General features: G+C 30.4%; 6 protein-coding genes across 7 annotated transcripts; 5 read left to right on the top strand and 1 right to left on the bottom strand.

Annotated features, from left to right (window-relative positions):
- Nucleotides 1–5,982: 5,982 nt before the first annotated feature.
- Nucleotides 5,983–8,859, top strand: LOC124926226 (cytochrome P450 734A1). Its single transcript, XM_047466419.1, has 4 exons — nucleotides 5,983–6,521; nucleotides 7,112–7,356; nucleotides 7,442–7,805; nucleotides 8,321–8,859. The coding sequence occupies exons 1-4, from the start codon at nucleotides 6,024–6,026 to the stop codon at nucleotides 8,741–8,743; spliced, it is 1,530 nt and encodes a 509-aa protein (XP_047322375.1). The 5' UTR covers nucleotides 5,983–6,023; the 3' UTR covers nucleotides 8,744–8,859.
- Nucleotides 8,860–14,409: 5,550 nt separating this feature from the next.
- LOC124927361 (probable protein phosphatase 2C 55) lies at nucleotides 14,410–17,656 on the top strand. Of its 2 annotated transcripts, XM_047467766.1 has the most exons (6): nucleotides 14,415–14,591; nucleotides 14,772–15,602; nucleotides 15,710–16,034; nucleotides 16,291–16,440; nucleotides 16,937–17,227; nucleotides 17,421–17,656. In XM_047467766.1, the coding sequence occupies exons 2-6, from the start codon at nucleotides 14,866–14,868 to the stop codon at nucleotides 17,436–17,438; spliced, it is 1,521 nt and encodes a 506-aa protein (XP_047323722.1). In that variant the 5' UTR covers nucleotides 14,415–14,591; nucleotides 14,772–14,865; the 3' UTR covers nucleotides 17,439–17,656. The 2 variants fall into 2 exon arrangements, with proteins under 2 accessions (XP_047323723.1, XP_047323722.1); XM_047467767.1 differs by lacking the exon at nucleotides 17,421–17,656 and having other exon boundaries at nucleotides 14,410–14,591; nucleotides 16,291–16,435; nucleotides 16,937–17,114.
- A 12,502-nt stretch (nucleotides 17,657–30,158) lies between these two features.
- LOC124926434 (J domain-containing protein required for chloroplast accumulation response 1-like) lies at nucleotides 30,159–32,877 on the top strand. Its single transcript, XM_047466661.1, has 8 exons — nucleotides 30,159–30,630; nucleotides 30,802–31,624; nucleotides 31,699–31,804; nucleotides 31,882–31,952; nucleotides 32,045–32,119; nucleotides 32,202–32,279; nucleotides 32,374–32,550; nucleotides 32,639–32,877. Exons 1-8 carry the CDS (start codon nucleotides 30,359–30,361, stop codon nucleotides 32,675–32,677), a joined length of 1,641 nt encoding a protein of 546 aa, XP_047322617.1. The 5' UTR covers nucleotides 30,159–30,358; the 3' UTR covers nucleotides 32,678–32,877.
- A 252-nt stretch (nucleotides 32,878–33,129) lies between these two features.
- LOC124926390 (peroxisomal membrane protein 11A) lies at nucleotides 33,130–34,004 on the bottom strand. The gene has a single exon (XM_047466604.1). It carries the CDS (start codon nucleotides 33,978–33,980, stop codon nucleotides 33,171–33,173), a length of 810 nt encoding a protein of 269 aa, XP_047322560.1. The 5' UTR covers nucleotides 33,981–34,004; the 3' UTR covers nucleotides 33,130–33,170.
- Nucleotides 34,005–36,337: 2,333 nt separating this feature from the next.
- Nucleotides 36,338–39,041, top strand: LOC124928058 (E3 ubiquitin-protein ligase RNF185-like). Its single transcript, XM_047468590.1, has 2 exons — nucleotides 36,338–36,447; nucleotides 38,066–39,041. Exon 2 carries the CDS (start codon nucleotides 38,094–38,096, stop codon nucleotides 38,811–38,813), a length of 720 nt encoding a protein of 239 aa, XP_047324546.1. The 5' UTR covers nucleotides 36,338–36,447; nucleotides 38,066–38,093; the 3' UTR covers nucleotides 38,814–39,041.
- Nucleotides 39,042–42,912: 3,871 nt separating this feature from the next.
- On the top strand, nucleotides 42,913–43,984 carry LOC124926940 (probable galacturonosyltransferase-like 1). The gene has a single exon (XM_047467274.1). The coding sequence runs from the start codon at nucleotides 42,974–42,976 to the stop codon at nucleotides 43,982–43,984; it is 1,011 nt and encodes a 336-aa protein (XP_047323230.1). The 5' UTR covers nucleotides 42,913–42,973.
- Nucleotides 43,985–56,965: the final 12,981 nt, after the last annotated feature.

Below are 56,965 nucleotides of genomic sequence, written 5' to 3'. Positions count from 1 at the left end.
TAATCAGATGAAGAGCCGCTGCCGTCGATAGATGATGAAGTTAGTCTCTAAGTGAGAGATTGTTGAGTTATGAAATTTACACTTATAATAAACTCTACAATAGTTCATTGAATTTTTATTGGGGTTTGGGGGTTTGGGTCTAATCAAGAGTTATTTAGATTTTATTATCTAAATATTTACTCTATAAATATGTTATTATTAAGAGTTTACGTTAGCTAGAGAGATAAAATGTGAGGCAAAAACTTTGTATTATTTTTCTTCTTTATATTGAAATATGGTGGCGACTGAAATGAATATATCTCATTTGAGTGAACCACTATAAATCTGAGTGTTTTGTGTTGTTGTTTTTTTGCGTTTTTTAGATTGTTTGAAGTCAGATTTGGGATCTAAATCCTAATAATTTAGTGTACTATAACTCTAAAGGTACTTTTTAGATTAGTTAGCTACAAATAAGTTACTTTTAAATTTTCTATCTATTCATTTTTTAATCACTTGTCTTTCTTCTATGAAGTTAACAAAACTCATAATTGTTGCAAGTTTCGGTTAGAAATTTTAAAACGAATAATACTTTTATATTATAATCAATCGATGTGAGATGGGTAAATGCACAGGTTATCCAAATATAAAATAGCAGATCAAGCACACAACAAAACAACACTAGATTTACGTGGAAAACCTTCTCAACCTGGAGGGTAAAAAACCACGGGGCTAACCGACAAATTTCACTATAAACAAGAAATGGATACAAATGTTCTTCTCAACTTTAAACCCAAAGTTGAGGTATACAAACAGAAAAAATCAATTTCATGTATTGGAACCTGAAGGTGATAAATGTAAGGAGATCTCTACTGCATCTTTATCTTCTTCTTCCTCTGTTTCTTCTCTTCTTAGCAGAATGTTCTCTCTTTAGTAGTGATAGAATGAGCAACATTCTTAGGTTTTGCTTATTTAATTAAATGCCTGATTGGACTGGACCCAAAGGCCCAACAATCTTCCCCTCCAGCCCACGGAGAGAGGCACACCGATCTTCAAGTCATCACTTGGTATTCATGCTGACAAACTGACAACAGAGCTCGAGCTTGTCTTTGGAACAATCTTCGTAAACATGTCTGACGGGTTCTTATCCGTGTGGATTTTCTTCAGCTTCATCCGTTGTTTTTCTATTACATCTCTTAACCAATGAAACCTCACATCAATATGCTTAGTTCTGGAATGATATGTAGCATTCTTGCTCAAATCTATGGCACTCTGGCTATCACAGAAAACAATTGCATCTTCTTGTTGCATACCAAGATTTAGGAGAAATCTAATCATCCAATAACTCCTTACCAACTTCAGTTGTAGCATTGTATTATGCTTCTGTTGTTGACAAATCCACACATTTTTGTAACTTGGATTGCCATGACACGGCTCCCTCTGCAAAATTAAACACATAACCCGAAGTGGATTTTATGTGATCTAGATCTCCAGCCATATCAGTATCTGTGTAACCTTCTAACACAGTTTCACAAATTCCAAAACTCAAACACAAATTGGAAGTGCCTCTTATATTTCTAAGAATCCACTTCACTACTTCCCAATGTTGTTTTCCTAGATTAGAGAGGAACCTACTTACCACACCGATTGCATGCGCTATATCTGGCCTAGTGCAAACCATTGCATACATCAAACTCTCTATAGCTGAGGAGTATGGAACACTTGACATTTCATCATTTTCTTTCTCTATTGATGGACACATCTTCTTGCTCAATTTAAAATGGCTAGGAAGTGGACAACTTACTTCCTTTGCTCCTTACATGTTGAAACTTTGAAGCACCCTTTCAATGTACTTCTCTTGTGATAACCAAAGTCTCTTAACCTTTCTGTCATGAGTAATCTGCATTCCCAATATCTGACGTGCTTGACCTATGTCTTTCATGTCAAATGTCTTGGACATCTCCTTCTTCAACATGACTATTATTTGAGCATCATGTCCTATTATTATTAGACAATCTTTTGAAGTAAACACACGGATCTGCCTTGGTTCTCTAGTACCCATGACTCATCATAAAAGAGTCAAATTTCTTGTACCACTGTCTTGGAGCTTGTTTCAAACCGTATAGATTCTTCTTCAATTTGCAAACCATGTTCTCATTTTCTTTCACTTTAAATCCCTCTAGTTGTACCATATAGATCTCTTCTTCCAAATTATCATGAAGAAATCCAGTTTTTAAATCAAGTTGTTCAAGGTCTATGTTAGCTACTATACCTAACACTATACGAATGAAAATCATCTTTACCACTAGTGAGAAAATATCCTCAAAGTCGATGCCCTATTTCTGTCCAAAACCCTTTACAACAAGTCGAGCTTTGTACTTCATAATTTCTCCATTTTCATCTCTCTTTAGCTTAAACACCCATTTGTTTTTCAATGACTTTCGACCCTTAGGAAGTTCTACTAGCTCACATGTGCCAATTTCTTGCAATGAATTCATCTCATCTTTCATTGCATTATGTCACTTAGCTTTGTCTTTATGAACTTGTGCCTCTTGAAAATATTTTGTCTCTCCTTCTTCTATCAATAAAATATACTCTGAAGAAGGATACCTTTTAGAAGGTTGGTGCTCTCTTTCAGACCTTCTTAATGGGGCTCTTATGGCTCTTCTTGATGATGTTGTTCCCCTGCTCAGAAACATCATAAATATTCTCATCATTATTACTACCATTCATGTCAGAGGTTTTCTTAGTGGCTTCTTCATTATGTTCATCTTCATCTGTTACTGTTGACTGTACATGTGAAGGAAATGGTATGAGTTTTATGGACTCATCAATTCTCTCTAACTTCTCGTTGATTTCTAGATTTATCCCATTCTAACCCTCGAAGAACACAACATCTCTACATCTAACAATTCATTTCTTTTCTGGGTCCCATAATCTGTACCCAAATTCCTCATTTCCATATCTAAGGAAAATACATGGAATTGTTTTATCATCCAACTTGAATCGTTGCTCCTTTGAAATATGCACATATGTTTTGCATTCAAACACCCTTAAATGCGAGTATGAAATATTCTTCTTAGATCATACACTTTTTGGTATTTCAAACTTCAAAGGAACAGAGGGTGACCTATTTATGAGATAGAAAATTGTGCGAACTACTTCTGCCCAAAACTGTTTTGACAACTTTGTCATCTTCAGCATGCATCTAACCTTTTCTACAATGGTGTGATTCATTCTCTCAGCCACACCATTGTGTTTTGGAGTTCCAGACACATTTTCTCATGTAAATTCCATATTTTACACAATATGCTTTAAATTCCTTGGAGGTATACTCTCCCCTGTTATCAGAGCGGAGACATTTCAGCTTATTATATGTCTCTCTTTCTACCATGACATGGGAACTCTTGAAAGTAATTAAATACGTGGTCTTTCATTCTCATCAAATAAACCCACACCTTTTTAGATGCATCATCAATAAATGTTAGAAAATATTGATTGCCACCAATGACTCCTCCTCAAAAGGACTACACACATCATAATAAACCAAGTCCATCATATTATGTTTCCTTTCTGATGTTTGACTAAAAGAGACTCTGTGTTGCTTACCAAATAGGCAGTAGTCGCATAGATCTAGAACCTCGTCTTTGGTTGAGGGGATGTGAAGCTTCCTCACTAGAATTCGCAACCTTTTATCACTCATGTGGCCAAGACGTTGATGCCATAGATTTAGAGAGCTTTCAGCTTGTACTGCATTCAACTCATTCTTGAGTATCTTCACATGTGTTCGGTATAAGGAGTGTCACGACTTCTCTTTTGCTACAATTATTTATCCTTGTTGAGCTTCCATTCTCCACTACCAAGGTAATGCTTGAATCCATCTTTGTCCAATGCATCACCTGATATCAAGTTTAGACACAAATCAGGAATATGTCGGACATCTTTAAGTGTTAAGTAATATCACAGCTCTGTCTACAAACAAATATCACCAATACTCACAATACTTAAGTGACTAGTATTACCCTTCTTCACTGTACCAAAATCTCTATCCTTGTAAGTCGTGAAGAAAACTCTCTATTTGATGTAGCATGATAGCAAGCACATGTATCAACTATCCATTCAACTCCTTGGTGAACTTCTACATGTAGATATTGTTCTTTTTCACAAGAAAGAATCACTACATCATTTGTAGTTACTGTGGTAATTCTATTTTCATCATCTTTCTTCTGATTTTTGTCTTCATTCTGTAGTCTTTTCCAGGCTCTACAATTTTTCTTCATGTAACCTTCTTTACCACATTGATAACACTGTATTTCCTTAGATTTTGATATGCCTCTAGACTTGTTATGGCCTCTTGATTGTTGTCGATATTCAGCTCTTTCCCTGTTCTCTATGACAAGGGCTTGTGCACTATTTGTATTAGTTGACTTCCTTTTGTCTCCTCATTGAACAAGCTGCTGGTAACTATACTCATAGTAAGAACACCATTCGGAGTTGCATTACTGACTGTCACAACCAATGTCTCCCAACTGCCGGGCAATGATCCCAAGAGCAATAAGGCTTGCAGTTCATCTTCTAAGGTCATCTCCATCACTGACAATTGATTAATCAAGCTCTGAAACTCATTTAAATTTCAACAACACCTGCACCTTCTCTGAATTTCAGATTTACTAACTTTCGAATTGATAACGCTTTGTTACCTATTGTTTTCTGCTCATACAATGACTTCAGCTTCTTCCACAACTCATGTGCACTCTTCTCACTTGCTACATGGTGGTACACGCTATCATCAAACCACTATCTAATTGTGCCAACTACTTTCCGGTTCAATTTTGTTCAATCACCGTCAGACATATTTTTTGGCTTCGCACTATCTCCTTCAACCGGCTCATACAAGTCTTTACAGTAAAGGATATCCTCCATTTTGGATTTCCAAATCCTCCAGTTATTATTTGTCAACCTGATCATTGTGTTATTGTCTTCAATCTCAACTTACAAAAGCACTCTTCAAAAATAAATCTAACAGCTTTGATACCACTTGTTGGGAATTTTGAAACGAAGAATACTTTTATACTGTAATCAATCGATGTGAGATGGGTAAATGCACAAGTTATTCAAATCTAAAATAGCAGATCAAACACACAACAAAACAGCACCAAATTTACGTGGAAAACTCTCTTAACTTGGAGGGTAAAAACCACAGGGTCAACCGACAAATTTCACTATAAACAAGAAACAGATACAAATGTTCTTCTCAACTTTAAACCCAAAGTTGAGGTATACAAACAGAGAAAACCAATTTTATTTAGACTCAAACTAGTCTAGATATACAACAAGAAATTGGAACTTGAAGGTGATAAATGTAAAGAAATCTCTATTGCCTCATTCTCTTCTTCTTCTTTTGTTTCTTCTTCTTTGTTTGTTTTCTTCTTTGTTTGTTTTTTTCTTAGCAGGATATTTTATCTCTAGCAGTGATAGAATAAATAACATTCTTAAATTTTGCTTGTTTAATTAAATGCGTGATTGGGCTGGACTCAAATGCCCAATAATTTCCTTCGTATATATATATATATTAATTTTGAATAGACAATTTTAAAGAAGATTGACAATTTTCATCATCTCTGTTATGCTGATATATGTTATGCTGATATATATATATATATAAATCTTGAATTTGAGACATTTCAACTAATAATTCTTTTTTAATGTGTACTATAAACACTTACTAGACTATTAATTCGATCTTATAACCTAAATAAATTATTTTTTAATGTGTACATTCTTTTTCTTTTTTAAACACTTATTCAATTTTATTCTTCTATCTTACTTTAACTCAAAACCCTTTCAGATAAAATTGAACTATGAACTTTTATTGTAGTAAGCCGATTTTTATTACTACTAAATTGGTGGGTTACTATTTCGATTTTATAACCAAACCAAACAATCCCTTCAAATATTCAACTCTCTTTATGGGTCAACCATCCAACTACTTCACTTTCTTCATCTCTCTTCTATCAATATTTCCATTTTCATTGATCATTCTCACAATGAATTATCTCCCTCTTGTAATAATCTTCCTCTCTTTCATCCTCCTTCTGATTCTCAATCTCATCCACACAATCCTATGGGTCCCTCTGAAGATCCAACGTCATTTCAACAAACAGGGGATATCCGGCCCCAATTACCGTCCGATCTTCGGAAACTCAGCACAGATCCGACGGCGGATGATTTCTCAGGCGGAATCGAAACCCATGTCAATCGTAACTCACGACGTCGTCCGGCGCGTGATGCCACACTACTATAACTGGTCAACGATTTACGGCAAAACTTTCATTTATTGGTTCGGGTCGAAAGCCCGACTCGCTGTATCCGAACCGGATATGATAAAAGAGATTTTGATGGATACGAATGGGTGTTTTGGAAAGGTTGAGTTTAATCCGTTGTCTAGGCTTTTGTTTGGAATGGGCCTTGTTGGGCTTAGTGGAGATAAATGGGCTTTTCATCGAAGGATTACTAGCCAGGCCTTCTACATGGAGAAAGTTAAGGTTTGTTTGTTTTTTTGTTTCTACAACTCTAGAAATAGAAACAACATTAGGGCCTCTATAATCTTGTCTTTTTTTTCTGTAAAAAAATAAATAGAATTATTTTATTAATTTGAAGATGAAATAGTTAGTTATTTGAAATTAAATTCAAATAATTTTTAACCTGAATGAAAATGTCATTTATTATATTTTAGGCCCATTTTGGTATAGTTTCTGAAACTAGATTTGGGTCTGGATTTTGTAGATAAAAGATCAACCAATTTACTATTATATATAATTAATCATTAACTTTGATTCATAATAAATGATAGTAACAGTTCGACTTGTTTCGGCATAATAAATTCATAATATATACCATTATCGATCTCCATACCTTTTAATTTTTAACAGTTCGACTTGTTTCAATTTGATTGATTCAGTTGGTTTTGATTCAAACACATGTAGATGAAATTGTAAATATATGAGTTAAAAAGGGAAATGATTGTATTTTCTTTATTATCCAATCAATTGTTGCTTCTTCTAGTTCAATATATAATGTGAAAAACAATTAACTTATTATATCAATTTTCTTATATCTAAAATATGAATTACAGGCTTGGGTTCCAGAAATGGTAGAAAGCACAAAAAAGATGATAAAAAAATGGGAAGAAATCAGAGAGAAAAATGAAGAGTTTGAAGTGGAAGTACACAAAGAGTTTCATAACCTCTCCGCCGACATTATCTCAAGAACCGCCTTCGGTAGTAGCTTTGAAGAAGGAAGAAGAGTTTTTGAATTGCAGGATCAACAAATAGGATTAGCTCTTGATGCCATAAGAACTATCTACATTCCAGGATTCAAGTACTGTTACATCTATCAATCAAACCATTAATTTTTTCAATCTTTTCTAACACATTATGTGAAAATGATGAATACATGTTTGTAGGTTTCTTCCAACAAAGAAGAATAGGATGAGATGGAAGCTCGAGAGAGAAACTCGGAGATCGATAATGGCGTTGATTGAGAAAAACGGCGGTGAAATGGAGAACTCGAAGAATTTACTGTCGTTGTTGATGTCGTCGTACAAGAATTGCGATGGAGAGGAGGAGAGATTGACTATGGATGAGGTTGTTGATGAATGCAAGACTTTCTATTTTGCGGGAAAGGATACGACGGGAAATCTTTTGACTTGGGCAATTGTTCTTCTTGCCGGTCATTGGGAATGGCAAGATAAGGCTCGTCGGGAGGTGATTGACGTGTGCAAAAATCGCGAGTTTTTAGCTCCTGGAGATTTGTCGGACTTGAAGAATGTAAGTTTTTCGTGCAATTTAGGGTGCCTAATAAATTATACTTTTTAACCATTTTTTCAAGTGAAAATAGTCTTGACGTAACTAATAATGCTCATGTCTCAAGTTTGATTTTCAATTAAAAAAATACATGGATTGATTTAAAGTGAGAATTATACTGTCGTGATAATGTATTAGCCTCTTCTATGGAATAAATGATTGTGGTAAGAAAATAATTTGTTAGAATTTTGGTGACTAGGACTCACGGTGCACAATAAAAAAACATTGAATTTTTCATGACAAGTCCATAATTTAAAATTTTTATTCTTTGCATGTACATAGTTTTCTTTTGCATAGTTTGTTTACATATATATATATATATATATATATATATATATATATATATATATATATATATATATATATATATATATATATATATATAGTATTATTTACTTGTTTTTATTTATTTTGTTAAAATTTTATAACATAATCATAAATAGTTGAAACTTTGACACTATTTCATTTTTTGAATGTAGTTAGGTTTGATATTGAACGAGACAATGCGTTTGTACCCTCCGGCGGTGCTGCTAATGAGGAAGGCGACTAAAGATGTGAAGCTAGGAAATCTCGATGTCTTAAGAGGGACAGAATTCTTCTTGGCCATGACGGCGGTCCATCACGATCCAGAGATATGGGGTTCAGATTCCGACAAATTCAATCCTGAGAGATTTATGGTTCCCCGGAAGCAAATAGGGTCATTTTTTCCGTTTGGAATGGGGCCACGACTTTGCGTGGGCCAAAACCTAGCCATGGTGGAGGCGAAGATCGTGTTGGCAATTATCATAAGGGAATATTCGTTTAGGTTGTCGCCTTCTTACGTTCATGCCCCTAGGCAGGGAATGACTTTGGAACCTCAACATGGTGCTCACATCATTTTTAGCAAAATTGATGAAATATAAGTAAGGCCTTTCTTGAAAAATAAGAGGTCATTCTAAAGTTTCTATTATAAAATGTAACATAATATCCTTTTTCAAAAACAAAATCTTAAATGATGTGGGTCAGTTCCTCAATTGGTTAAAGCCTTTGTTAGTGACAATGATGTCTATTGTAATGTAATTAAACTTATAAATATTTGAATGTTTGTGGCATATTCAAACCTCAAATCTATCCAAAATAATAATAATAAATAATTTAGTTGAATAAAAAAATAATTATAAATTTATTTAAAATTTTATGTTTTACATGTATCTCATATATTTTATAAAAATATTACAAAGTTGAAAAATCAGTCCAAAGTAACTTATCTAAATTAGGATGTTGGTAGACCAAATAAAAATATAATGAAAATAAATAATTTTGATAAAAATGTGTCACCCATGTTTGTTGACTTTAAGATGGAACGAACTGAAATTTAAAAGATAAATACAAGTTTCACATTCATAAGATATTGTTGTTAAATATATATATATATATATATATATATATATATATATAAATTTAATTGCCTTTTATCAGCCAAATTCAGTTAAACTTTATTATGGTTAGTATACTTGAAATTAGGTGGCAATTCAGGTCAGGTGACCGTGTAACAATTTTAATTTTTTTTTTAATAATTTAAAGTCAAAATTTCTAACCTAAATCTAACATGTTTATTTGTAATTGACCTGAATCTGATTTGGTCCGACTAATCCGACTCAATTCAAACTTAATTCAAACTCAATCCAATTTAACTCGATGCAATTAATATCACACTTCTTTATTTCATATTAAAATGACATTAACACAAAACAAAAATAAAGCTAAATTATAAATTCGAGTTAATCTTAATAAGTCAGATATTTTTTTTCTCAAATTCTGTTTCGAAGAAAAGAAGAATGATGTTGACAAATGTATTGGGGTTCATAATTTGTGATCTTTTGTCAACATATATTGGTAGGTCATTGGTGCTAAATTACAATCCAATGTCTCTTAAGACCCAATTATCACTAAAATAGAATGTGATTGTCTAGATAGAAAAATAAAATAATCTCGAAAGGAGTTGGTTAATCCTTATTAATAGTGTGTTCTCATCTATGCTCAGGGGCAGAGCCAGGATAAAAAATTACCTGGGGCTGACTCCAACTTGCATTTTAGATTTAGCTTTCTATATTTCGCTTTTTTTTCAATAAAATTTCCACGATTATTCAAAGATGGAGACTCGTCATGCCCTCTTAATGCACACACTTTCAAAGTGAGCCACCGAATGTTTTCAATAGTTGTTGTAAGCAGTAATCTGTTATTTTGTTTTTCATCTGAATATTATGCATTCAGTACTTTGTCAATATGACAAGGATATTCATTAGATTATCAAGATATTCAACTGCCCTATTATGTGGTGAAATATTACATCATATATGCATAACTAAAGAGCATCTATCACCATCATTAACTCGTTTTCAATATTTGAATTCATCTATTATAAATGTAGGTTTTCTGGGTTGCTTATGTTCAAACAAGAAACATGGAAAACAAAAAGAAGCATCTTTCAAAGGAGAGTATTCTAACCAAGTAAATTTCTTAAACCAATGACTTTGGAACCGTCGATTTTGATTTCCAAATTTGACCGGCGGGTACTCATACTTAATAGGTTGATATAACCCCATCTTATATAAGCTCGTCTAATTTCATCAATTTTATTAAAAGAATATTTCCATATCGAAATACGTAATGCTGAATCAAGTTTAAGAGAACTTACATCAATATCAATTCTAAGATATTTGTTAGGTTTTTGAGCAGGGATATCAAATTCTTTATTTAAATACCGAATCAAACCAATGTAATTATTTTAACTTGTTTATTAATATTAATTTATATTTTCTTATAAATTTTTTAAATAGTTTAAAATTAAGAAATATAAAACACTATTATTATTTTAATTTTTATATTTTACCCTTATAAATAATTTGTATTATTAATTATATTAAAATAAATAAAAAATAATGTATAATTATTATATAAATATAATTTTAAAATAAATAATATTATTATATGATTAACATTATTTTATATATAATTTTTTATATTTTATTTATATAAATAAATCTTATTTATATATTAATTAAAATTTATAGATTATTATAAATATTTGTATATTAGAAAATATTGTTAGTATAAAATAAAATAATTATGAATTAATTTATAGATAAAAATTATATTTTAAAATATAATAAATTAAAGTTATTTATATAAATAAATCTTATTTGTATATTAGAAAATATTGTTGGTATAATTATGATTTAATTTTTAGATAAAAATAATTTTTTAAAATTAAAGATGGGAACAGGAAAATCCTTGAACCTCATGTTCAGAGTTTAGTCCTATAGCCAACTGGGCTAAGAGTCATTTGTCAAATACATATATAAAATATTTTAGTTAAAGATTTTAATTTAGGTGGGGCTGGAGCCCACCCTAGCCCATGTGTGGCTCCGCCCCTGTCTATGCTTATATATATATATATATATATATGATGTTGTTATTCATTCTCCCAAGAGTGTGGCGGTGAAAATGGAGAGAATAATGTGTAAATTTCTATAAGATTTTCTAATTCATCGTTTTGTCATCTAGTTAATTGGGATAAGGTAAAATGATGTAAAGATCAAAGAGATCTGAATATTCGATATCTTATTTATTTTATTAAGACTATTTTATCAAAATTGTATAATAGATTTGCAACGTAGTCAAATAGTCTTTGGGCATCGATAATCAAATATAAGTATATAGTCATGATTGGTTTGAATGGTTTATCAAAATGTCTAATTATTCAGCGGGGTGTATCATTTGGAGAAAAATTTATTCTACGTGGAATTTTTTTTTGTGAATAGTCTATATTCATTGCGGGAAATGTTTCTTCAATTAGTTTTGGGACGACATTTGGTGTAGTGTCAAAAGTCTAGTTACGACGTATCTTAAGCTTGTTTTCATTGTTATATGTAGATATATCACAATTAAGGACATGTTTGATTTTCGGTGTAGTGGTTTCGCTAGCCGAATTAGATATAAAATGAGATTAACATTATGGAGACTCCGTCCCATAATAGAGTCTTATTTTTGGTAGAACATAATCAAGTATCTCTGTCTGAAGAAGACGTTATGCGTTGGAAATATATGGATAGTTTCCCTGTGTGACATTGCTACAAGTTGTTCGCTAAAATGATACTATATAATTTTTGTTGGAAAAACTTTGAGAGTCAATGATTCTATTCAAAATCTTGTTCTTTGGATGAAGCATTATTTACGGTAGAATTTTTATAGATGATATGTGAATGAAAAAAAATTGTATTATGACTAGTCGTATGTGTCACGAAAAGGTTGAATCGAAAACTCACTTACTTTTGCATTGTCGAATGATGACTAATATTTGAAGTTTTTTGTGAAGTATTATTGAGATTTATTTGGTGATGCCCGAGTCTTTGGATAGTTGTTGGGATGTTTAGATTGATACAACTGATATGACAGACCTACATATTTGGGTTATCATCCCAATTTTTTTGGTGGACTATCTAGTTAGAGAAAAATCATCGAACTTTGAAAGTCATCCGATTTGTATCATTCATAATGTCATTTTTATGACGTTTTTTGATATTCGTTCAGGAAAAGTCAGTACAGTCTATTGGGAAAGTTAATCATTTTTCTCGAATATTTACGAGCTCAACAACTTATTGAGTACTGATTTTTCTTATTTATTTATTTATTGTTTATTTTAATGTTAATGTTTTGTCGTTGTGTTTAAACGATTTTATTTTTAATATACATGAATCTTTTTTTAAAAAAAAATTGCTTAAATAAATTTCTAAAAAAATAAATGAGTGAATGAATAAGAAAGGATAAACACAAAATTTTACAAAAGAAAATTATAAACATGTTGATTAGGGATGACAATTATAAACCAACTCGCGGTATTTTAATCGAATTGATCTGTTATGGACGGATTTTCTTCGATTTGTCCGGGGATGGAGCGTGATGGTATTTGTGTCTCCTACTAATCTCACACTAATTCTGCTTTAAACACAAATAAATATATAACATCACCAATATATTTATTTATTGTTTATATTTTAAAAGAATTTTAAGTCTATTTTTTTATAATAATATAAATATTTAATATATTATAATATATAATATTAAAAATTTATTTATCTAATTTTATTAGAGATTTTTTTAAAAAAATATGATATAACAGTGTTCGTGTGGATTATCTAAAATCGAACGGGGTAGGGATTGTAGTAAAAAATAAATTCTAAAGTAGAATGGGTCGGGAATGGTAAACGCATTCCCGTCCCAATCAGCCTCATTGTCATTCTTAAAGTTGCCCAATCTATTTTGAATCAATTAAAATCAACCCGAATTTAACATAAAAAAATTCACCTCAACCCAAAAATAAATGTCTATAACCTGATTTATTCATATTTAGTGGTTCAGGTGTTTGTCTTGTATTACCAAATATAAATGGTTGGTCATAATTGAAATGATTTCATTTTCTTAATACTCATATGTAAAATATTAATATTAAGATCACATAAAATATTGAGAATCAATAATAATAATAAAAAAAAAGAGTGTTTGTTTTAGTCTTATATTTATTTGGAATCTCTTTATTTTATTTCAGATTTTTTTATAATGCTTTAAACTATTTAGATAATTATATATAACCAAAATGAAGTATACCAAACAAGTTACATTCATCCTTCAATTTCAATTTGATATTTTGTATTTTCTATTATTATTCAAAACTCAATTGTCATATTATATATCTTTTCAACTATTTAATTATTTAACTTATTAATCAAATTATTATTATTATTATTATTATTATTATTATTATATATATATATATATATATATTAAACTAAAAAGCTAACCTAACTTAAAACCAGCACTTAAATGAGAATAATTAATCAAAATACAAAAATAAATTAATTTATTTTTATAAAATTTAAATATAAAAAAAATATTATAAAATTTAACTAAATAAAAAGTCAAATAATTATTATTTTATTTTATAAAACCCATTAAAACCTTAACATCAAACAAGTTCAAGATTATATAAAATAGGATTTATAGAATTATGTCAACTGAACTTAGAGTTTGTTTGATCAGAATTATTTATTTTATAAAAAATAAATTATCTTGCTTAAATTATAAAATATATTTTATATTTAATTAAAATAAAATAATAATTTAATTAACAAAGATAATATTTAAAAAAAATAAAAAAATCTATCATACCAAAATTTGAATCTATCACCATAATAAACATTATCATATTATTTAATTAACAAAATTATAATATAATTTTAATATAACACAAACAAATATAATAATAATAGTTTATAAATAAATTTAACATATTTCATAATTATTTATAAATAAATATTTTATTGTTCCATTAAATAGCTTGGGGTTGACGACGGAATGTTTAACACGTGGTAGCGCACGTTAGTAATACCGTTTCTCCTACTTAGATTTGACAACGTCGGTGGATATATATGCAACGCATCTGAATGACAAAACTACCCTCAAAAAATCCAGTATTTACTCCAAATCTCAGTTGTCACTTTCACATTTTCACGGCGGCTGATTAGGGTTTTCAGTTTTACTAATGGTAAGTTACTTTCTGGTTGACCTAATTCGACGTTTAGGTTGTCAATTTTAGTGTGGTAGAGAAAGAAAGTTAGGAGTTACAGAGATTTAAAGGCTAGTGTTTGCGCGGCTCTCACCTAACTCAAAGGATATCAGTTCCGTCGCCATCTTCGATCAGCGAAATTGAAGGTATATATATAGTATTCAACCTTCTTATCAAGGTATAATCATCGGGTTTTGGATTAATTTCCCGAATTTATCCGTTTAGTAAGAGATTAGGTCAAGATGAAGCCTTTTCAGTGTTATTTCTGGCATGGAAAATGATGGTATCTTTTTTTATTCCTTTTGAACATTCCCTTATTGTTTCAGGTTTGCTAAAATTAGGTGGTGGGTGGAAGAGTTATGAAATTATACTTTAGAATCCTGAATAAGTTGATTCATATATTCTATTTGAAAGCATAAGATGCCACAATATTATTTCTCTCATCTGAGTGTAGCACTCAAGCGAGGAATCCAAAGGTCGGTGGCTGCAGGTCAAGAAGGTGGTATTCAAGAATCATTCAGATTTCTTTTTGGACAAGGAAAACTGTTTGGGAATCGGAAGTTGCTTCATTCTTTAGCTTTTTCAGTTTTTGGTGATATGCAGCATGTGGTTATTCGACCTGGAAATGTTTTTGTTTCTCGATCAAATCTACAGTTGATTAATAGTAGAAGGAATATTTCAGTTCTTGGACCACTTTATCGTACATTCTCTATTCCTTTGGCATCTGGACCTTCATTTGAGGTCTGTGGAATTCACACTGAGAATTCTAAAAACTCAGAGAAATCAGTAATGGCTGTGATTGGTTCAAGAGCTATATATCACGATTGTTCGTTAAACAATTGGACTTCTGAAATCAGACAACTCCCAGCCTCAGCCAATAAGCCTGCTTCTTGTAGATACAATGGAACATTAGAAAGTTGCAGGGAAGCTAGGATGTGTTTGCAAAATAAGAGACAATCAAATGATTTGTCGATTTATGGGTTCTTCATATGCAACTTGATTGGAAGAAAAGACAATATCCTTCCTGGCTTGAGATTTGGATTGGCTAGATACTATAACTCCTTGAGTACGTGCTCATCTGCTGGTACAGCTTCTGATATGTCTTTTGATAACTCTCTGGAGGAACAACTAGCAATCCCTGGAATTTCTTCTGATGGGTATATTTCTAATTTACCTTTTTTGGGGTTTGATTGTAGACTTGTAGTTTAATTCGTTTAGTGATGTGGTTCTACAGTTTTATAATGCATTTGGAATCCAATTGTAGGGATGAGATGGCTGGTAGAAAATTGAAGTTGATTTCTGGATCGTGTTATTTGCCTCATCCTGATAAAGAAGCAACTGGAGGAGAGGATGCTCATTTCATTTGTACCGATGAACAAGCAATCGGTGTAGCTGATGGAGTTGGAGGTTGGGCTGATCATGGAGTTGATGCTGGGCTATTTGCCCGAGAATTGATGTCTCATTCAGTTGATGCAATAAGAGAAGAGCCAAAGGATTCTATAGATACCTCTAGGGTCTTGGAGAAGGCTCATGCAAGCACAAGAGCTGATGGATCTTCAACTGCTTGCATTGTCGCGCTTACAAAACAGGTATTTTTCTGTTCTTGGCTCCATTTAAATTTGATTGAATGTTTGATAAAGGTTAGCTGAACAATGTTTTTGGTCTTCAGTCTGTCTCTAATAAATTTTATCCTCGGCTTTATGATACATATTGAAACTCTTGTTTTGATACTTCTCTATAAAGCATTTGTTTATTACTTTGTTGAAGAGAAGGCCAATATGATGTCTTTAGATATTTTTACTCGGGGCATGCTGAATAACTGTTGTTTTTGCTCTAATTTTACAGGGTCTACATGCCATTAACTTGGGAGACAGCGGTTTTGTAGTGGTTAGGGACGGATGTACTGTTTTTCGATCGCCAGTACAGCAACATGATTTCAATTTCACATACCAATTGGAGAGTGGAAATAGTGGTGATCTCCCTAGCTCTGGTCAGGTCAGTTTCGTTTTATTTCATTTCTATTTCTGCATTCACTTCAGTTTCCTTCCTTTATCTATGTATTCTAATGGTTTATTTCTTAACTGAATACTGATAAATTTGAAAGTAGTTTCCACTTGTAGCACATTATAAGCAATTCAAAATTTTATTTTTTTCCTAAACGTATAGTCTATTGGAAATCATCAATAGTTTAAATTGAAAGTGTCTCGTTCTTAAGAAGAAGGTTGTTAGTTCGACCCTACTTGACACGTTTCATAAAGGATATTTCTGGATCATCAACCAGATTACAGATACGAATTAATTTCTACATCATGATCCAAGTTATAGTGTAATTATGTGTTTTATTTGGTATAAAGATTTTTTCCTTAATCATGATTCAGGTTAATTTATACATCATTATGATTTTGACAAACATAACAGATGATAGATTGTAAATTTGAAGATTAACCATGAAATATTTTGTGAAAATGGAATTCTGTGTTGAATTTGTCAGGTGTTCACGATTCCTGTTGCATCGGGTGATGTTATAATTGCTGGTACGGATGGGCTTTTCGACAATCTGTACAACAATGAAGTAACCGCAATAGTGGTTCACGCAGTTCGAGCAGGCTTAGGGCCTCAGGTTACAGCTCAGAAAATTGCTGCACTTGCCAGACAACGAGCACAGGATAGAAATAGACAAACACCTTTCTCAACCGCTGCACAAGATGCTGGCTTTCGTTACTATGGTGGCAAGCTAGATGATATCACAGTTGTTATCTCCTATATTACAACCGACACCAATGTATCTCTCTCACAAACTCAATACTTCGGAAACACACTCAGTCTCATTTGAAAACACTTTTTTGATCTGGATCCGAATTCGGATACAAATGAGAAACCAATTTGCAAAAGAACATTCTGATTCAGATTTAAAAATAGAAAGTGTTTCAAAATTAGTATTCTTGTATAACCGTCGTCATTTTTCTAATTTGCAGGAAACCGAGGAAAGTTGATGAGCAATATAAGATGTAGAGTTGAGAAATCGACATGAAATGAATTAGACAAAACAATGGAGGGTGGATGGTTGCTTCTTTGGGCCAAATGGGTGTAAATAGATTTGAAGAGTGGTTGGTTACTTGGTTTGGTTCAAAAGCTTCACTTGTTTTAGTATAAACCAATTTGCCCACCATCTATTACTCCTATTTAAGTTTAAAATCATACTTTTAATCACTATTTATTTTTTTCTTTTTCGATATTTTTGCTGTGAATATAATAAGAATTAAACAATAATATAGTAACAATCCAAACAAATTTCTTTATTAAACAAAACACAAATAAAGAAAATTGAATTAGATCATATATCTCACTATAATACCTATATAATTTTTTCTTTAACAAAAACTTCTTGCAATTAGCTCCTTATGTAAATATAATATGAATATTATGGATTAATTATCAACTAGATAAAGATTAAGAGTTTAGATTACAAGAATTAAGTATAGCTTACTTTCATGGATTCATTTTGTGCCTCAATCTCCAAACATTTGTTAGAAACCCTTAATAATTTCTTTAAGTTCTTCAATCTTAGGCAATCTAGAGTCTAGACCTGTTTGTGGACTCACGTTTCAATTGTTTCCTCTTTTCCATTTTCATCGAATTAGATTTTGGCAGCCGACGAACAAGCTTGCACGACTGTTACGATTTTCAATCCACTTTTCGAATTTGTTTCTATGACAAAATGAGTTAAAAGATTCTCATAAAAATGTACACATTATTCTTTTCATTTTCACCACCACACTCTTGTGGAGAATGAATAACGACATCATATATGTGGGCATAGATGACAACACATTCTTAATGAAGATTATCCGACATTTTTTTTGAGAATATTTTACTTTTCCATCTAGACAATTTGCATTCAAATTTAGTGATAATCGGGTCTCAAAAGACTTTGAATCGTAATTTAGCACATAATGACATACCAAGATAGGTTGACGGAAGAGTACCAATTCTGAACTCAAACACATTTTTCAACCTCATACTTCTTCTATTCGAAACATAATTTGAAAAAAATACAACAATTATATATAAAGTGTAATCACTTGAAATTAAATATTAAACAAATGTCAAAAGAAGTAGAAGCTACCATGCAAGAACAATAATGGAAGAACTTTGCAAGGATCTCTTTTCTTTTTTGTCGGAGCAGTTATCTCGGAAGCTCCTCAAGCTCTCTCTCTAAGTTGATCTCATTAACCCACTTAGATAGTTATATGCTTAGGATAGGAATTTTGTGATAAAAGGGGTTATATAGTTAAAAGGGGTTATATAGTTAGTTAGTTATAGGGTTAGGATAGGAATTTTGTGATAAAAGTGAGTTAAATGGGCTGCCCTAAATCATTGGGCCGAGTTTTGGGCCCATGGACTCGATAGACACGGTTCAGGGCTACAATTTTGGCTTTAGATTCGATCCATTGGTCCAATTTATGATTTTAAAAAGTTTTGTGTGGTAAGAATTTCGGCGCAAGACGATTAAAATCGAGAGTTTACGTAAAAACGTTAACTAATTGTAAACTCGTAAAATCTAGAATTTACATTAAATCGTAGAAGTTTAATTTGAAAAAATAATAGTTATATATTATTATTATTATTATTTATATATATAATTAAGTATTTGATATTTAGTTAATTTTAAAAAATTATATATTTTAATATGAAATTAATTAAAAAATAATAATAAGTAAATGATATCATCAAAAGTATACTTATCAAATTAATTTAATTTATTTAAATAAATAATAACTTTATCTTTTATTTTTTAAATATAAAATTGTTTTTTTAAAAATAAAATCGTAAAATCGAAATTATTTATAAACTCGTAAAATCGTAAAAATCTTATTATCGTAAATTTAAAATCGTAAGATTTTACCTATTTGAGAGTTTATTTAAAATCAAACTTGTTAACCTTACGTGAAATTGCGAGATTTTAAGAGTCAACTCGAAATTTTAATAGCCTTGCCCAACGAGTCTTGTTGATGATTCCGACAATGATGATGCACTGGCACGATGTTGACATTAACTTCTTTGACAAGCACGGTTGACCAAGTTGACCGGTCCTTTTTTTTTATCCTCTTAATTTTCGGTGCATTTTTCTTAAATTAATAAAAAAAATTATATCATAGTCAATTTTTATTATCTTCAATGCTCTGAACATCATTAACGTGTTAATTTTTACAAATTTCGCGTTTTATAAAAGAGTCGCATTTAACTTCGAAGAATGACCATTGTGATGTGATGTCTTTTCGTCGAAAATGTCCAACATAAATATTATACTCGTTTTCACAATTTTTGAGCTGGTCATCGTAGAGTTGTCTGTGGGCCAAAATTTTGATTATTTTTAAAAAGTGACCTTTGAATCGACCCAAAATAGGCCCGAATAAGCCGGTTTGCGGGTTAATTATTTATTTTAAATATTCTAGTCTAGTATTTATGTATGAACATTATATTAGACCGAAAATATTTATTTTATTTTATTTGGGTGTAAAAATGAAGTGTCTACAATTGTCATTGTGAAAATTCTCAATTTGGTGTACGAACTAACATGAAAGGCAACATAGTGGGTGAAGGAATTTAATGTGATGATTTTTGTCCTCCTAGTTGGAGAGACCCAACTTGGCATGAGCTTTATTTAGGCCCATATTAGTGGACATTATTTTTCATGTAGGTTTTTAGTGGGTTTCACGGAATAACAAAATAGAGCAGAGCAATAACAAATTCAGGGGTTTGAAGTCTACATTCTGAATGGATGATGAAGACTTCTGCAATTTATTTCTGGTGGTGAATAGAAGCTTAAAAAGGGATAATAATTGTTACTAAAGGTAAGAGACTTTCGAATTTGTATATTGTTAGTTCTGAAATATCTAAACGTTAGATCAACACTTGTGAAACTGATTTTTCTTCTTAGTTGTGGCACAAAAGTTTAGCTCATATTAACGAGAAAGGCTTAACTGCGTTGACTAAGAAGAATATGAATGGGCATTATTTTTCATCTAGGTTTTCATAAGTTTCACAGAAAAAAAGAAAAGAGAGAACATATCAAAACAAACTCAGGGTTTGAGGTATTGTATGGAAATTTTTTTTGTTTGTCTGAGTTTGTCTTGATCAACTTCAAACATTGAAAGTTTGTTGATTATTTTGCTTTAATTTTAGAGTGTATACGTCATAACATTAACTTGGGAGACAGTGGTTAGGGACGGATGTACTGTTTTTCGATTTCCAGTACAGCAACATGATTTCAATTTCACGTACCAATTGGAGAGTGGAAATAGTGGTGATCTCCCATGGCCAGGTCAGGTTCATTTGATTTCATTTCTATTACAGTTTCTTCCTCTGTCTATGTATTCTAATGATTTCTTTCTTAATTTGAAAGTAGCGGTTAAATTCTATTGACTCTTAAAATTTAACGATTTTACGATTTTACGATTACAATTTTTATTTTACAATAATAAGATTTTACGATTTTACGAGTTTATAAATAATTTCGATTTTACGATTTTATATTTTAAAAAATTAAAAATAAAGTTATTATTTATTCAAATAAATAAATTAATATAATTATTTTTTTATGTATAATTTTTTATAGTATTTTATTTATTATTATTTTTTAATTAATTTCATATTTAAATATATAAAATTTTAAAATTAACTAAGTATATAAAATATTTAATTATATATATAAATAATAATAATATATAACTATTATTTTTTCAAATTAAACTCTTCCGATTTCAAGTAAACTCTAGATTTTACGAGTTTACAACTTATCAATGATTTTACGTATAGAAATTCACGAGTTTTATTATTTTCCTAAACTTATAGTCTAATTGATATCGTAAGTGATAGCTAGGTGGTTAGAGTGTTTCGATCTTAACCCGAAGGCAGTTAGTTCGACCTTAAAGATATAGAGTCGAGAAATCGACATAGAATGAATGATGATGTCTTACTTAAACAAAACAATTTTAATATAAACCAATTTGCCCACCATCTATTTCTCCTCTTTTAAGTTAAAAATCTCAAGTTGAATCACTATCTACTTTTTTTTCTTTTCTTTTTTTTCCTTGTCAAATATAAGCATTATTAAACAAAATAAAAATAAACTATAATATAGTAACAATCCAAACAAGTTTCTTTATTAATCAAAAACGCAAATCAAGTAGTAGATATGAAGAAAATGGAATAGATCATGTATCTCTCACTATAATACTTCTAGAATGTTTTTCTATTCAACTATTCGATATAACGGTTTGTTAGGCGATTTGAATCATGGATAATCTTTTTGTAACCTTTCTATGAGTTTTTTCTTCACCAAATATTCTCCATGTTCTTCAATTAATTCCTTCTGTAAATATAATATAAATATTATGGATTAATTAATAACTAAATAAAGATTAAGAGTTAAAAAGGGTAAGAGAATTAATTATAACTTACCGCCAATGATATATTTTGAGACTTAATCTCCAAGTATTGATTAGAAACGCTTAACAATTCTTCCCTCAGTATTTTATTTTCAGCTTTCAACTGTTCTATCTTGGCTTCACTTTCTTCAATTGTTTCCTTATTCTCACTTTTCAATTGTTTCCCCTTTTCCAATTTCATCTTCAACTCATTTTCATCGTATTGGATTTTGTCCGCCGACGAACAAGCCTCCAGGACTGGCACAATTTCCAATTCACTTTCCGAATTTGTTTCTATAATCGATTGAAGAAGATAACATGTAAAAATACGTATATAAATCAAAAGCCCTAGAAATTAATTTGAGGTAAAAAAACTAAGGACCTTTAGGAATTGTCTCATTTAAACTCATGTCATGAATTGTAGACGATGTATGGAGAATATTTTGAACATGGTCGCTGCGAAAAAGAATCAAAACATCATGAAATCTTTCTTTATAGGAGAAATTATGAAATGAAATTGTGATCATCTAGAATGGATAGGGATTACATACCTTTCGGACGATTCAACGACATGAGAATTGGGGTTAGTCACTTTATTTTCCTTATACGAGTCCGCCCTCATGCCATGAATTGTAGATGATGTATGAAGATTATTTTGAACATGGTCACTGCGAAAAATAAACAAAACATCATGAAATCGTTCTTTATATGAGAAATTATAAGATGAAATTGTGATAATCAAGAATGGATAGGGATTACATACATATCGGAGGATTGAACTACATGAGAATTGGAGTTAGTCTCTTCATTTTTCTTATACGAGTCTGCCATGGTTCTTTTAGTTGTGGTTCGAAATGGTGATGAATAGATTTTAAAGAAATATATAAGGTGTGACAATATCACGATCTTGTTAGATTGTTAAATAAAGTTGTTAAGTGGTTAATCATTAGTTATTAGTTAATAGTAGTTAATCATTAGTTATTAGTTAATAGCAGTTATAACATTTAGTTATTAGCGGTTGTAACCATTGTTGAGTTAATTAATATCAATTATAAGAGTTGAGATATTTATTGATTGTTTTATAATCCTAGTTTTCAAGGATTCTATCTATTTATAAAATAAAGTTATTATTAAATTATCCTAGATTTTTGGTATTTGATTTGTGGTTTAATAATTGTTTACATCCCATAATTAATATTTTGACATATTTTAAATTAATTTTAAAATAACTATTAAAAAAAATGAAGTAAAAATATTAATATAATAACCATTCAAACAAATTTTCTTATTAGATAAAGATACGAGAAAATCAGTCTATTAAATTTAAAATAATTATAGATTGAGCTAAAAAAAACTTAAAAGGCATAATATATTTTTTTTATATTCAAAATCTGTATTCAATCATATAATCCACAAATAATTTTTTTATGCAAAATATAAAAACTAAAATAAATAAACAAAATCTTCAAGTTTTCTTTTGACAACATCTTCTCCATATGTTTCAAATAGCTCTTCTGTAAATATAATACAAATAGTATGAATTAATTAATAATAAATAAAAATTAAGAGTTAAGATTAAGAGAATTAATTATGAATTCAATTTCAGTCTCAATCTCCAATGATAATAATGTTAGAACAACTTAAGTGATATTTCTTTCTTTCTTGGTTAATTAATTCACTCCATCAGTTTAGGCATATATATATAAAGAGAAGAGAACAAAGAAATAGTAGTTTCAAAACAATGAATTGCCTTATTATTATTATTATTATTATTATTAAGAATGATTGTGCCACCAATACAAGTAAGCTATCTTCTATTGTGAAATAATATAAAGAAAAGATGGTGGCTTTATAACTTATTTTATTACTACGAAATTCAATTTTAAGTTTCTCAAAAAATTAAATATCTCATATTTATACTTGTAATTATATTCAAATGTTTTGTTTATTAGGATTTGACTTTTATTAATAAATATATAATTAATTGAATAATTCAAATATATGTAATGAATAATATAATATTTTGATAGTTGAAATTTATAATTTTGAGTTTATATATATAGCGATATGTAAAATGGATGTGAAGTCAGTTTTTTTGAATGGTAATTTTTAAAAGAAATTTATCTCTAGAAGCTGTCTGAGTTTATTAAAAAAGGAATGAAAAAAAAAAATTTACAAACACAAAAAAGCGTTATACAGATTAAAACAATCTCATCTTGCATTGCATGGTATAGCCGAATTAATAATTATTTTCTAAAGTTTAGTTTTGAAAAATGTACTTTTGAGCATACTCTTTATATCAAAAGTAATTCTAATGGTGGTCTTTTGGTTGTAAGTCTATATGTGGATGATATTATTTTTATCGAAAATGATTCAAAAATGTTAAGTGATATTAAAATGTCTATGTTGAATGAGTTTGAGTCGACTGATTTGGTTCGCATCATTTTCTTGGAATATTGTTATTCAATCAAAAACTAGAATCTTTATTTTATCAAAAGAAATATGCTACTGAAAATTTGAAGAAATTTAAGATGTAGTATCAATTTAGTATCAACTCCTTATATCACATGTTTGAAATTGTGTAAGAAAGGAGAAAGAAAGTTTGTGAATCAACTTTGTTTCGAAGCATGGTTGGTAATTTGATGTATCTTACCGCCACTCAGCCCGACATTATGTTTGCGGTAAGCTTGATTAATAGATGAATGGAGAAACTTTATTCAAATCATTGGAAAACGACAAGGAGGATTTTGAGATATGTCAAAGGAAACTATTAATTATGGCATATTCTATAAAGTAAAATTTAAAAGCAAACTTGTTAGTTATACGAGACAACGATTTTGGAGGAAGTAGTGCATGAAATATGATTCACGGAGTACTTCCACTCAAAGGGATAATTTTCTTAAGAATTATCGAGGCTTTGTGAGTCGGAAGCAAATCAAATTTACGGAAACAATGTTGGAATAAATTAGATTTGAATCAGTTTTTATTTGGTTAATTATACAAATTTACTGTTTGGTAACCAGAAGTTACTTCATTCTTTAGCTTTTTGAGCTTTTGGTGATATGCATGTGGTTATAAGACCAGGAAATGTATTTGCGAAATTGACATGGAAATCACTATCTACTTTTTTTCTTTTCTTTTTTTCCTGTCAAATATAAGCGTTATTAAACAAAATAAAAATAAACAATAATATAGTAACAATCCAAACAAATTTCTTTATTAATAAAAAAACACAAATAGGGTAGTAGATATGAAGAAACACAAAAGTTGTTTAAAATTTCTATTCAACTAGATCGATATAACGGTTTGTTAGGCGATTTAAATCGTGATTAATCTTTTTGTTACCTTTCTCTGAGTTTTTTCTCCACAAAATCTTCTCCATATATTTCAATTAACTCCTTCTGTGAATGTAATATAAATATTATGGATTAATTAATAATTAAATAAAGATTAATTAAGAGTTAAAAAGAGTAAGAGAATTAATTATAACTTACCATGAATAATGTATTTTGAAACTTAATCTCCAAGTATTTATTAGAAAGGCCTAACAATTCTTCCCTCAGTCTTTTATTTTCAGCTTTCAACTGTTCTATCTTGGTTTCACATTCTTTAATCTCACTATTCAATTGTTTCCTCTTTTCCAATTTCATCTTCAGCTCATTTTCATTGTATTGGATTTTGTCCACCAACGAATAAGCCTCCAGGACTGATACGATTTCCAATTCACTTTCCGAATCTGTTTCTATGATCGATTGGAGAAGATAGCATGTAAAAATATGTATATAAATCAAAACCCCTAGAAATTTGAGGTAAAAAAATTACGTACTGTTAGGAATTATCTCATTTAAACTCATGTCATGAATTTTAGATGATGTATGAAGATTATTTTGAACATGGTCGCTGCGAAAAAGAAACAAAGCATCGTGAAATCGTTCTTTATGGGAGAAATTGTGATCATCAAGAATGGATAGGAATTACATACATTTCAAATGATTCAATGACATGCGTTTTGGAGTTAGTCTCTTCATTTTCCTTATACGAGTCTGCCATTGTTTCTATGATCGATTAGAGAAGGTAACATGTAAAAATATGTATACAAATCAAAAGTCCTAGAAATTTGAGGTATAAAAACTACGTACTGTTAGGAATTGTCTCATTTAAACTCGTGTCATAAATTTTAGATGATGTATGGAGATTATTTTGAACATAGTCGCTGCGAAAAAATAAACAAAGCATCATGAAATCTTTCTTTATGAGAGAAATTATGAGATGAAATTGTGATCATCAAGAATGGATAGGGATTACATACATTTCGGATGATTCAACGGCATGAGAATTGGAGTTAGTCTCTTTATTTTCCTTATACGAGTCCGCCATTGTTTCGATTAGAGAAGATAACATCTAAAAATATGTATATAAATCAAAAACCCTATAAATTTGAGGTAAAATTAGTTACCGTTAGGAATTGTCTCATTTAAACTCATGTCATGAATTGTAGATAATGTATGGAAATTATTTTGAACATGGTCACTGTGAAAAAGAAACAAATCATAGTGAAATCTTTCTTTATGTGAGAAATACTAGATGAAATTGTGATCATCAAGAATGGATATGGGTTATATACATTTCAGATGATCGAGCACATGAGAATGAGAAAGAAAATTGGAGTTGGTCTCTTCATTTTTCTTGTACGAGTCCGCGTCATGAATTGTAGATGATGTATGGAAATTATTTTGAACATGGTCGCTGCAAAAAAGAAACAAATCATCATGAAATCTTTCTTTATGTGAGAAATACGAGATGAAATTGTGATCATCAAGAATGGATATGGATTACATACATTTTGGAGAATTGAGCAACATGAGAATGAGAATTGGAGTTAGTCTCTTCATTTTTCTTGTACGAGTCCGCCATTATTCTTTTAGTTGATGTTCGAAATAATGATGAATAGATTTTAAAGAAATATATAAGTTGTATCAATATTACGATTTTGTTAGATCGTTAAACTAAGTTGTTAACATTAGTTATTAGTAACTAATAGTTATAAAAGTTAGTTATGAGCTCTTATAATTATTGTTGAGTTAATTAATATTAATTACAAAAGTTGAGATATAATTGTACATATAATTAGTTGAGATATTCATTGATCGTTTCATAATCCTTGTTTTCAAAGGTTCTATCTATTTATATATTAAAGTTATTATTAAAATTATCCTAGTTTTTTAGTTTTATTTTTCCTAAACTGCATTTTATTTCTCAATTAAATCCTCTTTAGATTGTTTTTAAAAAAACTAGAAAGAAAATATATTGTTACAACTTCCCGCGTTTATCAAATCTGGTGTTGAATTTAAAATATAATGTGTTATTAGTTTAGTTGGTTAAATAGTTGTACTTGTTTTTGTTAGGTTACGAGTTCGAAACATACCTATAGCATTTTTAATTTTATTTTTAACCGTTTTAAGTTTATGACGGGTCAACTCAGAATTCGAACCAAATATCCATTTACTCTCACATATATATTAAAATTAACCACAGCTCTCGACCCGGCAATCCGAACACTTTCAAAATTAAGCATCACTAGCATATATTCCGTGCATTTACACGAGTAATAATATAAAAAATTGTGAAAAAAATATTACGGTAAAAATGTTTATGGGCGGGTCAACTCACAATTCGACTCAAGTATCCATTTACTCTCACATATATATCCAAATTAACCACAGCTCTCGACCCGGCAATCGGGACATTTTAAAAATTAAGCATCATTATATATATAGATTATATATAATATATGAATTAGTTAGTTAAAAATGTCTCGCGTTTATTAAATTTGGTGTTAAATTTAAAATATAATGTATTATTAACCTAGTTGGTTAAAGAGTTGTATTTGTTTTTGTTAGCTTGCGAGTTCGAAACATATCTATAACATTTTTAATTTTATTTTTAATCGTTTTAAGTTTATGGACGGGTCAACTCAGAATCCGACTCAAGTATCCATTTACTCTCACATATATATTTAAATTAATCACAGTTCTCGATCAGGGAGTGCAGAAGACTCTCAAGCATTCATTATATATATATATATATATATAGATAATATAATTATTAGTTAATAAATCAACATAAAAATATGTTGATATTTAATAGACCGTTAATAGTATTAATTAGTCACGTCTTAATTAGCCCTGTTTGGAATCTAACTTGTGGTTAGAATGAAATGAACAAATCAATCAAACCTTTTCTTCTTTGTCTACTCATATAATAGCCAAGATTACCAAACTTCCTTTTTTTACAAATTTCAAAATCCTAGTATATATATTCTAAAGTATATTCAGCAACCCGGAACTTAGAATAGATTGGATGCCCTTACAACGATATTCTCGTGGAGGAGTGTTCGACTTATTTGAAAAACATTTTAATAATTGTGTTTTGTTATGTGTATAAAACCAATATGTGTTATTTCAAAACTCAACGAGTCAAAGATTTTATCATTTTATTGTTAAACGAGACAGGTATACCCTAAACCCGGGTTAATTTGTAATTTGATTCGTTTTATTATTATTATATACAAAATTAAGGTGGGGACAAACAAATTGAAAGGGAAAAACTAATAATAACCATTCAAATAATTTTATTTATTATATAAATACAAAAAAAAATCAAATTAGTCTATAACTTGAATAAGATTTATTTAATTAATTAAATTGAACATATATCCGAAAATAATATTATTCAAACCCTGTTCAATCATATAATCCACAAATCAAATACTTTTTATTCAAAATATAAAAAACAAAATTAAATAAACAAAATCTTCAAATCATAGTCATCCAACCTCTTTCTACAATTTTTCTTCTCACAGCCTCTTCTCCATATGTATCAAATAGCTCTTTCTGTAAATATAATACAAACATTATGAATTAATTAACAATTAAATAAAGATTAAGAGTTAAGATTAATTAAGAGAATTAATTATAACTTACTTTTATTGATTTATTTTCAATATCAATATGGAAACATTCCATAGAAATATCAAATATTTCTTCTTTCATTCTCTTATTGCTAACCTCCAATTCTTTTATCCTAGTTTCAATTTCTTTATATTCTTCCACTCTTCGCAATCTCGACCTCTTCGCCGACTCACGGTTTGATTGTTTTCTTTTTTCCAATTTCTTCTTCTTCTCTTCTTCATCAAATCGGATTTTATCCGCCGACAAACAAGGCTGTATGACTGGCACTATTTCCAATCCACCTTCCAAATTTGTTTCTATGATCGAAAAAAGATAAACATATAAAAATACTTATATAAGTCAAAACCCTAAAAAAAATTAAAAAAAAATTACCTACCATTAGAAATTATTTCGTTTAAATCAATGTCAGCATCATTAGATGTGGTCATTGTCTTCCTTATTAATCCTCTAGATATTAAACCAATAGAGAGATAAATAATAAGAAGAGAATGATGTATATTATGAAAGTGGGAAAGTGGGTTTAAATAAAGGAGGTTTTCATAATCTTAGTTGTAAAAGGATTTCAATTATTTATTAATTATTAAATTATGAAGTAAATAAATTCTTAAAAATAAAGACTATTTAGCTCAATAACAAACTCCACATGTTTTTCTTGAATTATGAATATTTTTTATATCAAACTAAGTCAAAATAAATTTTAATTTATTTCATTTAACATAATATTTTAAAGAAAAATCAATATATCAATAGAAATCAAAGACTTCACGATTTAAAAATTAAAAAGAAATTAGTGGTGATATAAGTTGTGAAAATATTGACCCTTAAATATTGTTTGTTTGAGTTTTAATATAAAAAAAATTATTCAAATAAGTTTTTATCCCTTAAAATTATCACTAATCACTAATTATTATTTTTTTATTATTATTAGAATTAACTGTCAATTATTTCTCAATTAAATTCATTTTATATAAAAATATTATGTAAATAATTCTCTCATGTTTAGATTCTGCGTCTAGTTAAATAGTTATATTTAACTAGCTTGAATTAGTTGCACCTATAATAAAAAAAAAAAAAAAAAAAAAAAATTTAATATATATTTTATATTATGTAAATAAATCAACATCAAAATATGTTGCTATTTAATAGGCCGTTTATAGAATTAATAACGTCTTAATCTACAGCCCTATTTAAATCGAACTTGTGGTTAGAATGAAATCAAACAAACCTTTATTTTTCTGATTTGACAAATTTTCCCCGCCAAGAAAAATAAGACGTCTTTTCTCTCTCTTCTTTGGCTGCATTATGAATTTCTCTCTCTTATCCACACCACCTCCATAGCTTCCGATCATCTCAACTGTCACCAAATCTCACTTGATTCATCCAATTTCGTTAAGGTAGGAGAGATTTAATCGCTGATTATCATCTGAATTGTGTTTTAAACTGTTTCAATACGGTTAATCTCATGAATCATGACTCATGACTGAGAGATTTTAGATCTATCGTTTCCCGACGATGTACGGTGGTGGAGAACTTAATTCCGATATCGACTATGGCGATGTCTTCGGCGGTCCACCGAAACGATCATCGATGAATGTGATCCGTCATAGCTTTGCAGAAACTGTAGCATCGAATGCTTCAACTGAGGATGATGAGGAGAAAACGGAAGAGAAGCCGGTGTTTGGCCACGAAGCTTCGAATCGGCAGAAGAGACATAATACAAGCGATGATTTCTATGATGATATTTTCCGAGGAGATGGAATTTACAGCAGTAGCTCGCCTTGGAGGTATGATCGGAATCCTATCAGTTCTTCCTCTGTTCATCATCTTACTCTGACTGATGATCCATTTGCATGTTCATATCCTCAGTTTAGGTTTTCCAATTCGAATTTTCATATGGTTTGTGTATTGACTGACTGTGGATAATATTCTCAATTGAAATCCAATTAATATTTCAGCCTTCCTGCTAAGTTAACCAAATTAGAGTCTACCGGAAGCAGTTCCTCTCCGGGAGATTTCCAGACATCGGACGAAATTCGAAGTAGAGTTAGACCGGCTTACCGTCCAAGCCCCCTTTCTTATGGCAAAGAGGAGCTTCCTGATCCCGTAGGCATTAGTACCGGCGATGAATCTAAAAGCAAAGAGAACAGCAGCATGTTTCACTTCTCTCTTTACAAATGGGCGGGTAAAGGATCTCCATTACACGTTTCTCTCAGGGGAGCGACAAATGGTTCAAAATTACCTTGGAAACCTAAAAGTAAAGATAATGACAGCAAGCAGATAGATAAAGATTCTTCTTCTTCTTCATCTACTCATATAGTAGCTGATGAAGAAAAGCAAGATTACCAAACTTCTTCCAAGACTATATCAGAGGAATCTAGTTCTGAACCAAATTTGCAAAAGAAAACTCAAAAACCGTCAAAGTCAAAGAACTCGATGCCTCTACAATCGTTTCTCGATGAATCTGACAACATAGCAGCTGGAAGATTTGAAGGAAAAAACAGACAAAGAGATGGGGAAAGAACTAAAACAGAGAGTTCAGGAGGGGAGAATGTTATCAGGAATACAGTGAAGGGAAAGATAAAAGGGTTTGCTAAGATATTTGATTCTTCTAAATCCCAAAACAACATTCAAGTTCGAAGTCAGAGTCTAAGGTGGGATCGCACACCAAAATCTCAACCGGATAATGCTGCGAGAACAGCCGAAGCAGAGAAGCCAGATGGAAAGTTGCAGGGGGCAAATATGAACAAAGCCAAGATACAACCAGATTCTTCTAAACTGGTATCATATTCTATTCTTTCCTATTTTATCATAAACCCTACAAAAGAACTCATCAGAATCACTTGACTCTACAGGATAACAAAAATGATAAAGTTTCAAAGGAACAGAAGACTGATGATTCAGAGAAGATACTACCTTTAACCACAAGCCAAAGCTCTTCTACTCAGACCGACGAAAACAGTGAGTCATTTTATATGGAAAAACTATGCTGCACAAAGACATTGAATTCATGGTAAATAACTATGGATAAATTTCAGAGAAACCTCCAGAAAGTGTAAAAGAAACTTCACACGATGATTTGGACGACAATTTGGGAGATTACTTTCAGGTATAAGTATAACACAATCAATCACACTTGAAATTGGTTCTTTTACAGACAGTAAGAAAAATACATTGGTAATATTATTGCTGCATGTACAGGTGAAGGAATTATTCGTCGATAATGATGATAAAGATCTTGAAAACACAGAAAAATTGGACAATGACAACAACCAAGTAATGAAATTCCGACAGTTAACTTTCTTCAATTCTAACAACAGAACAGATTATAACAATTGGAGATACGAATTCAACACAGGTTTTGGACACTAAGATTCGGCAATGGGCACAAGGGAAAGAAGGGAACATTCGTTCTTTACTGTCAACCTTACAATTGGTGAGTAAATTTTGCATCTTAATTTCAATAATTTCAATATTAGATCATTTGAAACTAAATAATGAATGAGTTAATAACATAATATTATGTTTAGGTGCTTTGGCCTAATAGTGGTTGGAAACCGGTAGCACTTGTTGATATAATAGAAGGAAATGCTGTAAAACGTTCATATCAAAAAACTCTACTTTATTTACATCCCGATAAACTTCAGCAAAGAGGTGCTCCTCCTGATCATCACTACATTGCTCGAAAAGTTTTCGATCTCTTACAGGTACAATATATTTTCATTGCTTTCTCTAGATTTCGTCAATTATAAAAACAACAGTTAAAAATGAAGATGGTTAACATATTTTTTGTAGGAAGCATGGGATCATTTTAATACAGTAGGTCAGATTTGAATTGAAGAATTCAATGTTACAGGCTATACAGAAAAGATTTATTTTTTTAGCAAATTATAGTTGATTTATTAAACTTGAGAGAAAATAAAATGTTTATTCATTTGTATATGTATAGAAAGAAATAATTATTGTGTGTTGTCTTCATATTATTGTATTATATGATTGTTCATTTGAGAAAATTCAATTCCAATTTCAATTTATTATAAATTTGAAACTATAGTTTAAACTAACTATTTTTATAGTCATATTCATTTGGATTATGATATTAAAAAAATTGTATTTGTTATGTGTAATTCACTGATGTAAATACTTTTGATGATTGAAAATAAATATCTATATACTAAATAAATCAAAAAATTACATTATAATTTGGATAATAATAAAATATTTAATTCGGATAAAAACCGCAGTTATTCCTATATTTTCAGTATCTCTTTATTTCAAGTACAGGATTGAAGATAAGAAAACAAGCATTATTACCTCAAATTCAATATCAGCAAGCCAACCAATTCTTATGAACACTAATAATCGCAGACAAAAGTCCCGCCGACGATAACAACAAAGGACCAGAAAGCGGTCCTTTCACATCCCTAATATCAGCAATCGCCATCAATCCATCAGCAATATCTTGAATCACAGATAATTTCTTCATCAATTCCTTCCTTTTCACTTTCCCAATCTTCTCCTCCAATTCACCACACTTTTCCCCTCGTATCATCCCAACATCAACGCTAGATCTAATCCGAATTTCCTCCTCTGAAATCTCATTCAAATCCCTAATTTTCAAACTAATACTACCAACATAACCAATCAATTCAGCACAAGCACTTAGCTTCTGTAGATCACGCGATAGTTTCGGATCGATCAAGCCAGATTTAGAAAGCCAGATGAATTGTTCAATGAAATAGTAAATACCTTCACCTCCGTATGCGAGGATTGATAGAATTAGGTCTAGGTTTGAGTGAAAACAACCGTTTCGAAGTGCGTTTATGTCCTGGATGAACTTGCCGAGACGGAAGGCTTTACGACTTACGCCTACACTTGATTCGAAGCTTTTGAGACGGTTCGTGATTGGTAGGGTTTCGGGAAGGATAGAAGAGGCGATTATTATTTTTGATGCGTAGCGAGAAATTTTTAGGAGTTTGTCTATACCGTCTCGTTTTGATAGGAAGGATTCGACGTGGTTGAGGAAATCTCTCTGTTTGATTTCTGATCGGACCGGCGGCGGAGATGGCGACGGCGACGGCGACGGAGTGTTTATCTTAGCGGCGGAAGATGGGGGATTCAGGGGATCGGTCTCCATGGCTGCGGCTAGAGAGAGAATTCGATGAAGCTTTGTAAATGATTGACTTCTTATATATAAAATAATACTAATAAATTAATTATTTTCTAAATAATTATTTTTTATTTTATTTTATTTTATTGGATAAATAATACAAAATTAAATAAATTATATAGAAATGATTAATTAAACCATTTAGGAGTGCGGCTTAAAACAAGAACTCATTTGAGTTTTTAAACATGAAATGTTGAAATATGATAAGTCAAATAAATTAAATATTGAAATAGTGTCGAAAAAATCTCTACTAAATGTAGCGGCAATAAAAATTGATCTTAGTCGAAACTTGTTAAACAGCGGGAAAATGTTCGGGCAATTAATGATTGATCATCTATGCATACTATGAAATAGTGAAAATTTTATAAAAGTAACAATAATTTTGTCTCATAATTTGCTGAGGAATTAACGAATTAAACTATCAAAGTTGTGACACTAAACACTACAAATAACTAATATATTATTCGGATTATAAAAGTTCAGAAGAAAAAAATGGTACGAGTAAACAAAAACGTCTCACAAACAAAATAAAATATAAACTCAAATTTGAATTGTAAAAAAATAGATATATTCTTATACTACAAAAGTTATACAAATAATAAAAAAAAATAATTTTTTTCTCTCTCTTTATTTATATACATAGAAAGAGTAGATAAGTATTTGTAATTAAACTTCAATAAATAATTAAATATATTACTATTTTTTAATATTAAGACACAATATAAATATTTTCTATGTATACATATATATTTATATTAGATTTTTGTATTTAGAATAAATGTATGAGTTGTTTTTTTTATTAATTAAGTTTGTTTTTTAATACTTCACACGTTGACTAATGGATAGGTATTTTTATTGATATTTTAATATAAAAATATTTATATTTATTAGAAATAATTATTTTAATCGAAGTACAAAATAATAATTTACCATGAAACAGGAGTATAATTTATAAATAACTTAATATACTTAATATTTTGTATAGGTTTGTTTGAAGTGGGTTTATCTATCAACCCTCGATGATTTTTTATCAATTAATGATAAAACAAAATAAATTTATATTTACAAATGTCAAATACTAATTACTTAAGTAGGTAATTTTATTCAAATAATATGATTAATCTCATTATTTGAGTTGTTTTCAAGAAAAAACATTTTTTTTTTTGATGAAGTATAAATTATTTGAGTTTTTAATTAATTGAATTACTAAAATATAATTCTGTATTTAAAATTTAATAAAAATAATATAAGAGTATTTATTATTTTAATTGATAAAATAAATTATTTATTGGTTAAAATAATAATTATATGATAGAAAGAAAATTTTATAAAATCCAAAAAAGTCATATCAAACAAGGTCTAAGATAACATTTGATACTTTCTAACATTGAAATGTGTGCCAATAATTGAGGGTTTAAGATTTGTTTCAATCATAAATAAAATCTAACTCAAAATGAAATATCTATATAAACCATGCTTTAAATGAGAATAGAAACTTGTTAATCCATAATTTCGTACTTATGTAATTATAATAAATATTTAAAATATATAAAGAAAATTAGTTGATTTTTAAAATAAAAAAATTTGTAAAACAAAAACAAATAATTATGTTAAACAGTTTTATATACAATTTATAGTTATTATGGCTAATATATATATTTTAAACAGATTTTAGATATATTTGTATTATTTAATAATATTTTTATAAATTAGTCTTATAAATAATTAAATTAATCGAATTGACAATAAACTGAAAATACCAATTTCAAATTTTCACAAATGGAATTCAAAGATTTAATTGTACATTTAGATTTATATGTCATCCATCAAATCTTTATATTTATTCTAATATAAGTCAAAATTCTATGACAATTTAAATGTATTTCTTCATTTCTTTTAGGTATTTTATGCCTACAGGGATTGAGAAACTCATAAACTTTTTATATGGGATTCAAAACACAGGATTATTCTTGTTTTCAATATTTAATTTTGAATTAAATGTGATTAAATCAAAATTAATTTTTGTTTAGTGAAGCAATGAATTATTTTAAAAGAGTATCAAACTCTTATATTTATCTCAAAATAAAACAAAATAAAATTTATATATTTTAATAATTAATAATTTGATGGGAAAATATAATGATAAATTAAATGGGTCTTAATTCTTTTTTAATTTAAAATAAATAAAAAATACAAATGTTGAAAATTAAAAATATTGGGCTCAAAAAATAAAAAATAATAAGTAATATATATTTATTGGGCTGGGCGAGAATTTGGCCCAATAAGTATAAAACAAATAACACCTTCTGCAATCTGCATTTTCTTCTATATTTTATTTCTCTTTCTCTGACTGTGATACTTACTATCTTCTACCAAATTATTCCATGTCTCTCCGGCGAAACCATTAATTCCGGCGATTAATCGATCAAGAAAGGTGAGTATATTGTCTTGTCTTTTTCATATTCGATCTTGTTTTGCGTAATTGTTCATGATCTTGTTTCGTTTTCTCTTTATTCACTGTTAAAAATAGTAAATTAAGACCTTAAAATCGTCGTTTTATGATTGTTTAACATCTTCCGGTGACGTTGAAAAGAATCTGATTGTAATCTCCTCATTTGGATCTAGATCGGTGACTTGATTGAGGATTTTGTTCCTGGAGGTGTTTTTTAGTATATTTCTGGATGATTGATGTGATATTTCTTTTTAGAGCCTTTTATTGTTAGTTTATACGAAGATATGTGAAGATATTTGTGATATTATTATCAATTGCTATGTTAAAATCCATCTGAAATTGATACACAAGCTTGACTAACTGAGTTATAGTCATCAGAAACATGAACATGGCGTTTTTATGTGCGTCTGTGTTATGATAGCAGTTAGAACAGAAACTAAACCTAGCTTCAAATCAGAATAATACCTGAATTGAGATATGAGGATAGAGAGAACCTTCAAGAGATTCAGAATAATTCTCAAATCGCATAATCTGATCCGCCTTTTGTCATTCCTTATTGTTTTCCCGCCAATAGCTATGCGATTAACTAATTACTTGTTCGGGATTAGGTAGTGTTGTTACACGGCCTCTCATTTCCTTTCTGGACCAACTGAACTACCTGCCATCTTATTCTAGGGTTCATAATCGTAACCCTAACCCTAGTTATTCTCTTGTAACAGTCTGTTACTGGAGTGTAACTTCATTTTAAATCACATTTACTTAATAATGACATTCCAGTTTCTCTGCTTTGCTTATATGTGAGAAAAGATGTATATAGAGCTTTTCTGAGCATACTGTTAAGATTGGAACTTTGCAATTTTGATGTTACAGTGTACTGACAGACTGCAGATCTCAAATATTACAGCTTCTGCTGGTCGTTTGTTGTTTTTCTAAGTGTAAGCTTGTATAAATTGATTTGTCGTGAAATGCGATTTCATTACATACCATTAATGATCCTAAGAATGAACATAGATGAGAAAAGAAGAGGAAAAGGCAGTCTCTAAACCAATATGATCCTATGTCTTGACTGTGTTTTCGTTGAGAAATTGGTTAACACATCCCGTGTTCTTCCACGAAAGTGAGAACCACTGATTTATATTATTGTGAGCCAAAAGAATCATTCATTGTACACAGTCCATAAGATTTATTTAAGCAATTTTCAATTCCAACATCAACCTTTCTTTTGGTCTCTTTCTTTGTTTTGTTAACCCTCTCCAACAAACTTTCTTGACTGTACTTCATTTCCCTTTAAATAAATCCCAACTTAACCTACCCATAGTAGCTCAAGTACTAAAAACAAATTGAATAAATTAAAGTTAGGATTGTGGGATCTTGGTCTTAAAAAGACCCACTTGATCATTTTCTCGAGACTGGTTTTATTCCCTGGAAGAAGCTAGTACAATATCCAACCGTCATTACCCTCCACTTCAGTCGAGGTGTTTGCAGTGAAATTGAACTTGAGACCTCATATCGCCCAATTTGCTCAATTATCCATCCTACACTCGTTGTAACTATCTTGTTCTCTGAGCTCATATTCTTCCCAACATTCATAATATTGCAGGTAAACTAATTTTGAAATACGCAATAGGATGGCCAATGGATCCGGAGAATCAACAAGCAGAACACCTCGAGGTTTTTCTGTATCAAACAACAGTGGCGACAACAACAACGATGCTGGTAATTTCGAGTGCAACATTTGCCTTGATTTAGCGCAAGACCCAATTGTAACACTATGTGGTCACCTCTTTTGCTGGCCATGCCTCTACAAATGGCTCCACATCCATTCCCATTCTCAAGAATGTCCCGTTTGTAAAGCTTTAGTCGAAGAACAAAAACTAGTACCTTTATACGGACGAGGGAACAACTCAACCGACCCAAGATCAAAATCAATCCCGGGAATCAACATCCCAAATCGTCCATCAGGACAAAGACCTGAAACAGCTCCTCCTCCCCAACCTAACAATTTTCAACAAAATGGATATGGTTTTAACGGTGGGCTAGGAGGATTTAATCCGATGACATCAGCAAGATTCGGTAATTTTACTCTCTCGGCTGCGTTTGGTGGTCTTTTCCCGTCGTTGTTTAACATGCAGGTTAATGGATTTCCCGATCCTTCAATGTATGGAACTGCTGCTGGTTTTCCTTACGGTTATCCTAATCAGTTTAATGGATATCAATATCAACAACACCATCATCACCATCATCATCGTCTTCAACAACCTCGAGGTGGACAGCAAGCAGATAATTACTTGAAGATGCTGTTTATCGCTATTGGGGTATTTGTGATTCTTACTTTAATTTGGAATTAGGGTTTTATATTATATTTTCATGATCAAATAACTGTTTTTCTAATATTCATTTAGAATTGTAGATAGAAGATATATATAGATTACCAATATTATGGAGTTGTGATTGTTGGTTATCTGATGATGATGGCATTTTCTATTTGAGAGTTTGTATCTGTAAACTGGAGTTAGTGTAGAGAAATTACTTGCATATTTCTATGAATTGAATAAATCTTTTAATTTGGTTTCTTATGGTGCAAGTATTAATAATGTTAACTATGATTCTATATCCATATTGTGTTTATAAGTTGTAGTTTTTTTTATTTATTTTTATTAGGTTGCGGCTCTATAAAAACGTTTAAATTGAAATGAGAGTTAGTCCGTCTATCTTTATAAAGTGTTTATAGTTTTCCCCTTAACTATGAACTTTCAATTTTATTAAACATAATTTAAGTTGAATGAAGAAAATAAGTGAAATAAAAAAAAAATTGAAATTAATAAAAATTATTGCTTCTATAAAAAGATTAAAATATTTTATAAAATGATACAAATATAAATATATATTATTTAAAAAAATATCATTTTCAACCAATTAAGATGTTCTAACTTCTAAGTTAAGTGTGGTATCAATTTTTTTAAATTTTCATTTAGTCGTTGGCGTTAACTAAAAAAATAACAAATATATATAATAAATTAAAAAATGAAAAAAATAACAAATATATATAATAAATGAAAAAATGAAAAAAGTAACAAATATATATAATAAATTAAAAAAATAATCATGAAAAATTCTTGAAAAATAAAATTCTAAACTCTACCACTAAATGGTGGTTGTCAACGAAAACTATCACACCTAGGTGAGATCGATTTATAATTATTTCAGGCGATTTTTATATAAATCGGTTTTTGTTAGCACCTAATTATAGTCACCAATCTTAAAAAAAAAAAAAAAAAAAAAAAAAAAAAAAAAAAAAAAAAAAAAGAGTTGGGCATGCTACTATTAATCAACTATCTACTCCTAATTAAGTGAAAATATAATTTATTTAATATACTTTAGTCAAGAAATCTAGTAGAGTGGAAAAAGGGTTGATCCAATTCATAAGTCAATCCTATGTCTAAACAATTGAATATACCACCAAACTTCTTACAAGTCTTCTTGGCCTTAATTAGTCTTTAAACCGTTAAGGCTAGTTTGTTTTTTAGTCTAATTTTATATTTTTCAAATATATGTGAGATTTTTAAACACCTTTAAAAGTTTTTGCTATTCAGAAACACCAATATTTGAGAATCATGACGAATAAAATACATATGTAAAACACATTCCCGATTATGAGCTCAAATATTCACTCTCGAATCATCTAAACAAAATTAATTATAATATATTTATTATTATATTATAATTATAGGTTACTAATATTATTAAATATATTAACAGACAGTTATCATATTCATTTTTTATAGTTATAATTAAATACAACATTTTTTTTTTTATTTCCCTAACATCTAAATCATACTAAATGAATTTATTAATTTAAAGTTTTTATATTATTTCTTCAAATTACTAATATTTTTCATGTAATTATTTTATAAACATAAATTTAATAAAAATATATCAATGAACGGATTAAATAAATAAAAAACAGACGTCTTTAATGAGAGTAAAGGAAAGACAAAGACGCGTAGCCGTTGAGAAGTCAAGATTGGCTGGCAGGCAGATAAATTGATCTTTCAATCATTCATTTATTTTTATTTTAACTTGTCTTGTTTTTCTAAATAAAAAACAAATTTATTTTGTTTGAATTCGAATATCCAGCTAATCTCTATCAACATCAATAAGTACAAAGAAAAAACTTGTTTAATCAAAACTTTTCAAAATTAAAATAAAGAATATAGCAAGGGATTATCTCAAAACTAAACAATGAATAGACGCTTTTAAATAAACTCATTTCTTGGTGGAGACGAAAATGAAATTTTAAAATCGAAAATAAAGCCAAAGATAAAAATTATAGATGTAAATTATAGCAAGGGATTAACTCAAAAGAAAACCATGAATCTATGACTTTTAAATAAGTTCATTTCTTAGTGAAGACAAAAATGAAGTTTTAAGATCAAAATGAATTCTAAGATAAAATAGATAACAAAGGATTAACTCAAAAGAAAACAATGAATTAAACGTTTTTAAATAAGCTCATTTATTGGTTAAGACAAAAATGAACCTTCAAGGTCGAAAATCAACCGAACAAGGATTAACTCGAAAGAAAACAATGAACCAAACACTTTTAAATTATAACTATTCTTGGTGAAGACGAAAAACTTTAAGATTGAACATCAACCGAAAGATAAAAAAAAAAATATAGTAAGGGATTAACTCAAATGAAAACAATGAACCTATTCTTGGTGAAGACGAAAATGAAAGCTTTAAGATTGAACATCAACCGAAAGATAAAAAAAATATAATAAGGGATTAACTCAAATGAAAACAATGAACCAAACACTTTTAAATAAGTTCATTTCTTGGTGAAAACCAAAATGAAGCTTTAAGATCAAGAATCAACCAAAAGATAAAAAAATATACATATAGTAAGGGATTAACTCAAATAAAAACAATGAATTGAACACTTTTAAATAAGTTCATTTCTTGGTGAAAACCAAAATGAAGCTTTAATATCGAGAATCAACTCAAATATTTCAATACATTTAAGAGTTTGAGAATGTATTAGGTTTATTTTGGTCTAAAACCAATGCGTTTTTTTACATGTTTCATAATTAATATAGTACAATTTAACTTAATTTGTTATTAAATTTAAATAATTGATCGTTGAATAACTTTCGAGCATTCCTTTGAAATTGAGTCATTTTCATTGTTGCTACTATTAGTCCACTCATACTATCAATCAATGTGATTTTTTAATCAAATTAACATTATATATTGAGTTCATCCCTTATGAAATAACTATTTTTCGTGTAATAACTTTTTCAGATGACATTTCTTAATAAAATGTTACTTTATTGAAAAGAAAGTAGTATATGTTGAGTCTAATAATTGTATTGAAATTAAAAAAGCTTATACTAAAATCCTTAAGAAAGCAAATTGTTCCCACAATTACCATGCATCTTAAAAGCCAAACTAAACCAACTTTATTTTTTTGGGGCAAAATAAACAAACTTTGATTCCCCACTTATTAAGCTCTACTTTTTCATAAACAAGCAAATTTGGTCTTCACTCACTCACATATATAATCCATCTATTCACCATTATTTTTATTTTGAATCCATAATTTGATTGTCCTTTAAGATCTATTTTATTTATTTATTTTGTAATTGTAGGAAATTATATAACTTCACACTCAACATTTTCATTTACAAATAAAGTGTTTTAAATGGGAATAGAACTATAACATGATATTTTAGAAAATAAAGTGTTTTAAGTAGGAATAAAACCATAACATGATATTTTAGGAATTACCTATGGATTTGACTTACTTTCTTAAAAAAAAAAAAAATACAAATTCAAATACCCATAAAATTTTATTTTGAAATTTGACTGTAAATGTCACTATTATATTAGAAACATTATAACTATTACATGTAGACTCAGTTCAACATTGTCAGCACAAAATTAGGGTCTTCTATTGATATTGAATTATTTGGATTCAGGAACAAAACCTAATCACACCATTATTCATTTTAATCATAAAAAAAAATTAAAGTTCAAATAAAATATCATAATATATTTACTTTATTATTTATAATAATTTAAATTATTAAATTTGGTAAGGAAATTAATTTCTTAGAATAAGTAAAGACCCATTATAAGTTGTAGTTATTTTTTCCTTTAACCTTGTGTATACCCATTTGAAAATACTTTATGACCAAAACAATTAATAAGTACATAAAAAGTTTGGTAAAATTATCTCATCTAAATCAAACCTTGATTGAAAAACTTTAAAACATATAGATATTTTCTTATCTAGACTAGACCAAAATGGATATATTCCAAATAAAGAGGACAAACATGACATGAGTGCATGAAATAGTACTAAATGAAGATCCAACTACCTTTGTTTAGAATGAAATCAAACACCAAATCTTTTCATTTGAAAATCTCTCTTATCTTCCCTCTATTAAAACCAAACTCATCTCTCCCCATTCCTCTCATTTCATGTTCTTCAAATTCCAAAATAATGAATAAACCTAAACCTAATACCTTAATTCAAACTCTACTACTTATCTCCATAACTTCTACTTCTTTCTCCCAACAATTTCAAGAAGCACCCGAATTTTACAACTCCCTAAACTGCCCTTCGATCTCAACCGTCGATTTCCTCTCCTCCGACAACACAATTCACATCGCAATGACCCTCGATTCAACCTACATTCGCGGAACAATGGCTGCAATTCTCTCAATCCTCCAACACTCCACCTGCCCGCAAAACCTAATATTCCACTTCATCGTCGCAAACTCCCCAAACGAAAACTCATCCCTCCTTCAATCATCCTTCCCTTACCTAAAATTCCAAATCTACACTTTCGATCCCACCTCCATTTCCAAACTAATATCAACCTCGATCCGATCAGCCCTCGATTCTCCTCTAAACTACGCTCGTAACTACCTCCCCGATCTCCTCCCATTCCACATTCGTAAAGTCATTTACTTTGACTCCGATGTAATTCTCGTCGACGACATTTCCAAACTCGCAGCCGCCGCCGGAGGCAGCGTGGTGGCAGCCCCGGAATATTGCGACGCGAATTTTAGTTCGTATTTTACGCGTAGATTCTGGTCTAACCCGAGTCTCTCGTTAACGTTTGTGAATCGGAAAGCTTGTTATTTCAATACGGGAGTGATGGTGATCGATCTTGAACGTTGGAGGGAGGGGAATTACACTAAGAGGATCGAAAAGTGGATGGAGATTCAGAAGAGGATGAGGATTTATGAGCTTGGTTCTCTTCCGCCATTCTTGTTGGTGTTTGCAGGAAGAATTACGTCGGTTGATCATCGTTGGAACCAGCATGGGCTTGGGGGAGATAATTTGAATGGAAATTGTCGAGATTTGCATTCGGGTCCTGTTAGTTTGTTGCATTGGAGTGGAAAAGGTAAGCCGTGGGTCAGGTTAGATGAAGGAAGACCTTGCCCGCTTGATGTGTTATGGGCTCCATACGATTTAGTTAAAGACCCGTTTCGGGTCGATTCCTGAAACCCAAAAAATGAAAAAAGATTCAATCTTTGTGACTGAGACTGGAAAAGAAAAGATTAGTAATGTTTAGGTACTTAAGGCTCTGTTTGGAGCTGGTAAATAATAGGTGGCAATATAAAACCAACATATTCTTCTTCACAAAGTGTGAAGGAGGCTCATCATCAAAATGCAAGTTACTAAAGATGACAATGGAACCAATAATACCCTGCCAGGTTCAAATTCGGATAGGGGAATTTGAATCAGGAAATCCTCACAGGACAAAAATGGGGGTAAGAAGAATATTCGCAGAGACACTAAGTTTGTTATGATATACAAAACTATATCACAATCTACTGAAAATAGTGTAAAAATTATTTGTATTATTAATATTTGGGAAGAATGCCAATTTTACACACCAAGTTGTAAGGAGGTGTCAAATTTACTTATTAAGTATCAAAATTTCATTTATATGTATGAACTTGTCAAAAAGTGTCAAATATATTTAAAATAACAGAAATGTTAAACGGTGTTAAAATTTTTGCCACATTTAATATCCACATATTTTTTATTTTTTTAAATTTACATTACTTTAATTATTTTTTATTCAAACAAAACATTAAAGTCTTTTCCTATTTATTTTCTCTTTCTTTACCCTCACAACTTACCATTTTCTTTAAATATTTCCCTCTTCATTTCTTCATCTATGAGTAATTTTATTATTAATTTTATTACCTTGATTCGACATTGTCCGCTAATGGCGACAATGATTTAGGGTTCGACTAATGAAGATTTTGGCCACAACGTCTATAATTTTAGGAATCGGCCAACAAAAACTTCCACCAACGATGATGACTATTTAAAGTTCAGTTAGGGAGTATTTGGAGGTTAGAAGAAGGTAAAAATCCAAAAGAACTTGAGTTAATCAAATAGAGAAAAATTAGAAAAAATGGAGAGTTGTGGAGGGACGAGAGAGAAAGTAAAAATAAGTTTTGTTTAAATGGAAAAATAATTAAAATAATGTAAATTTAAAAAAATAAAAAATATGTGAATATTACATGTGGCAAAAATTTTAACACCGTTTAACATTTCTGTTATTTTAAATATATTTGACACTTTTTGACAAGTTCATACATATAAATAAAATTTTGATACTTAATAAGTAAATTTGACATCTTCCTACAACTTGGTGTGTAAAATTGACATTCTTCCCATTAATATTTATATATACAGTATTTATTTATAAAGTTGGAGGGAGTATTTATTTATAAAGTTGGAGGGAGGTGTCAAATTTATTTACAAAGTTGTAAAATTCTATTTATGTATACAAACTTGTTAAAATGTGTCAAAATTATTTGACATAACAGAATGTTTCAAACGGAGTTAATTTTTTATCCACGTGGATATTTATTTTATATTTTGTTTTAACTTATTTTTTTTCATTTCAAACAGACTTTTTCTTTACATTTATTAAATAAATAAATAATAATTTCATTCTCTTTCCTCCTTCACCCGATTCATATTCTTTTCATTTAAATCTTAATCTCTAAAATCTCATCCACCATTTCTAAAACCCACTTTGTCTTCTCTCTCCGAATTTCACCCTATATTCTTCTCAATTGATGTCAAAGTAATATGTTATATATTCAATGTGAAACATCAAACTAGAAATCCTGGATTTCATTTGAATAATTTGCCTGCAACTAGGGATTAGAACAATAAGTTTTTGGCGGATGGTTAGAATTTTGAAAAATAAAATTGAGATTTTGATAAGTTAAATGTGATATGTCACTTGTTTGTCATTGTTTCTGATTGTTCTTCGTGAAGGAAAAACTAGTTCCAAGATCGCTTCAGCTAGGGTTTTTAAACTCATTTAGTTAGATCCTCAATCACAGAGTTCAATAGGAAATAAACAAGGTTTATTACAGATATTATATTGTTTGATCGAAACTGGTCCATTCGATGATCAGATCACGAAACAAGTCTGTATTATCAGGCCTAACAGTAATATCAAAGTCTATGAATGATCTAGTTAAAAAAGGAATAGCAAAAACAGCTTGGGACATCCTCTGGAGATTGAGATTCGATTTGTTGAGTTCTTGAATGTGAATAGATTGGTTGCGGAGGCTGTGAAAGAGAGAGGATGAAGATGATGGTGGGCTGCCTGCTAGTGAAGAGAGGGATGAAGATGATGGTAGGTAGAAGAAGGAAAATTTTAATTATTTAATTTTATATATTAAATAGAAAAAGAAGGTCTGTTTCAAATGTAAAAAATAGGTTAAAAAAATATAAAAAAATAAATATCCACGTGGATAAAAACTTAACGCCGTTTGAGACATTCTGTTATGTTAAATAATTTTGACACATTTTGACAAGTTTATATACATAAATAGAATTTTACAACTTTGTAAATAAATTTGTCACATTCCTCCAACTTTATAAATAAAATTGACATTTTTCCCTATTATTTATACATTTAATCAGGTATAACATAGTACCTACTAATATTAGTTAACAAATAATTTATAAGTTTTAAAAAAAATTAATATTCTTTTTCTATCTTTTATATCAATAAAATTTTAATTTCTTTATTATATTTTAAAATATAATAATAATAATAAATTATAAGAATATATTTATTTATAGTTAACTGTATATCACTTTTTTAATTTAAATAATAATAAATACGCATTTACATACTTTTTTTATTTTTTAAATTTATATATATATATATATATATATATATATATATATATATATATATATATATATATATATATATATATTAGAAAAATTATATTATTTTTTTAAGTATAAAATTTAAAAGTTATAATTTTACATAATTAAATATAATAATTAATAATTTTAATTAAAAATATAAAAATAATAATTTTACATAATTAATAATGTTAATTAAAAATATAAAATTATTAAAATTAATTTTAATTTCTTTATTATATTTTAAAATATAATAATAATAATAAACTATAACTAAATATTATTATTATTATTAATTAATACAACTTATACTATATAACTTTTTTTTAAAACTAATTATAATTATACATTTTAATTTCAAACATTATTTTATATTTATATAAGTTAAATTATATTTAAAATATGGTAAACCATATAACAATATAATTTATTTTTAAAATACATTTATACGCATAACTATATATTATATTTTTATTAATTTTAATATAATTAATAATACAAACTAATTATAAGATAAATATTAAAATAATAATTAATATAAATTTAAGGGTAAAATAGTCTTCTTACACTTCTTACTAATTTTTTATATCACCAACCACACATAATAATAATAATAATAAAACATTTATAATTTATACATATTTTATATTTCCAACCCAACACTGTGTTGATAATTTATACCATATAATTAATACATGGTACCATATAATGATTATCTATATAAAAATGTATTGTAACTACAATAGTTTATAAATGATATTTTATTTTACGTTAATAATATTCGACCTAATCCAACCACTACAGGTCAAATCGAATAAAATTGACAATTAGAATGAAATACCATTTGAAAGGATTATATTGTAGTGGACGAATACCAATCTCGTAAGTAGACGAATTTGTTCCAAGTAGGTGCAATGGTAAAGATATCTCCAAGTTGATCTTTGGTCATTACATGTTTGATCATCACTTCTTCATTATCCATCGTTTCACGAATGTAGTGATGCTTGAGGTTGATGTCCTTTGTTTGACTATGAAATACCGATTTTTTCGACATAGGAATTGCCAATTTGCTGTCGCAAAATAGAACCGTTGCCATGTCTTGTTTCTCCCCCATGTTTTCTAAAATCTTCCGTAATCAAACCACTTGTTTGTTCGCTTCATTTTCCGATATGTATTCGGCTTCGACGGAGGAATGAGCAACTCTCTCTTGCTTCTTCGACGCTCATGAAAAAAATACATGAACCGAGTGAAAAACAATACCCGAACGTACTTTTCATGTCATCCATGCTTCTAGCCCAATCGATGTCCCATAATCCAAACGACTCAACATCTTCACTATCATTTGTTTCAAATATGAGACCATATTCCATTGTCTTTTTTATGTATCGCAACAATCTCTTTGCAACTCAAAAATGATTTTGCTCGATCGGTGTTAAACCGAGATAATAATCACGTAGCAAACATGATATCGGGTCTCGTAGTGGTAAGGTATAACAAACTTCCAACCAAACTTCTATATTGTACCGAATCGACATCACTACTACCATAATTTTTCATCAACTTCTCATCTACTACCAACATAGTCATCACATGATTACATTTCTCCATTTTGAAAATTTGAATGAATACTTTGGACATACTTCTTTTGACAAATAAAAACACCTCCATCATTTTGATCAATCTCAATACCAAATAAGTAATGTAAGAAGCCCAAATCATTCATCTCATATTTTTCATCATATCAATTTTGAACTCATTGATCATTTTTTCATCATTTCCAGTAAAAATCAAGTCAACAACATAAAGAGAGACAATGAGCATATTGGATTCACCGTGCTTGATGTAAAGTGTCGGTTCGTTAGGACTCCTAAAAAATCATCTCTCGACAAAGTGCTCATCGATATTTCCATACCATGCACGAGGTGTTTGCTTCAATCCGTACAATGCTTTCTTCAACTTGTATATAAAAGGAATATTCTAAGAATATTCTTTTAAGTTTGGAAATGAGTTTTTGAGTTGGAGATGAATTAATGTTGATGTGATGTTTACGGCATTTTGAGTTTGAGAATGATTTTTTGGGTTGGAAATAGGGTTGTATTCGATTCGGTATTCGTATTTGAATTTTGATATTCGTATTCGTAATTTTGTGATTCGAATTCGAATAAAAATATTCGATTCGACTAATAAACGAATACGAATACAAAATCAAGATATTCGATTCGGTATTGGCTAATATTCGATTATATATATATATTATATATACCATTTTATTAATTTTAATTTTATATTCTAAAACCCTAGTACATATATATATTTCTTCGGTTGAAAACTTGAAACCCACATCTAGTCATTCTGTTGCTAATCACTCAAAACCTACCACCACCGCCTCCATCTCATCTCTTCTCTTCTCCAGTCGACATTACTTCGGTCGCCGTCGCCGCCTCCATGTAGTTCTCTTCTCCGCTCGTCGTCCTCTCCACTCGACACTACTCCAGTGATTTCTCCGGTGAGTTCTTTTCTTCTCCGGCCATGTATTTCTTGACCAGTTGTAACTCATATCTAATATGACTATTAAATATTGTATATCATTTAGAATATAGATATATTTTTTTAACATTTTAAGCTCTAATTACATATTTGTTATGAAAGGGGAAGAAAACTATGATCGAGATAAATGATGATGAATGTGATGGTGCCTTGTAAATTGAGAATGTGAATATTGATGGGGAGAAAGATAAGAAAGAAGGTAAAGATGATGAAGTTGAGGAAGAAGGTAAAAATGTGGAAGATGGTAAAGATGATGAAGTTGAGGAAGATAAGGGGCATTTTGAAAGGAAAAAGAGAAAGGAAGTTTCTAAAGCTCATACCGAATTCATTGAAGTGATCGGAAATGATGGAAATTTTAAGTACCAATGTATATATTGCAAAAGTCTTATTTTTAGGTCAACTACCGGTACAACAAGTCATCTTTGGAATCACTTGAAGATGTGCGTGCAAAAGAAAATGCACACTGAAAAACAAAAGACATTGCAATTTCAGCCTATTAATGTTATGTTACGCAGAAGTTTTAATTAATGTTTTGCATTGCATTGTATTGGGAGTTGAATATTGAAATCGTAATTTGAACATTATTATTTAATTTTTATTAGGTAATTTTATTGAATATTGTTATATATTATGTAAAAATATTAATTTTCAAATTTTCGAATAAATTGTATAAAATATGTTTTAAAAAAAATCGAATCGAATACTCGAATCGAATAATACGAATATCAATTTCAAATCGAATACGAATCACATTAATTATTCGAATTTTTTTTTAATACGAATACGAATATTCGAATAGTTTCACGAATACGAATCGAATACAGTAATATTCGCTTCGATTTGATTCGTTTACGACCCTAGTTAGGAATGATCTATATAATAATAAATAAATTATGATTCTATATCATATTGTGTTTATAGGTTGAGTCTCTCTTTATACAAGGTTTATAGTTTTTATTATTATCAAGTCTTTTCTACAAATTATAATTAATAAAAATTAGTGCTTCCAAAAAAGTATTAAAGTATTTTATAAAATGATACATATATATTATTTAAAAAATATAATTTTCAACTAATTTAGATGGTCTAAGTTATCGTTTTTTATTATCTAAATTATCGAGAGTTTCGTTCACAACTCGGTTCAATCTACTTCGCTAGCACCCTGTTTGACCCGTATTTGTTTAAAACCCAAAAGAAGTTGGACATGCTATCTTATTATCACTCCCACATTAAAAGAATCATTTAAATAACATTTTAAGATCCTATTAATCAACTATCTATTACTAGTTAAGTGAAAATATAATTTATTTAATATATTTTATTCAATAAATCTAGTAGCGTGGAAAAAGGGTTGATCCAAATTCATAAATCAATCATATGTCTAAACAATTGAATATGCCACCAAACTTCTTACAAGTCTTCTTGGCCTTAATTAGTCTTTAAAACATTAAGGCTAGTTTGTTTTTAAGTCTAATATCATCACGAAAAATACCTATGCAAGGTCTTGATCTCTTTGAGTTTTAAAATAACTCAAAAAAAATTAATTTTTCAATCAATCATTTCTCAACAATCACTTCACTTATTTTATTAACCAAAATACTAAAATCATTTTATTTTAAATTGTTATTTTTTTGTTTTATTTATATATATTAATACATTTTAAGTTTTTTTATTAAAAATAATCATCACCTCCTCAAAATCATTAACAATTATTTTTTTCTCCTTTTAGGTTTTTAAAAATAGGAATAATAGAGAGAGAGAATTTAAGGAGGGAATGAAAAAAAATTACTTGGCATCACCTTCATTTGAAAAATGGAAAAGTGGGAGAAAATAGAGAAATTATTTAATTTTTTCAGTCAATCAGATTATGTCATGTCATTCCCTCTTTTATTCCCTCACCCAAATTTCCTCCCTTAATCATTTCTCTTTTGAAAACTCCAATCCCACCTACTATGATGATTATTGTATTCTAAAGTTATAATTAAATACAACATTTTTCTCAATTCTTTTAACTTCTAATCGTAATAAATGAAATTATTAATCTAAAGTTTTTATATTAAATCTTTTTCTTCAAATTAATGTTATTTTTCATGTACTTATTTTATAAACACAAATTTAATAAAAATATATCAATAAACTGATTAAAATAAAAAAATTATTTGTCTTTAATTAGAAGAAAGGAAAGATAAAGACAAAGACGCGTAGACGTTGAGAAGTCAAGATTGGTTGGCAGATAAATAGATAAATTGATTTTCAATCATTCATTTATTTTTATTTTAACTTGTCTTCTTTTTCTAAATAAAAAACAAATTTAATTTGTTTGAAGTTTGTTACAAAATTCGAATATCCAGCTAAGCTCAACGTCAATACAAAAAAAAAAGCGCAAAAAAAAGAGAGTACAAAATGAAAACTTGGTTAATCATAATTTTTTAAAATAAAAATAAAAATATAGGAAGGGATTATCTCAAAACAAAATAATGAATCGCTTTTAAATTCCACAGCAATGATAAGGAGAATACGACTTTTTTTCACAAATAAAAATAATTCATGTTGGTTGGGTCATACACCACCATTCATGTCCATTCTTGATTTATTATCATTCAATTGATGAAAAAATAACATTGTTCATGACTTTTGACAACTCTCGTTACAAAAAAAACATTGACATTGACGAATCCTTTGCATTCTTGCCGTGAACACAACAACAAGGAGCAAAATGACAACGATAGCAGTTGAGGCGGCGGTGAAAATGCTGGTTACCTTTCTTGCAAATGAAACTCGATCAATGACAGGTGTTCGCCAGAGAGTGAGTAATTTGAAGGATGATTTGGAATACATGAATTCTTTCCTGCAGATTGCGGAATCAATGGATGAAAAGGACGTCGGGCTGAAGACATGGGTGAAGCAAGTCAGAGACGAGACGTGGCTTATGAGACTGAAGACGTCGTGGAAGAGTTCTTACTTCTTTTGACCCCCCCACCATCTCATCACTTCCTAAGAGCATGGCTCTTTCATCTGCAAGGTATGAGAATAAGGTACCTCTTATCTGATAAGATAAAATACATTAACTTGAAGATGAAAGGAATCAAAGAAAGAAGAGAGACCTTTTCTCTTCCGAGTACACATGTTGAATTAATTAGGAGGTATGAACCTTAGACTTGATGCTCTATTTGTTGATGACACTGCTCTTGTGGGAATTGATAATTCTAAGAGTCAGTTGATTTCATTGCTTAATGTGGAAGATAAGAATCTACTTATCGTCACCGTGGTAGGGATGGGTGGCGTAGGAAAGACCACTCTTGTGAGGAAAGTCTATGAGAGTCCCGCTAAGGGGCACTTTGATTGTCAAGCTTGGATTACTGTTTCTCAGTCATTTACTTGCTTGGAACTTCTTCGAGCTTCCTTGAAGAGCTTCATGGATAAAACTAAAGAAGTAGGAAATGAAGAGATAGACAAAATGGATGTGATTCAATTGATCGATGCATTGAAGAATTATCTGCATTATTGTACATTATTGTGTTTGATGATTGTGTACATTATTGTGTTTGATGATATTTGGAGCGTTGAGGCCTGGGATCAGGTTAGATTTGCATTTCCTTGCTTCTCGTGTGGGAGTAGGATCATCTTCACTACACGTAATGGAGAAATAGTCTCGTCAACTGAAATGACTAATCGCATGTTCAACCTCAATCCTTTGTCTAATGAAGAGTCTTGGACCCTTTTCTGCATGAAAGCTTTTCGAGGTGATAAATACAAAAGTGTTGTTGGAGAAATCGAATAATAGCACCTGTTTAGCAATTCAGAAATAAACAAGCTACAACAAGGCCTAACAATTCTTTTTCCCTTTTGTGTAATCAAATAGGCAGCCAAAACAATTGAGCATCAAACAATCAAAAACAGAGAGCAGGACACCAAGATTTTACGTGGAAAACCCAAATTAGGTAAAAACCACGGGACACTTCGGCCACTTAAATCATCCACTATATCAAATGGGTATACAATGTAGTTCAATACAAGCCTAGAGGTAATCTAACAAAAGTTATCAATTGACCTCATCCTAACTTGTCATTCACATACATTATCATCATCATTAAAGATGGCTAACCAAATGGAGAAGAGATAAAGGAAATCAGAAGAAGAACCTGCTGCTGCAATGGAGGAATTGCTGCTTCAATGGAGGAAGAACTGCTAGAAGAGAGAGAGAAAAACCAATCTCAAACTGTTGTGTTTTTTTTTCCTTAATTAAATATGCCCTAATGGGCTTTATTAATTTGTTAGGCCCAGCTGCCAAATGAGCTGACCTAACAAATCTCCCCCGTCAGCACAACTTCGCAGGCTCCAATAAACCCGCTCTCTCCCGACAATCTTCAAACTTGTCCTTAGGCAAGGATTTCGTAAACATATCAGCACCATTCTCACTTGTATGAATCTTCTCCAAGTTCAGCTCTTTTGCCTCAAGCACATCACGTATCCAATGATATCTCACGTCGATGTGTTTGAATCTCGAATGAAAAGCTGAATTCTTTGAGAGATGAATGGCACTTTGACTGTCGCAAAACAAAGTAAACTTCTCTTGCTTTTGGCCCAACTCTTGTAGGAACTTCTTCATCCATAACACCTCTTTACATGCCTCAGTAGCTGCAATATACTCAGCTTCTGTAGTAGACAAAGCAACACACTTTTGTAACCTTGACTGCCACGAAACAGCACCGCCTGCAAAGGTAACCAAAAAACCTGATACAGATTTTCTTGAATCAACATCACCCGCCATATCAGAATCTGTAAACCTTCCAAAATAGGAGTATCACTTCCGAAACATAAACGTGCTTTCGAAGAGCCTCGAAGATATCTGAGAATCCACTTAACAGCCAACCAATGTTCTTCTCCAGGGTTGGAGAGGTACCGACTAACAACACCAACTGCGTGTGCTATGTCCGGTCTTGTACATACCATGGCATACATAAGACTACCAACTGCAGAGGCATAAGGTACATTCTTCATTTCATCTTTCTCTTTCTCACTTGTAGGACATTGTTTAGAACTCAACTTGAAATGACCTGCAAGTGGAACTGAAACCGGTTTTGCATTTTTCATTGCAAACCTCTCAAGTACCTTCTCAATGTACTTCTCCTGTGATAGCCAAAGTGTTCTGTTCTTTCTGTCTCTTGTGATTTCCATGCCTAAGATCTGCTTCACTGAACCCAAATCCTTCATTGCAAAAGACTTGTTCAAATCCCTTTTGAGCTTCTCAATTTTCGCAATATCTTGCCCAACAATCAGCATATCATCAACATAGAGCAGAAGAATAACATAATCATCAACACCGTATCTCTTGATGAAAACACAATAATCAGAAGTAGTCTTACTGTACCCATTTGCTTCCATGAAAGAGTCAAATTTCCTGTACCATTGTCTAGGCGCTTGCTTGAGCCCATACAAGCTTTTCCTCAACCTGCAGACAAGATCTTCTTTACCTTTAACTTTGAAACCATCCGGTTGTTCCATATAGATCTCTTCCTCCAAGTCACCATGGAGAAATACAGTCTTCACATCCAGTTGTTCAATTTCCAAATCTTGACTAGCAGCCAATGCTAACACAACTCTGATGGATGACCTCTTCACAACCGGTGAGAAGATCTCTTCAAAATCAATTCCCTTTTTCTGTTCAAAGCCCTTCACAACCAGTCTTGCTTTGTATCGAGGTTGTGAGTTATTCTCTTGGTGCTTCAACTTGAATACCCACTTGTTCTTCAAAGTCTTCTTTCCTTTTGGAAGTTTCACCAAGTCATAAGTTTCGTTCTCTTGCAAGGAATTTATCTCTTCTTGCATTGCCACCGACCACTTGTTCTTGTTTTCATGAGACAATGCTTCTTGATAGGTTTCTGGTTCTCCCCCGTCAGTCAACATCACATACTCATTGGGAGGATACCTACTAGAAGGTTGTCTCTGCCTACTAGATCTTCTAATATGTTGATCATCAGGTGGCTCTAGAGAACTATCATCATCTTGTTCAGCTTCCTCAATTGGCTCAGCATCAACTAAAGGAGTCTCATCAACCTCAACTTGGGCATTCTCCACATCATTGGGCTGTGATTGTGGTGTACGAATCCTACCATTGTCAGACAATTCATTCTCTGTAGACTTCGGCTTTTCCTTTTTCTCAAAGTCTTCAATGGTCTGATCTTCAAAGAATACCACATCTCTACTTCTAATGAGTTTCTTGTTAACCGGATCCCAACATCGGTACCCAAATTCTCCGTGGCCATACCCAATAAAGATACACTGTCTCGTCTTGCTATCAAGCTTAGCTCTCTCGTCTCGAGGAACATGAACAAACACTTTACAACCAAAAACTCTCAAGTGATCATAAGAGACGTCTTTACCTCTCCAAACTCTTTCTGGAATGTCGCCATCTAAAGGAGTTGAGGGTGAAAGGTTTATCAGATCAACCGTTGTCTTCATTGCCTCTCCCCAAAAGGATTTTGGCAATTTAGAATGAGACAACATACACAAAATTCTCTCATTGATAGACCTGTTCATCCTCTCTGCAACTCCATTCTGTTGAGGTGTTTTTGGCACAGTCTTCAAAAGCTTGATCCCATGACTTTTACAGTATTCCACAAATGGTCCTCTGTATTCGCCACCATTGTCCGAACGAACACATTTCAACTTCTTCCCAGTTTCTCTCTCCACTTCAGCATGAAACAACTTGAAGTAATCCAATGCTTGATCCTTAGTCTTCAAACAATATGCCCACACCTTCCTTGAGCAATCATCGATAAAAGTGATGTAATAATGAGCACCACCTAAAGTTAAGGAATCCATAAAACATATGTCTGTGTGAACCATATCTAGGATATTGGGCTTCCTAGATGGAGAGAAACTTTTGAAGGAAACCCTATGTTGCTTACCAACTAAGCAATCTGTGCATGTCTTCAAATCTGTGGACTTTAAGCCCTGGAGATCGATTGTCTTGGAGAGAACTCGCATGCCATTCTGACTTAAGTGACCAAGTCTCTTATGCCAAAGCTGTGATGAACAATCATTAACTGCATTTGCTTCTCCACCATAAGACTTAGTCTCTGTCACATAAAGAGAACCGACCTTCTTTCCTTTAGCTATCACCAAAGACCCCTTAGTGAGTTTCAATTTTCCTTCACCAAAGTAACTATGATAGCCCTCATCATCAAGAATACCAGTAGAGATCAAATTCATCCGAATATCAGGAACATGTCGAACATTCTTCAAAAGTAGTTTGCATGAAGTGTTAGTATCCAAACAAACATCTCCTTTTCCAATAATCTTACACGTAACATGGTTTCCCAACGTCACTAAACCAAACTGTCCACTAGTGTAAGAAGCAAATATATCACAACGATTGGTGACATGATAAGAAGCACCTGAGTCTACCACCCATTGTGTATCTTGAGAAACAAGGTTGATACTATCATTGTCGTAAACAATATCGATGTCGTTACCACCCACATCTGCAACCTTACTACTTCCATCTTGCTTATTCTCCTTTTGTTCCCGTTTCAAAGATCTGCACTGATACTTCTTGTGTCTTGGCTTGCCACAATGATAACATGTAATCTCTTTTCTCGAGCTAGATGTTCCCCGTGACCTGTCTAAACTGCCACTGCGATTCTTTGGAGTTTTACTTTTACTTCTACCCCTTCTCTCGGTCACGAACACCTGACTTGGAGTCGAGAAGCCCTGTTCTTTTCTTCTAGCCTCTTC

Source organism: Impatiens glandulifera, chromosome 2 (assembly GCF_907164915.1).
Source record: "Impatiens glandulifera chromosome 2, dImpGla2.1, whole genome shotgun sequence".
In the NCBI taxonomy this organism is placed as follows: Eukaryota; Viridiplantae; Streptophyta; class Magnoliopsida; order Ericales; family Balsaminaceae; genus Impatiens; species Impatiens glandulifera.
Note: the sequence above shows the minus strand (reverse complement) of the source record. Positions and strands in the feature narration are given on the sequence as shown.

Bases quoted from the DNA above. Each gene is read 5' to 3' on its own strand.
- LOC124926390 (XM_047466604.1), bottom strand. From the start codon at position 33,980: ATGGAGACCGATCCCCTGAATCCCCCATCTTCCGCCGCTAAGATAAAC.
- LOC124926940 (XM_047467274.1), top strand. From the start codon at position 42,974: ATGAATAAACCTAAACCTAATACCTTAATTCAAACTCTACTACTTATC.
- LOC124927361 (XM_047467766.1), top strand. From the start codon at position 14,866: ATGCCACAATATTATTTCTCTCATCTGAGTGTAGCACTCAAGCGAGGA. The intron at 16,035-16,290 runs GTATTTTTCTGT...CTAATTTTACAG, and splicing joins TTGTCGCGCTTACAAAACAG to GGTCTACATGCCATTAACTT. The intron at 16,441-16,936 runs GTCAGTTTCGTT...TGAATTTGTCAG, and splicing joins ATCTCCCTAGCTCTGGTCAG to GTGTTCACGATTCCTGTTGC.
- LOC124926226 (XM_047466419.1), top strand. From the start codon at position 6,024: ATGAATTATCTCCCTCTTGTAATAATCTTCCTCTCTTTCATCCTCCTT. The intron at 6,522-7,111 runs GTTTGTTTGTTT...TATGAATTACAG, and splicing joins TCTACATGGAGAAAGTTAAG to GCTTGGGTTCCAGAAATGGT. The intron at 7,806-8,320 runs GTAAGTTTTTCG...TTTTGAATGTAG, and splicing joins ATTTGTCGGACTTGAAGAAT to TTAGGTTTGATATTGAACGA.
- LOC124928058 (XM_047468590.1), top strand. From the start codon at position 38,094: ATGGCCAATGGATCCGGAGAATCAACAAGCAGAACACCTCGAGGTTTT.
- LOC124926434 (XM_047466661.1), top strand. From the start codon at position 30,359: ATGTACGGTGGTGGAGAACTTAATTCCGATATCGACTATGGCGATGTC. The intron at 30,631-30,801 runs GTATGATCGGAA...TTAATATTTCAG, and splicing joins AGCAGTAGCTCGCCTTGGAG to CCTTCCTGCTAAGTTAACCA. The intron at 31,953-32,044 runs GTATAAGTATAA...CTGCATGTACAG, and splicing joins ATTTGGGAGATTACTTTCAG to GTGAAGGAATTATTCGTCGA.